Below are 72,089 nucleotides of genomic sequence, written 5' to 3' on the forward strand. Positions count from 1 at the left end.
AGCACCTAGTACCTGGCATCAGTAGGTGCTCACAAAACATTTGCTGAATGAATGAATGAAATGTCCAGTCTAGGCCTTGCCCTTCCACAGTCCTATTTTGCATGCTACTATCATGATTTTTGCTCTAAAACGGAAATCCCATGATGTTACTGAACAACAGAGAAATTCTCTGATGATTAGTTTCCATTGCCCCAAAGACCAACACCCTTAAAATCACCTTTATAGGTCTTCAGAAGTTGATCCCTACCTGCTTTCAAAGCTTATCTCCTAAAACCAGCTATTCAAAAGTGTAATCTCTTGGTGATCTCACAGTTCCCTTTGCTCCCCCTACAGGGTTGCCCCCCCTTCTCAGTCAGGCCAGATCTTTTTCATTCTTCTCTCCTTGGTTCAAATGTCACCTGCCTTTCATGTCCTTGATACTGCCCTTTCCTTCTATGGACAATACCATGCTCTCTGAGCTCAACATACTTTGTTCCTATGGCTGACATAGCCCCAGCCCATGGATTACCCATTAACTTGCCTATATCTCCAGAGAGATGGCAGCTCTGCTCACCCTACCAACCCCAAGAGCACAGGAGTGGCATATTTATTAATCTTTGTGACCCCAGTTGTTAACATGGGGCCACATGTGAGATTAACAATGAAAGCTAAAATCTACTGAGTGCTTACAATGTGCCGCCTTTTACACAATTAGCTCTTGAATCTTCAAAATAATCTTAGTAGACAGGTCACATTGTGATTTCTATTTTAGAGCAGAGGAAATTGAGGCTCAGAGAAGTTAAATGCATTGCCTGGCTTTGCACAGGTAGCTAGCAATGGCAGAGCCCAGATTTGAACTTAGACATCCCATGTGTGGACCACAACTCACGCTGCATCCCAAAATGACTCTTATGAGGATCACATGAGGAGCTCCATTACACAATAACTGAACCTCTGGACCACTAAGAGTGGAACTGAGCATAGACCCTCAGGGTTGAGAACCCTGATGAAAGGCATCACCTGGAGAATTTGTTAAATATGTAGATCACCACACCTCTCTTCCAAACATGTGGTTTCAGTAGGTTAGGGCTGAAGCCCAGAGATTTGTGGTTTAACTCCTGGTGACTTCCATCTTAACAGATATACAACTAGAGAGCAGGTTTCAAGACATTTAATCAGACCGTTAGACTCTAATCTACATCATCTGTCGGTGCAGATATCCAGACGTTGGGAAATATCTTTGGCTGTGTGTTTATGTGGCTGGACCTTCAGATGAAGGCACAGTGAATTGGCATTGCTTTGCAGGGGTCACTAGGCTGGAAAAGCTGATGGCACCATACAAGTAAACAGCTTCAAAAGTGTTACCCAGTAGTGCCTGCAATCAAAACCCAGTTATCTTGCCAGTACTCGTCTGTCTTGTCCTTTCTATATACGTTAGCCAAAAACTGAATGAAGGGCCATGTGGCTCTTTAAGAAGTATAAAAGTGGCTGGCTGCAGCAGAATGCTGGGGCAGGAAGACCACAGATTCAAAGCCAGCCTTATCAACTTTGTGAGACTCCAAACAACTTATAAGACTCTATCTCAAAATTAAAAATAAAAAAGGCCAGGGATGTAGTTCAGCGGTAAAGCAACCCTGGGTTCAATCTCCAGAACCAAAAAAACAAAAACAAAAACAAAAACAAAAACAAAAAAATCCCCAGAAGTGTAGAAGGGAAAGATGAGACCATATGGGCATCAGCGAAAAACCAGATGAGTCCTTCTCCACACCTTCTTCTGAGCTCTACCTGCCAACACACACACACACACACACACACACACACACACACACACTCTCACACTCACACTTACCCAGGGATGACAGACAATAAAGTGAAGCTACTGTCACTGCCTCAGTGTCCCTTTTTAAAAAAAAATTTTAGTTGTAGATGGACACAATAACTTCATTTTATTTATTTTTTTTTTATGTGGTGCTGAGGCTTGAACCCAATGCCTCACACATGCCAGGCAAGCCCTGTACCACTGACCCACAAACCCAGCCCCACCTTGGTGTCCTTAAATGCAGACTAATGGAAGGCCACCATTGTGCTTGTCCCTGCCTTCCAAAGGGCTGACTCTGTTCCCTTTGGACCATCTTCTGTCTTATCATTGACTCTCTGGAGTCTGGCCAGCTTTTTTCAGAGTGATTTCATCATCATCATCATTCATAATCAACTCCATTTTATGCTTTCTAACTTCATAAAGCTGTTTACTGACCTTTCCCAAGGAGATTCAGAAGGAAATGCCTGATCATTCACATGCAATCCATGCAGCTTGACTGCTGAATTCAAGAATTCAAGAAAAACCTCTCCATTGCTGCTCTCGTCTCCTTCCCCCTTCCTCATCCCAAGGGAAGTCCTGAATCTATTTATGGAGAATGTTCAGGTTCTAGAATTTGCCCTGCCAGAATAATCTTCCTAATGGGAAATCTAATAGGGCCTCCCACTGACAGAGAAGACCACCCCATCTGCAGCTAGGGACAAGAGACACTCCCAGCACAGATGTAAAGAAATGTAGCAGATCGTGGCTTGATGTATATTCATTGCTTATTTAATATTTGAGCATCTTTTTCTATTGAACTCTCTTGTGGTGTCAACATCTGGAAAATATTAGGCCTCACCCCACTGAGGTAAACCCCTATTGCGTATTTTTCCCTTTTATGTGAGCCCAGTGGGCATGGAGTGTGTATCTCTATGTTTAGCACAGTTCCTTGCCAAGGCAGCTCTCAAACATATGACACTCTCTACATAAATCAGTGTTGTGTAGCCCCATTAGCCACCCCTTCTAATTGAAAGTTTAAGTGGGGCTCTAAGGAACCTCCAAGACTTCTTGATGTGAGGTCTCTTTTACATTCTGAAGCAGTGGATTAGGGTTTTATGAGAGGAAGGTGTCTAAAAACCCTTGTTGAGCTCAGGGTGTAGCCCAGGGTGCGTGCTTAGCATGCACAAGGCCCCAGGTTCAATGCAGCCCCAACAAAATAGATAAAATAAACTCATTTATTTTTATTATAATCAGTTTCAAATTGGGCCAAATCTTATCCAAGGTCTAGAATCAGACCTTTGTCTAAACCCTCAGATAAAGGGTTTAGTCAGCTCTCAAGGACATGGGTGAACAGAGCAAGCCATGTACTCCAAATAATTCAATAAAAAAAAACCCTAGAAACCCATCCATGTTAGATGAGAGCGATTGATTGAGATGATAATTTATATTCTGGCAAGGAAAATGTTTATATTTTATCCATCCTTATTTTTTGAGAAATGTCAATATAATTAATTTTCATTCGCTGGGTGTCCATGAACTGCTGGTGCAGGGAAAAATCTGATGGAAAATGAATCTGTGTTGCAGATGAAGCAAAAGTGAGAAACCTCAATTCACCCAAGCATCCATTAAACTTGCTGCCTGGTAAAGTGATTGTCTGGCTAAGTGCTAGGTGATGTGGTTGCTAGAGAGAATAAGACACAGGAACACACACTGTCAGCCTCCAGTAGAGAGGGTACAGGGCAATGTACTATGTCTCACGATAATGTGTTTTAGGGTATTGCTTTAAAAAATTATCCATTCCTTTGGTGATAAATCCATTTCTTCCATGCTTAATAAGTATGGCATACAGGCATGGAAAAACGTGATTCTAGGTAAAGAAGACAAAAATGAGTTTAAGTTAAGAAGGAAAAGAGACAAACTTGTTCTACTTCTGTCCTGAATCACCTACAGAGAGAAAAACTGTTAGGAAGTGGTTTCCCCCTCACAAGAATGATCCCCTTGCGGACATTCTCTTTCCTCTCTACCCACACGGCCTTGAATTTCAAAGGTACAGCCTGGGGGAGGGTGATGGACAGCTTTGCCTACTCAGCCCCCTGCCAGGGCAGCACCTTGCACAACATTGCTGGCTGATGACTTACACTTTCTGTTCACAGTGTCCCACTTTTTCCCACAGACTTCACTGTGTCTCTTTCTATCTCCCTCAGAAATTTCCCTTCCATGTGGTCACAGGCTCATTATTTTTGTCATTTGCATCAGCACATTGCTCTTCTCCAGGCCATTTGGCAGTTCACCTCTTATGGAACTTGGCAACAATTTAACATACAGCCTGAGATTATGTAAAAATTTTTGTTTGTTTGTTTACAGGACTGAGACGATGTTAGAATCCAGATGTGATATTATATCATCTGTCATATATAAATTTGGTGGCTGAATTCTGCTGGTTTTCTTGCTGTCCCTAAGATAATTAGATATCTCATATGAAGAAGTATTATCCTATCACAGATTTTGGATATTGCTTAATATTGAAGTAAATTAATGTTTTTCAAAAGAGAAGAGACACAAGCGAGAATCTGATATATATTTCTCCTCTTCTCTAGCGAGTAGAGCTTTTGCTGGGAAACAGCAGGTGAAATGAGATTGTCAGTGGAAGGCTTTTGGAAGCAAGTTTTAGGAAGTGCAGAAGAGGGGTGTGTACAAGCACACAGGAGGGAGGGTCCAAGGAGGGAGGGGAGCCAAAGTTGACTGTCAGGAAGTTCCGTGTCTGCTGGGAAAAGGCCTGCCAGGCTCTTTTGGTAGGTAGGAGCATCCCTTGGGAAGCATGGCCTTAACACAAATGCATCAATGGAGGCCAGAGCATAGCAACTGGGACCTTGGGTCAGATATGTATCCTAAGAGGGAGGTCTAAGAGGTGCATTTTCATGGCTGCCATGCCAGGTCTTGAAAGGGGGAGAGCAGGAGGCAGAATCCCCAGAGGCATGAAAGGATTCAACATGTTTGAAACAAGTAAATCTGTTGGTGGAAGATTGGAGTAAGTGATAGGAGGGACATGGGATTAGTATGAGGTGGGCCTGAGAGAGTAGCTAGGGACAGAATCTGGGGAAGGTCCTATTTATAGATCATGGTGAAAATGTTGAAGTTTAGCCTGATGAGGCTCCTGAAGAGTTTTAAACAAGGGAGTGACAAAATCAGATTACATTCATTATATGGAAAGGGTTCTGGCAGCAATGTGGAAAGTTGAGTAGGGACAGAGAGTGGAGACAGGGAAGCCTGGGGCAGAGGGTAGAGTATGGCCTTGGCCTATGAGAGACAATCAGAGTCCACACCAGCAAACAGTGCAGTCCAGTCCCAGGGGCTGTGTGTGTGTGTGGTTTTGGGGGTTAGACCCCAGAGCACTCTACCACTGAGCTACACCTCTAGATCTTTAAAAAAAATTTTTTTTTTTTTAATTTAAAGGCAGGGTCTCTTTAAGTTGCCCAGTTTGGCCTTAAACTTATGTTCCTCCCCAGCCTCAGTCTCCTGAGTTGCCAAGATTAGGGGTATGTGCCACCACACCTGAAAGACCCCGGAATTCTTTAGGGCGTAGTCCTGACATGACTCAGGCTTGGGATAGGCCAATACTGAGCAAACAGAAAGGCATGGGACAGATTCTTCTATAGATTCTTCAGAAAGAGCATGACACTGCTGACATCTTAACTTGGAACTTATAACCTATTGAACTGTGAGAGAACAAATTTCAATTGTTTCAAGCCACCCATTTTGTGGTGCTTTGTTACAGCAGTCAAAGGAAACTAATGTAAAGTTGAACAACCATGATTTTGCTGCAAAGACAGACAGGCAAGTCCTCTTTTCTGGTTTGGATGTGAGGTATTCCCCAAAAGCTCATGTGTGAGACAATGTGAGCGGGTTCAGAGAGGAAATGCTTGGGTTGTGACAACCTTAACCCAATCAGTGGATTAATCACCTGATGAGATTAATTGAGTGGTAATTGAAGGCAGGGGGGTGAGGATGGAGGAGGTGGGGCATTGGGAACATGGCTTTGGGGTATATACTTGTATCTGGAGTGTAGAATCTCCTTCTCTGCTTCCTGATCAAGACGTGAGCTGCTTCCCTCTGTCATACTCCTCCACCATGATGTTCTGGCCACCTCAAGCCCCGAGGTATGGAGTCAGCTATCCAAGCACTGAGACCTCTGAAAGTGTTAGCCCTTAAATAAGCTTATCTTCCTCTACAATTGTCCCGGTTGAGTCCTTTTAGTCACAGCAGCCAAAAAGCTGACTAAAACATCCTTTTAGAAGAAGTCTTAGAAGACTGAGTCCTCTAAGACTTAGGGGAAGAGCTAATATGTTTTCATATAGATGGGGAGTGATGGAGCAGGTGATAGAATTGCTCTCCTTTTCTCAGTGGGGGCACAGGTCATTTGTTAAGAGTGAAGAGGGTAGAAGGAGGTCACACTTCAGTAAAAGCTCAGAATCTCTCCTTAGGTTCTGAGGAAGGTGTCAGCCAGTGTTCAAGTCACAGGAGGATTTGACAGGACTTGGAGCATCTGCTTCCACTATGGTTTATACACATGGAACTCTCCATAAGGTAGTTTTGAGTGTGTTCATTACATGAAAGCTGGTTTTCCCCATAGCAAGTAATCCAATAGGGAGACACTACAACATGTTTACTGACCTAACCTTGTCAGTCTCATACTTCACTTCTGCTGTGTTCTATTGATCATACAGACCAACTTCAACACAGTGAAGGAGGGACTACACAAGGGTATTAATCCTGGGAGGTGGGGAATATTATGGACCCTCTAGGAGGCTGGCTCCCACACCATCTATATGCGGAGGCCTCCCAGTGTTGATCATGATCCTGACCTCTCTTTCTCAGCCTCAGACACTTATAAAGTGTCTTCTGGTCATCCCTTCTTGGATGTCCCATGCATACCTTGAAAGCAATAGGTCTAAAACAGATCTATTCATTCTTTTCCCAAGCCAGATAATTTCTCTAATAATATTTTAGCAGCCCCACCAATGACTTAAACATCCAAACTAGAACTTTGGAACATCAATGACTAATCTCATTCACCAACTCTCCCATCTAAAACCATCCACAAGTTTTGTCAATTTTACTGTGTAAATATTTCTGGACTCTATTGCCACTTTTTAAATATTTATTTGCACAGCTTTGGTTATGGAATGTATTATCTCTCACTTGGATCACTGTAACAGTCTCCAAAATATGGAACCAACAAGTAGTTACCTTGGATCTGAGAACCATATGTTAGAACTTTACCTTAGTTTCCTATGACTGCTGTAACAAAGCACCACAAAATGGGTGGCTTAAAACAACTGAAATTTGTTCTCTCACAGTTCAATAGGCTACAAGTGTGAAGTTAAGATCTCAGCAGTGTCATGCTCTTTCTGAAGAATCTATAGAAGAATCTGTCCCATGTCATTCTCTTTGCTCTGGTGTTGGCCTGGTGTCCTGCAGCTTCAGAACTCCAACACGTGCCTCCAACTGCACAACATTCTTTCTTCTCTATCTGATTCTTCTTCTCTTCTAAGGACCCCAGTCACTTGGGATTAAGAGGCTACCCTACTCTGTGGATCCATGGATCTATGGATGATCTGAGATTTTACCCTAGTTGCGAATTAACAAGTTAGGCTGGATTCTATCAGAATATACAAGACTCCTGGGTCAGAGACAAAGAACTTAATAACACCCAGCATAGCAGACCACACAAATCTCACATTTTCTTCAGTTCCCCTTGATATCTGAGGCAATGTGGAGTGACCCAGGTGGAAGATGCTTCACATGTAGTGGAATTCTGCCTCAGTTGAGAAATCGCAAGGTTGGGATACCTGAAACTTTTATGGGCCTAGCAAAGTTACCTGCCCTTTGTGACAGAGAGTTTCTTTCTTTCTTCCAAGGATGGTTGCTATACAAACATCTTTGGGAAAAAAAATATAGAACAAAAAGCCTGTTAAAAAGTGAGAAACCCTGGAAGAATTGCCTCCCACCAACAGCCAAAATCCACATCAGGCTATTCAGCGGCTCTCCTTACCTACAGAATCAAGTCAAGCCCCTTGCACCAACAATGCCCTCTCTACCAGCCTCGTTGCTGGCTCTTACAACATGAATTTGAAATAACTTGAAGTCCCTTGAATGGTCTATGTTCATTCTGGCTCCCAGGGCTTTGCTTGGATCATCTTCTTTGAATTTCTCTCTTCCTTGCCAAGAAATCACTTTTCTAATGTCCTGAGGTACTGCCTTCAGAGGCTCACAAACATGCTATGGGTTGCTATTTGTTTATAGGGACATGAATCCAAAAAATCATTGCTCTTTGTTGGGCCAACATTTACCACTTGCAACTCTTTCCTTCTTTCCCTAAATGGAACTGCCCTCTGTGAGGTGAAGGCCTAGCACATTCCAGTGAAATGAGTCTCCCTAATTTTTTATTTAGCAACTTCGGTGGCAGGGTTGAATAAAGGCCCAATTTCTACTCTAACTCCTGGTTCTAGTTTGCTTCTTAACTCAGCTGTCTCCCCAGAGGGATTGGAACAGCTCCATTCAGGGCTGGCCTTGCTCTATGTCTCATTTTCATTATACCAAAGTCAAAGTCAAAGTCAAATTCAAATGTGGATTTTCACTAACAAAATAGCCACTCATACCATGGCTTTATTAATCTCCAACTGGAGACCTGGTGCATAAATGGAAGAAGTGAAAATAAGGTTTAGAACAGCGGCCTAGAGCCTATGTGAGCAATACCACCTGCAGTGGTTTATGTGTTCCCCCAAATTTCGTGTGTTTGAATCTTAATTCTTCAATGCAGCAATACTGGAAGATGGAACCTATTGGGAAGTGTCTGGGTCATGGGTTTGGAGCCCTCATGAATGGATTAATGTTTTTCTCACAGGAATGGATTAGCTATTGTTGGAATTCCATCTACTTTTCTCTCTTCTGAATATTTCTTCATACCATTCTGTTTTTGTACCATGAGTCAAAATAGCATGAGACCCTCACAAGACAGCTGTGACTGCCTGATCTTGAACTTTTCAACCTTCAGAACCAGAAGCCAAAGTAAACCTATTTTTTTTATAAAAAATTATCCAATCTCAGGTATTCTGTTACAGCAGCAGAAAATGGACTAAGGCATTATCAATTTCCACTTCCCTTCCCAAACAGACCTGAATAGAATGTGTTAAGACAACTTTCAGAAATGCTATGAGAAAATTACTAACTAATTGCAAAAATGAACTCTGGTAGTCATTTGATCATACTTTGAGAATCGTCAGATTTGAAAGAACTGCAAGGAATACTATCCATGCAATGCTGACTTTAGCTAACTCTTCTTGTTTTGCCCCTGTTTTCTGTTTTTGTTTTTGTGTGCAATGGGATGAAGTTAATAGCATGAGCCACTGACCTGGCTCAGAGTAAAAAGAACTAACAAGGAGTAATAGCATCAGGCTCATCATGCCTGGGTAGAACTCGAATGGAAAGTACTGTATGAGACCTCCCACCAAGAGAGTCAACTAAAAAGGCAGAATAGTCCCATCTGGCATTTTCTTTTTGGTTGTGTGAATGTCACCTTTTGACATATATGCCCAGCTGGCAATGACCCTTCTTAATGAGGCCTCTATAGAGTTAGGCTTCTGGTCTCCATGTTTATGAAACATAATTCTGGCCCCCATTTCTTCCTACCCCTGATGGCTCTTTTTCATTCCCTCATACGTCCCAAGCACATGCCACAGTCCCTGGAGCATTACTAGTGGCTGAATTGATAGTTTCCGGGATTCAGACTAATGAAGAGATTCTCTCCGTGCTTTAGTCTGGAACTGTAGCATGTGGACTCTGGAGCTGTGGGTAGCTACGTGCATCACGGGGACTGTGAAGCAGGTTGTTGCTTTCTGTCATGATAGCAAACAACGGAAGCAATCAACACATAGAGAGAAAAGTTTTATTTTGGCGGTTCCAGTTCATAATCAGATGGTCCCACTGTTTTGGACCTGTGGTGAAGCAGCCCATCATGGCAGAAGTGCATGGTGGAGAGAAATCACTCATAAGACCAAGGAGCAAAATAAAGAGGAAGAGGAAGGATCCCCTTCAAAGGCCCTGAATGACCAAAAAAAAAAAACCAAAACAAAACACCTCCCACTAACTAACCCCTGCCTCTTAAAGTTCCACCACCTTCCAATAGGGACTGGCTGGGACCAAACCTTTACCACATGGACTTTTGGGGAACATTCCAGATCCAAGCAATAGCATCAGTGAAAGGAGGGGATCTGGAAAGGGGAAACTGGGCTGGCTCCCCCTGATTCTCACTCCTGCTACCAGGTCTTTCCAAGACCAAGCTGCAAGCCTCTTTTTCTTTGAACAAATTCTTTTCTCTGTGCTTAAACTAGCTCCAGGGTGTTAATCCAAGGCCACATGGAAAACCTGGAATCTGACATGGTAAAATCTAGGTGTGATTAACAGCAAAACATGGGCCATTCACTACCAGAGGCCGTGGAGCTAAGATGGAACATAGCCAAGGGAAATTGTAGTGAGCTAGCCACCACCCACCCATTTTTCTTCCACTGGTCTGAACTCACAGTGTGTTCTGAAGTGATGTATGGTCACTAGCTCAGCACTGTGGGGGACATGACATGGTTAAACAATAAAAACCCCATTTTTCACAGAGATACGTGATAATGTTATACAGGAAATATCATGGAACCCATATTAGAGTCCTAAAAGTGTGGTTTCAAATGGACATTTTTGTTTTGTTTTCCCACCATTAAGAAGAGACCGATAAATACCCTTCACACTACCGTGGCTCCGTAGAGGCACTTAGGACAGATTACAGCATAGTTAGAGCAGAAACTTGGATGAGATGCTGCAATATCATGCATAGAGATGGTGGTCCTGTGAATCAGTCATTGGTGGCAGGCCTCTCTGTAAAGGATACCACAAGTGAGGCAATGTCCTGTGTTCTATGTTTTTAAGAATGAACTTATTGAGCTACTGCTGATGAAGTTTTGGTATTTCAACTCTGAACTTTGAGCATTTACAAGACAATTCATAGTTTTCTGAAGTTAATATTCAATATGCCATTAAAAGGAAGCACACAGTGGTGTGGAACACAAAGAATTCAGATGACAAAAGAAAATTCCAGACAGAACCAGGATGAAGGCATTTCCCTGAGCCATACCTGGCTTGGTATTTCACCAATACTAATGAGAAGCTGTAAGAGCTGGCTGTTTTTACTAAGCTATGCTGCAATATCAGCCAACCCTGCAGCCTCAGGGACTCACAGAGACTAATACTTCACTTATTTGTCTCCATTGGCTGCTGTAGATTCTTCCATAGTTCCCCTGACCCACTCCCACATAGCACTATTCATCCTTCCCACTCAGGTCCAGACTAAAGGAGCTGCTCCTGTCTGGGACATGCTGGTCTCGTGGCAGAGGGCAGAGAGAAGGCAGAACCAAAGAATGGCTCTTAAAGTTCTGCTCTAGCAGCATCCCCTCTTCCCACTCACATTTTATTGACGAAACAAGTCATATGACCAAGCCCACCTTCAATGGAGCAGGAAGTTCAATCTCCCACACAGGTCCCTAGGGTGGAGTCAGGTGAGGCAGGAATATTTTGATAGTAATACAGTATGGCAATGATATGGCTGTATTTCTAGACCCACACCTTCTATTAATAACAGTCTAATCCATATATAAAATGCTTAAGTTACTTTTAAGGGCTGGGGATGTGGCTCAAGTGGTAGCGCGCTCACCTGGCATGCGTGCGGCCTGGGTTCGATCCTCAGCACCACATACAAGCAAAGATGTTGTTCCGCTGAAAACTAAAAAATAAAAATTCTCTCTCTCTCTCTCTCTCAAAAAAAAAAAAAAGTTAGTTTTAAGAAAACAGTTTATAGTCACAGTACAAGATCATTTTTCTTTTTTTTTTGTTTTCTTTGTTTTTTTACACCAGGGATTGAACCCAGGGGTGCTTAACCACTGAGTCACATCCTCAGATCTTTTTTTTTTTTTAATTTTAATTTTGAGACAGTATCTCACTAAGTTGCTTAGGACCTTGATAAGTTGCTGAGGCTGGCTTTGAATTTGTGATCCTCCTGCCTTAGCCTCTTAAGCTGCTAGGTTTATAGGCATGGATTAGTGCACCCAGAAGGTTCAGTCATTTCTATTTGCTCCTTTTGTGGTTCTCAGACTTGGCTATGGGAGACTCTCTTAGGTGTTAACCAAAGCCAATGGATGGGCCTGATGAACCCCTGCTGGTAAATGTAGGCAGGATTCTCAAAGTGGGAAAATGATTTCAGTGGTATCCTTGAGAGAAGTGTTTCTCAAAGTGTGGTCCATGTTCTACACATAACAGAATGACCTGGAATGTGGGTTGAACATGCAGATTTTTGGCCTCAATCCTAAATATACTGACTTTTAATTTCAGGGGTGGGGACCGGGAATCTGCATTTAACTAGCATTCTAGGTGATCCTGATATGAACCAACTGTTGAGAATTGCCACTTTAGAAAGTCTGTCCTTACCAGGGCTCACTCCTGACAGAATGCATTGTGCTAGATGTTCATGTCAACAGCTACTATTATGGGTTCTCAGGACCCCTTTATGCCCTGGTTCTCAGGAGCTCTTTAAGCAGGAGCCACTGAGCTCTTACCTCTGGGCCATGCGTCCAACCAGGAACTTGGGATTTCCTTGCAGGTAAAGGAGAAGAAGTACTTTCTATGGGATGGTTTCTAATGAGGGCCTCTATCCCTCCTTCAAATGCATTTTAGTTTATATACTTTACCATTTTTCTTATAAATCAACATCTGTGAATCATTTTATTTGTCTATTTTTAGAAACAAAATGTGACTACGTTGAACAATGTTCTCATAAAAAATCCTCTTGTAATAGTAACAATTGTTTTAAAACTTATATTTTTAACTGCTTCTCCTCTACAGTGTATAGTTGGACACAGATCTGTGACAGAAACTTAATTTTAAGTTTCCATACCTGATTTTTGTGAGGTTTGCATGTGATTAAATATTTCACTAAAATGCAAAAATGAAATTTAAAAGTTTATATTCTGACTGGGCTCTGCCTATGGTTTTCCAGGGTTGCTTTAAAGAGAAAGCAGTGTTCCATCCAGGATGGTTTAGTTTTACTTATTTTTTTGGTACTGGGGATTGAACCCAGGGGCACCTAACCACTGAATCACATCCCTAGCCCTATTTATTTATTTATTTATTTATTTTAGAGACAGAGTCTTGCCGAGTTTTTAGTTTTAGGGTTCTGTTCAATGACCTCTGCTGCCTCCTAGGCCATTGACTTTGATAGAGTTCCACTTCCAAATAAAAGCTTTCTGATCTAGTGGTGCTGTAACTGGGCCTGGTCTAGCACCCAGGTGACATAAGCTGCCCAGAAGTTGCCAGCCCATTTCAGGACACCTCTAGCCTCTTTCAGAGTATGTCATAAGAAGGGCCTGAGCAACAAGAGAGGAAGAAGTATTGCCATGGGGTGACACTTACTTGCCTAGGAGCCTTTCAAACACCCTCAGAGTGCAAGCTCTTGATGGGCTGCTCAGCTCGGCTTTCCCAGGGGCTCTAGCTGAACAGCGTCTTCTGGGGTGGGGGGAGCATTTGGTAAAGACACCTTCAAGGTCTATTCTGTTGTTCACACTGAATATAGGAATTTTCTTTTCAACACTAAACTCTGAGATCACAAATGTAATTTTCAAGTTATTTCCTGTCTTTTTGAAGTCATGTCTAGTTAAAATGAGGAGACAATTTACTGTAAAATTCAGATGAGAGGAAGGAAGGAAGGAAGGAAGGAAGGAAGGAAGGAAGGAAGGAAGGAAGATGGGAGGGAAAGAAAGAGGAAGGAAAAGAGGTAGGGCATTTCCACTCTGTCTGTATGGCCTTTGTTGTTCTTGCTGTGCTAACCTGGCGTCATTATGCCTCTCAGCTGAACCCAGACATTCACATTTCTGTGTCTCTTCAATGCTGGGCTCTCTCTCTTGTGGCTCCTAAATTCTGAAAGTTGAGCACAGCCAGATCCATGTCACAGGATGAAAACCAGCATGCCCAAGGAACTTCTGGATCTCCAGGAAGTTGGCACTGAAAGGAGAGAGGGCGGCGTGAAGTCTAAACTCCACCATGGTTGTCATGAAATTGTCGTGAGGCTTGCTCCCTGGGAAGGACAGGCTGCCTTTTGTGCTGACCACAAAGCGGCAGCTCATTAGCGTGGCATCAGGCTGGCCGTGCGAGTGGCAAAGACACGGTGCCAGTGCAGTGCGCTGCTTTTCATACAGCTAATGGAGACTTAATTGAGTTTCTTGGGATTAAAATGTTGCAATATTGCTTTATAAAAATATTCCATTCTGGTTTCAGGCAGAGCATGAGTACAGAAAAGCTGTGAGGTTCAAGCTGCCAGTTCTCTTGCATTCCTGTTATTGTCTGTAATTTCTAAAGACTAGTAAGTAGACATGGCACTTTACAAATACACAAAGACAAGGGCCTGGCCTTCGGTCAGAAAAACACAACCCAAATGAAAATAATCCAAGCAGAAGCGGTAACAGACGGTTTGAGTAGGGAGGGCATCGACTTTGGAAAGCCAAGTTGAAAGTATTTCTGGTTTTGTTTTTGTTTTGAAATGGGAGTGATGGGGGAATGGACGGGAGAGGGTTGCGGAGGCTGCATCCTGAAGTTTGCTCTGTGTTTAATCTTTCCAGGCTCATGGTCTCAGGAGGTCACTGGATTCAAAAGCCAAGTTGTTCAAGCTGACCCCTCCTCCTGCAAAGGAGCTGCTTTCCATGGCAGTCAGCTCCTTTTCTCTGATGGCTCTGTGGCTGACCTCAGCTCCCCAGACAAGTGTAGGCTTAAATAAGATAATTGCTTTCTAAGGCACTATGCCTCCCTTGTAGAAAAGCTTCTGGAACAGAGAGCGCAACACCTCTGTGGGGAGGGGACCACACCTGAAGTCGCATTCCCAAATCCATTGTTTCACTTTCCTTCTTCCAGAAAGCTCTCCCCACAGTGACTGCGTGCAACCAATATCAGGCAGTTAACTTTAGAAGCAGGCCAGCAACTGTATTGTGGCACAGTCAGTTCATCCAAGACACATTTTTATGAAAACCTCAAGTTATAACCCACATATGGTGGCAGATCATTATCCTAAAACTCTAAATTGAACCAGTTATATAGTTGGAGGTGGATCTATCATAATCTGGAAAACTTTTCTTTTACTGGTCTATTTTAACAAGTGTAGGGAGGAAATAAAACTCAAAATGCATAAACTGTTTTACATTTTTGAATTGAACTTTGATAAAAATGGAAGCACTCCAAAATAAAGCAATACTGGCAAAGAAGGAAGGAAAGATGCAGAGAGAAATAAAGGAGAAAAAAAATGTGGAAATAAAAAGGTTCTGTTACTGCTTTCACATTTCCTGACTTAATTCAGTGAAAAAGGCAGGATACACAATTGTCCAGAGATACAATTCCTAAGAGGAGAGAGACAGTCACAGAGACAGGAACAGAGAGGGACAGAGGCAGGGAGGGAGGTCAACACATAAAATGAAATGAATTGAATAGATCCTAGTGATTATCTCTGGGAATTAGGTTTACAGGTCACTTTTATTTTGACTGGGGGCCATCCAAATTCTCTGTGATGACCGTTTTTCTTTAACCAAAATCAATTTTTTTTTTTTTTAAGAGAGAGTGGGAGAGAGAGAGAGTGGGGGAGGGAGAAAGAGAGAGAGAGAGTTTTTTTTAATATTTATTTTTCAGTTCTCGGCGGACACAACATCTTCGTTTGTACGTGGTGCTGAGGATCGAACCCTGGCCGCACGCATGCCAGGCGAGCACGCTACCGCTTGAGCCACATCCCTAGCCCCAAAATCAGTTTTTAAAAAATTTTAAATGTACTCTGATTCCCAATGCAGTGATTTTCACCTCTGAGTCTGAGCGCACACAAGAAGATGGAGTTCATGGCAGTTGAAGGGAGAGTCCTACATGAGTTAGGGCACCATTGGGTCCAAGCACCTTTGGAGCTTGCTTACATGTTTGTACAAATTTTGCATACAACTCACATATAGACATAAAGACTTTTCTAGCCTAAACATATTTTAAGAGTTCCTACACCCGAGGCTGCAGTAACAGATGACACTGTGTTCTTGAGTGTTGACCTATTGCAAATTTTATCATCACCATCAGCAGACACCATCTGCAAGGTCAATGCCAATCGTAAATGATGCGTTGCTTTACACCTTCTGTGCACTGCGTAATATGAAGTTGGCTTGCTACGGAGGATGCCAGGCTGACCCTGGCTGCGGGTTTTGACTATATTGTTTTCTTCGGGAGCCATGGTCTCTAGGTAATGAGCCGGGAAAGCAGCAAATGTCTGCATGCTTTCCAGGCTCCAGATGTTCCAGGCCCTGCAGACATTTGTTCTGGGCATCTTGTCCCATCCACGTCACACAGTTGGCTGCACAATGCCCTTCTGCACAGAAGGGTCTGTAGTATATCCCACTACCTTGGCACTTGTCCTTTGGATCACATGTGTAAAAGGTACTTTCAGAGGTGGATGCCAGATAGTTATCCTGGTTTGCTACCTAAAACTATCCTCTCTGTTCCTCTATTTGAAAACCCTTGAGTTGGAGGTATAGTAGGGTCAATGAGATCCTTGAGATCCTTTCCACAGGAGTGCAAAAGTCTCAAATAGGACTATACGCCATCTGTCAGAGCAACCTTACAAAAACCTGTTTCCGGATGGAATGGATACGTTGGGGAATCTGGAAAGGGAACTAAAGATAGAGCTTGAAGACAGAGGCAGCAGGGAGCACTTCGACCCCAGGGTGGCTTAGGAAATAGGCACACAAAGGTGTCTGAGGAGAGAGCAGTCCTCACTTCCCCTCAAGCCTATGCCCTCCCTCACCCTCGGAGGAGGATTCTGCCCCCTAAGCAAACACGAGTCTCCCACACTAGCCTCCCACTCCAGCCACAATTCTGGGAAAAGTTGCTTGCCATCTGCCCACCTTCTACTCTTAACTTGACCTCTTCCATCTTCTCCTTCCCAACTGTGAGACCAGCCTTGCCCAAATCGCCAGTGATTGTAACCAAATGCAACGGTTTCACCCTTGGCTTACCTGATTCCCTAAAATCCCTTGATCCAGATAAATTCTTCCTGGTTTTTGACTCTTTTCCTTGGCTGCTTACCTCTGCTCTCCTTGGGCAACTCCATGCACACCACTGTGTGCCTGCCAACACTTCCCATCTGTACTTTTTTGAGCTGCACACCCCAAGCCCAGGTGCCTGCAGGACAACCTATACCTCCCAGATGTGCCAATCAGTATCTCCAAGTGGAACCCATCCTGCCTCTTCCTAGCCTATAGCCTGATGCCTCATGGTCCCCTGGGAACAGTGGACACAGATCCCCTGCTTAGAAAGCACTCCTCTTCCCCAGAGCCCTTTTACCCTGTCACCTGCTCAACCAACCATCACTCATCTCTTAGATCTTAGGTTAGTTGTCCCTTCTTCTGGGAAGCCTTCTCTGATGCCCTGAATCTGGGTCAGGTGTTTGTAAAATCTCACAAGCTTCCATCTCATTAAAACGTTGATCTGTTCAACCCAACTGTTCACTCTGTAAGGGAAGGGAGTTGTCAGTGTTGTTCATGAAATCCCTTGACCCATCACATGTTTATTGGAAAAAAAGAAATAATAAAATAGAAGACCTGGATAGTTAGGAAAAGTAGTTAGGAAAGGCGTGTGTGTGTATGCGCGTGCATGTGTGTATGGTGTATGTGTGTGTATGTGTGTGTGTGTGTGTGTGTGTTGAGGGACTGGAATGTCCTTTTGTTCCTAGTCTTCCCTCTGCTACAGATCAGATTCCCTATTCATAATATCAAGGATCTGTTACTCTGATAAACACACTTTACTCCAATACTCTATTTAATCACAAGCTGTGGAGCCCTTGCATGTGTCCCTCCTGGCTCTTCTTCCACCAGGTATGACAGTTTGATTCTATGAGAAAATGCAGTCTTTGTTTTAACACCAACCCCAAAGGACCTTTTTTTTTTTTTTAAAAAATTTTAATTCAAGGACTCTCACTACCATATGTAAAGATGGATCCCTCAGCATAAATACAGTCTCGGTCAGTCCTTCCAAGTAAAATAAACAATCTTGCCACAGGATAATTCTTAAAATCAATTTGGTTTATATCTTAGTTTTTGTTTTCCTTTTTGGAGTTGAACTGGGCTAAAGAAAAATGTTCAGTTCCAACATGGTCATTGGAAAAATGCATTTTTAAAGTTCCAAATGCTGTATAGTTTCTCATTTTGCTTTGGCTCATTATGAAGATTTTATAGGTCTAAATACATATTCTTTGATGCTTTAATTAATGCTCGTGGCTAACTTATGAAAGAAAGAAAATATTTTCATCAGTTTATAGGAGTGAGTCATGATGATTTTCCCAAGGGAAGCCACAACACAGCACCCTGCACTGTGGCACATCTGTTTGTCTCTTTCCAAAGGTTTGCTGAGAGGATTTTAACAGCAAATTTGAAAATAACATGGCTGTGTTCATCACCATGTTGGCGAAGGATTTATCTTGGGATCTTTCTTCCCAGGCGACTTCATCAAAGGACGGTAGCTGTCTATGAGACTGTGAGGCTGAGGCATTGTTTTATAAACCCATGGTGGCACAGAGAGCATTCTGGTGTCTCTTTTGCCAAAGAAAGGTGTTTTTTATAAGAATGATAAAAGAACACAAAGAAAATGGAGTAAGTGGAGTGTGATTGGGTTAATTATTCTGGCTATCTTTGAAACCTTGGGTAAAGTGCATTCTTGGTAGTACATGGACGAGCTTCCCCACAACACAGCTTTCTAGCAAGTACATGTCACCCTGCTCAGCTAACCACAGCCTTGTCATCCTCAACCTTGAGAATGTGTGATGCGTGCTTTTTGATGGTCCTTCATTTTTAAAGCTCATTTTGAATCAGTTGGCTCTTTACCCATCCTTGGTTTTCCTCTTTATTTTGCTCTCTGGAGTGGACGTCTGCTTGGAAGCCATGTCAGAGACTGTGACACGGTCGTGTTTCTCTGTGTTCCTGGAACGCCCCTCCTGTGCCCTCTGTGGATCCAGATCTGAGGCTTCTCTTTAACCCGTACCTGATGATCCCCAGGGAAGACTCCCTGTGCCCTTTGTTCTACTACAGGCTTCCTCTTCCTATTTTCTGCAGGCCCCTGCACTGTGCTGGAGATGTGTTATGTGTCCTAGCAACAGCAAGGTCAGTGCCACACAGTGCTGTTTGGGGACTAGCAAAATGAATGCTCCTGGAGACCTTGCTGGGAGTGAGCATTCTCAGGCTCCATGTTCAACCCGATGAATCAGTATTGTTGCAAGAAAGGCCTGAATCTGTTTTAACAAAGTCTCCAGATGATTCCTATACAGCTGTGGCAGTGAGGGGAGAACACTGTGCTCCTCCCTGTTCCAGGGAACCAACATCCTGGCAGCGGGTTACAAAGTCCTCCTGGCCAACACGCAGTGACTCTGCCCGAGGTCCCAAACAGAATGTTTTCTCAAATCAGCAGAAAGGATTAAGGAACCAGTTTTGCCAGATGAGAGGTTTCTCTTGGACATCCCAAACTATCCATTTCTTTTTCCCACTGCACCCTGCTCCCTGACAGACACTTTGTGGCAACTGGTCTGCTCTGCTCATAGCTGGCCAGGCCACGCTTTCCTCTTTGCCCTTGCTCCTTCATGGATCCCTGGCTCCCCGCCAATCTAGAACAGACTCACCCCCTCCCAAGGGTTGGCACTGCCCAGGAACAAATATTTATTGAGCACTATGACACATGCAAGGTAGCTTTAACTGTCATCTCTCTATAAAACCTCTTCTGCCCACTGATGCCAGTCCCTTGTGGAATTCCCGTCTCTGTGACTTTTCCTGACCCACTGCACCTGCTTAGTCACTGACCCTCAGTCACAGCTAGGGACATTTTCAGGCTCTGCCAGAATGCCTTTCCAACACATTGGAACACACATAGATCGACAATAAAACAGAGCAGCACTTTATTAGTATGAGTGCATTTTGAAGATAAAATGAAGTTAAGTTGTATGTTAACCACTGAGTGGATGTAATAAGGCTACTTTGATAACCGCCAGAAGTGAGTTTAGATAGACAAGCACAGCTAGGTCTGCCTCTGTGTCCAGGGAATTTCTGGAACAGTTGGCTATGCACGATTGAGAAAAATCCCTCCACAGATAACTAGCTACACATGGTAATGGAGCGTTTTTATTGTTGTTGTTTTAAGATAGATTTCCTTGCAACCTCAGGATACTCTTTTATTAAGCAGACGGCAGGACAGCTTTATCGCAAGGTTTACCCACAAAGAGATATTTACATGGCATTATCACAAACACATTGGTGGTCTTCAGTGAGTTAAAATTTGGCATGTCTCGTATTTGATTGTCATTTTATTTTTTAATAAATTGTGGGGAAAAAAAACATTTCATGAAATTCAAATCAAATAATTGTGACAACTTTCAGAAAACCTCTGCAGCCCCCTGGGGGTTCTCCAAAGCCCAATAGTCACTTCACAGACAAGAGGCCAAAGTGAGAGCTGTGAAGTACTCTGGTCCTGTGGCTTTTGGGGTCAGAGCTGGCTGCGTCTTCTGTCTCCCGGTCGTGATGTTTATGGTTCTCATGGACATCTGAGCCCCCCAAGTAGATTCCAGTGCCTCTTGCTCAGGGCTGAATCTTCCAGAGCAGGAGCTGTTTATCCTGCTTAAATGAATTAAGGACTGGAATTTCCCCAGAGCCATCTCTCTTCCACAACCAGTGGGTGCCAGGCAGGGAGAGCTGGGCAGCAGAGAAGATTCTCTGAGGCGACTCCGCCTCATCCTGGTGTCCGACCCATGCTGGCACGCACAGCCCTCTGAAAAGAATCCGTTTTCCTCTCAGCAGCCAGGGCTTGGCACGCTCACGAGGCTCTGCTTGGCTTTTCTTTCATCAGGCCTATTCCCAGAAAGCACTTGCTCATTTAGATGAACTGCTGCTGGCATGTGCTCGCATTTAGCTAACAAAGATATTCTGGCAATGTGGGGGGCAGGGAGAGGGGGCCTCAGAGAGATGGCAGGGGCTTAGAGGAGCGCAGTCTGCCCTGGCATCTGCAGAGAGCCTTGGCTATCTCCGGCCTGGTCACCTAGACTCTTCCCCGAGAAGCACCAGGCCACCACCCTGGGGAGACACCTTAACAGGGAAAGGGCAGAGAAAACTTCCCTCAACCTCCACAGTTTGACTTGTCTTTCTTCCTCAGAGAACTGGCAGCAGCTCTTCCTGGCACAAGCTGCCAGGGACTGGTGACAGAGCATCTCCCTCGGTTGGCTCCAAGCTGAAGCTGCCCACCTCGGTGCAGGCTTGGCGATTAAACAGGTTCCAGGCGCGTCTGTCATCAGAGGGAGACGTTCAGTCACGCAGGCCCCACGTGGCTCACTCCACCAGGCCCCTTCAGGTCTCTCAGCAACTTGCTGACTGGGTTTGGATTTTTCCAACGATCTTTGCAAGGTGGAATTTAATAAAAACATGAGAGAGGCCTGTCAGAAAAAGCAAAGGAGCTGGAACTCAGAGGTCTAGCTGACACCCATCCCTAGAACTGGCCTACTTTGTGAGAAAAACCCAGCCCAGGACAGATTGTGATTTATTCTTTACTTCCTGTTAGAATCAAGTGGATTGCTTTAGCATTTCTGTCTCCCACACAGAAACATAATAAATCAAAGAGGCTTCCTTGCTGTTACTGTTCGGTCATAACCTTTCTCCCATGATCACCCTTTAGAAGATATTGGTGGTTGCTTCTTCCATACGTAGTCCCTTCTTTCTTGCTAGAAGAAATGATGTGGTTCAGTTGAAATCACGCTATCCCCCGACTCTCCTACACATAGGAGCAACCATGCCACCCTGTTCTCGCCAATCATATGTCAGCAGAGTCTAAGAAGTGTGTCTTCTGATGAAAATAGAATCACGTAATAGGAGGATTTTGCACGTTCCTTTATCTGTCTGTTGGTTGGAGTGTGGACATGATGGGAAGGCAGAACAGCTATCTAGTCACCATGAGGAGGATGTCCTCACACCAAGAATGGTGGAATAAGCAACTCAAACAGGCGTGAGTCCTTGCTCTACCGCAACCAGTTGTAAGGGCAACTTGACTGGCTGCCTCAAAATTTCTTCTCAGCTGAACAAAATAAAGTCCATTTGGTTATGACTTTGTATTTGGGTTTCTCTTAAGTACAACTAAAAGTGATCCTAAACAATACACATTCAAAACAGATTTCACATCATCCCTTCAAGCCAAGGAATGCTCTTGCCCTGAGTGAATAAAGGGGAATCTCTTTTCGTATTTTATAGTATGAGGGAGTTTAAGTGGTGGGAAAGGTAACTTCCCCTTTGATGAACCAAATTCTGTCTTCTCCCAGCCCTTGACTCTTTGAGCCTCTTGACAGTTCTGGGCCAGCGGCGACCTCCTTCTTGGACCTTTTTTTTTTTTTTTAGTGGTGCTGGGGATTGAACCCAGGGCTTTGTGCATGCAAGGCCAGCACTCTACCAACTGAGCTATGTTCCAGCCCTTCCTCCTTGGAACTTGTTCCTTCCTTCTTTCTTTCCATACTGTTCTGTGCCTTTCCCTCTCTTTTGGGCCCACTTCCTAGTCTCACGTGGGTCCCTTTTCTTCTGCCTGCCCCATAAGTGCAGATGCCCCCATGGTTTCCCATGCTCCTTTGGATGGTGAACTTCTATCTGCCCACGATTGTCGCTATCACCTAGGATGAGGCACAGAGTGGCATTTATTGGGGCTTTGGGAGAAGATGTCCAGAAAGAACTGCGAAGAGGAAAAAGTAACTCACAAGGCAGGAAGTACTATTTGATCCCATTAATGCAACATGGGAGGAAAAGGAGAATTGGATGCCCCAAAAGACGTCTAAATGGGTATACAAACAAGATGCTAACGCTGGACAGGCAGTATGGGCAAGGATCTGAAATCCCTGATTCAAACGTCAGCTGATTTACTAAGGATTGAGAGGTAGTAGAAGTTTCTTCAAATAGGTTTTCAGTCATTTCCACATTATTTTCCCATTTGTTTCCAAACATACTTCTTTGTCCTCAAGCCAGGCACTCACTTCCTCCTCAGTGAATTTTTGCTGGGTGACTGCCATGTGCCCGCTGTGGCGTGAGGGGCTGCAGACAGCATTGTAAAAACAAAGTCCCTACGTGTATCCCTAAGTACAGGGAACTCTCATTTGAAATAACTGGCCAGATAGGAATCCACTTTTCCATTGGCAGAGGAAGGACGTGCTGTGGTGCTGTGGGAGGGATTTCCGGGGAGAACACAGTGTTAGGCAGCAGCTCCCCCTGGCATCTGTCCTGACTAAGCACCGGGCATTAGGCCCAGGCCCAGACAGAATCGCTCCTCCATTGTCCCTAGAGACGCTCCTGGAAGAGGAATAACTTATATCCAAAATCCCCAAGAATCGCTAGATCTATCTTTTCTGGGCATTCTACCAGGTAATACCCCCAGGATGTTTTCCAGCTTTTTTGGTTAACTTTAAGCATTTAAAAGTTAAAAGTTTAGAAAAATGGAAAACAAAACAGAGAGAGAGAGAGAGAGAGAGAGAGAGAGAGAGAGAGAGAGAGAGAGAGAGAGAGAAAAGCCACCTACACGAATGTAAGGAATTGCTGTCACACAGTCTTGCCCCATTTGAAGTCCTGACCCTCTCCATCATTCTTTCCTTTGGTCCAGCTCCAATCCCATAGTAACACTTGGGTGATAGAGACAGGTCTTTCCTACACACAGAATTGGAATGGTGATGGGGGTGGCTCAGACTCCTTTGCTATCAACACCAGGCCCACACGGGCAGCAGCAGCCTTAGATGACCACTCTCCCTCCCGTGACTGCTGGAGTCTGTCCCCACCCCCAGTTACAACAAAACCTGCCACTTGGATGACAGCTTCCTGCCTCTTGGCGAATCTCTCTCCCTTCCTCTCCTGGATTCAGCCTTTTACTCTGTATACACTAGTACATTCTCTTCGGCATTTAAACACTCTAAAAGCCTTTTTCAATTGGGAAATCGCACTCAGTGGATTGATTGTATCATGCATTTTGCATGAGGATGGAGCTGCGTGCTATTTGGCTGGCCTCCTGCACATCTAACCAAGTGCTGGGCCTTCTGGGGGCTGCAGGCCCATTAGTGGATTGCACTTGCCCTGAGACCCTGTCGACATTCGGCAAGACTTTTTTGATTCTGAGATTTCCCTCCTTTGGTGGAGAAGTAATGTTTCCCTGGAAAGGCCTCTGATTCCTCCCATGTGGAATGTCACTCGGGTCCTGCTACCGACACATGTCCAGTTGCCGTGTGGGCAGGGTAGATGGTGCTGAACATTGCCAGTGCACAATAGGTGCAGCACACAGTCTTTTCTGCCCAGACATGGCCTTGAGCCTGAACTTCAACACACACTGGCTCCACATGCTACCAATCCTTCATCTGGGAGGCCCTGTGCATCCTTTAAATGAGGGCTAATTAACTCTGGGTTCTACTCCTGAAGAACAGGAACACATCCTTGCTGCATAAGTGAGAAGGATTTAGAACACACTAAAAATTTATGCAAATTGTTTCCATTTTCTGAAGAGAAACATCCATTAGCATCTTTTAACCTGTGCATTAGAAGTACAGGACTCATTCTTTCCCTGGAATCATAAAATAAATCTGTATTTTACCGATACAGTATTTTACTTATACAGTTCTGTAAAACCACCCTTATTTGCTTGGGAGGAGAGCCACAGCAGGGTTGGGATTCATCAGCTGTTGGACAGTGCACAGCCCTGCATCACTTGGGTGACCTTCTGGGCCATGTGTTGAGTGGACAGGTGGTTGGAGTTAGCCATGCCCCAGAATTTGGAAGAATCTGATGTGACCTCAACTTTCCAGGGATTGTTTTCAAGGCTTACCTGAGAGCTCAAAACTCTCATGCCTCTTGACCTCCTCATCTGTCATCAACACCAGATGTTTTGCAATGGCAGATGGGACCACTGCAGCACAAAAGCAGAGGCCTCCCAAGCACCAGGCCGCTGGCTCCGTGGAGTCTTCTGGTGGGTTTGACTCTGGAGGCTGGCCTTTAGCTCTCTGAGGCACAACTATTGCCAAAGTGTTAATGCTCCTGCCCCAAACCCCATCCTCAGGTGCCCAAGCCCTGCTTCACTGCCTGTCCTGGGCATCTTTTCCCTTCTTCCTCTTAAAGGGTGCCACCCCAGCAATCCCCCCAAATCCTGGCCAGGCTGGTCTGCTAATGTGTTTGATTATGATGAAAGTGGAAAACAGAGATCTGGAAAACAATTGGCTTTGAAAGACACCAGAACAGCACCAAGAGAAGTCCTCATTATGGTCTGTTATAGATAGGGGTGACGGCTTTGGACAGCATGCTTGTTTGCCATGTCTCAGGTGAGGATGTGCATGCAGGTGTGAGTGTGTGTACGTGTGAGTGGGTGTATGATGTTTTTCTTTTTTAATTTTGTCTTTGCCCAGATATAAGCACAGGTTTTGCTGGTAACAAGTGATTTGGCTCTGAGGGGGGTTCTGTGTGGGCGCGTGTTCTCTGGTGTATGTGTGTTCATGTCCAAATTACACACATCACGTTTGGTCGCACATTCTCTGGACTCTTCTTTGAGCAGCGCTGTTTGTTAGGAGAGGAGATAAATTCCTTGAATGTTCTTTATGGCCAACATTTACACCTTTTCCTGTTGTGCTCCTCAGTCTTTCCACTCTCTTTCCCCTGGACCCTCCACTCTCTTGGTAGTTCTTCCCTTGTGGGTCAAACTGCCAAAGTCCAGTTCTGTTTGCCTACAGCTGCGAGACTGACTTGTTTGGGTTTTAATAGAGAGAAGTCCTATTGGTCCTAGCACTCTCTGGTGCAGGTTTCCCAGATGAAACTTTCTTGGAGTAGAAGGAAAAAAAAAAAAAAAGAATCGGACTCCACATAAGTAGATGTGACATTCAAACCCAGAGTTAAATGGAATTTCTTGAACATTAGTAGGCTTGTGCAGTGACCTATGAAGTCAAAGTCACTAAAGTTTTCTGATTAATTAGTTGCGTGTAGTAACTTTAGGGCTCTAAGGAAAAAATGAAAGAAAGAAAGAAATGAAACACTTTGCAGCACTGGCTCCCTGCTGAGATTTCCAAAGGTTCTGGGGAGCTTCGCCTTCCTCTGATGATCTCAAGGCCCTTCCTTTGTCAGGATCTGCTGGCCACTGAGGATTTTGCCAAGAGAATTTAGGAGGGAGGCAGATCTTTTGTGATGGTGTGACTGGGAGGCAAGTATGGCATTCACTAAAAGGCTGCCCGGTCAGGTCAACATCAAGACAGTGATGAAATCTGAGGACGGAGGGTGAAGGGGGCTCCCCAAAGGAGTGGAGACAGACACCATCACTGGTCGTTAAAAGTGACAGTTACCCTGAGAATATTAGGTGGCAAGTGGAGCCGGAACATTAGGAGCCTAAGCAGTAAGGGAACAATACGGGTAGCAGCTGAGAGGGTGGAACATTCCAGAAGAGGGCTGGGGATGGAAGGGTTGTTGAGAACCCAGTCCTGCTGGTTTAGATGAGAAGTAGGTTTTTCTGGATAAGCTAGCCATCACTGGCTGGGAGAAAAGAGAGAGAACAGAAACCATCAAAGAAGGGATTCTGCCGAGAGGCCATTTGGCCCCGGAGGAGCTGCAGAGCTGGGGTGGGGGTGGGGCTCCCTAAAATGAGACACTGCCCAGCGGTCACAGCCTGGGTGGAACCAAGAAGCCAGTTGGTCCATGAAACGGCTCTTCCTGCCTGCCACACCAAGGGGATTCTCTTCCTATGTAACATAATAAATTCTCCTGCAATCTCAAGATGCAGGTAACAGCTTGGCCCTGGTGAGAAATAGCTGGCTTCATGTTTCCCCCCAGTATGATTTCCTGTACATACAGAGAGGGGCCCTGCCCACTCCCCTGTGAGCCTAGAAGGGAAAAACAAGGCTGATTCATGTCTGTGATTAACTTCTCACCTAATGCTGTAATTCCATACGTAGAACCAGCCCAGCGGCTAGTGCTCAGCTGGGAACTCACAAGCTGGGATCTCAGAAGAAGGGCAGGCCGTCACAGACTGTGTGCCAACCTGGGCGCCAGTCACCCTGCCAACGCCACCCTCTGTAGGCTGTCTCTCAAATGCCACTTCTCTCTCTGCCACCGGATCTTTCCCTCTGCCTAACCCCTCGGCGCTTTATTCGCACCTCCTTTATGATACTTGTCTTTTCCTCCCTTATCATAGAAGGTGGCAACCATGTTCTCTTGGGCCAAGCTCAAGGTCAGGCACAGGTTTAGAGCTCTGTCAATCACAGCGGAATGAACTGAACAGCAGAGGATGACCTCCTTGGCCAGACTGCGCTGGAGAGAAAAGAATCGCAAAGTGAATTCCAGCCCTGGCCGGCAGTGCAGATGCGACCTCCCTCTGTTTTTCTCAGCACTAATCCCAGCCCCTTGTTATGATAAACTACTTGCTCCTAGCTGGGCAGTACATTCAGGAACTGGACAGCCGCCAAGGAAAACACAGGGGCAGTGGTAGGACTATTGAAATAAATTAATGGTCTATGATAAATACAGAAAAAAAAACATTGCTCGTTCATACACTTATACGCCAAGAAAATCACATGTTATTTAAGAGAAGGAGGAGTTGTCATGTAGATGTTTATCGTTTTATGTAACAAGGCTTATGTTAAAGAAAAAATTAAAAAAAAAAAAACCCAAGTAATTCACAACCATTTTATCCAAGTAAATACTGGCCCTCCAAAGTCAATATGTTGGAAAGCATCAATTGGCCTAAAACAGCTCTGATGTTCTTTTCAGAGGTCTTCAGAGCTGGTACAGGAGGAAAATTAGATACACTATTTAATAATTATGATTTTTGGTTTCAAGTCCCAAGTGGTATCAACCAATATAATTACTGGCCCAGTTCATTTGGCTCTGAATTATTTTTGACAGTTATCTAAAACTAAATCTACTACTACTACTGGGGATGGTGGTGCACGCCTATAATCCCAGAGGATGGGGAGGCTGAGGCTTGAGATTATGAGTTCAAAGCCAGCCTCAGCAACTTAGCAAGGCCCTAAGCAACTTAGTGAGACCTTGTCTCTAAATAAAATATAAAAAGAGGTCTGGGGATGTGGCTCAATGGTTAAGTGCCCCTGAGTTCAATTTCCAGTACCCCCCAAAATTAAATCCACCTTAAAAAAAAAAAAAAAAAAAAAAAAAAAAAAAACCAACAATCTCTGCTATTCCTCAGTCACGCCAAGGAAGGTCTTGTAAAGTTCTGGAGTTCCAAAGGGAGATTCCAAAACTGTTCTGAGCAAGAAAAATGTCCATGTTGACCTCACAGGTGACCACTGCAAATAGGCAAGTTCTGATTTCTTTGTTTGAAGATCTGTCATGTCATTTTAGACTCAGAGTTCCTACTTACTCATTCTGTGCAGACTGTCATCAGGTTTGGTTTGCACGAAATAGTTGACCCGAATCAAGGAATTTAAACTTTGAATACCAGACCAACTATGACATTTGCATCAGTGGGAGCCTTCGCAAATCAGTATGAAAACCTGAGCAGCCCACACGGGTGTCTCACCAGCTGGCTCCCCGACAGGAGGCACATGCAGTGAAATAACTAAAAGCAGCCTGCTTTACCTCGAGCCTGGCATAAATCACTCTGACTCAATTTCAAGGGGGTGGGGCGTGACTAGGCCAAGACCTACAGCCAGTGGCTAGTTGAGAAGTTTGGAGTTTGCCATGTGATGCTCAGGTTTGGTTTGCTTTCCTGAAGGCAGGATGCCATGATCCACTTCCAGATGAGAGCAAACACCCCCCACCCCAGCACCAACCCATTGCTAATGCAAACCAACCCCAAAGGCCTGGCCTGGAGGGGGAAGGCTCTGCTGTGCTGCTCCTTGGGGAAATGAGCTGGTCAGAAATTCCTGCTACTCAGGACTTAATTCATGTGCCCCGGGAGGTCTAGCTCTTTCTCTCTTGCTCTTTCTTCCTCTCCCTCCCAAGAACTGTATGCGATTGAAAGGGCAGTAATTTACTGAGTAAACCCCCATTTTTTTCACTCGGCCAAAGATCTTCTTTCCCTACCCCATCTAAGGCAGTGGGAATAATAAATCTCAGTGTCTCCGAGACACTTCCAACCCATGAAACCCACCGGCTCTGTCACCCTGATTATCTGGTGTCTACTTTGTAAAACTTCAGCTGCTGCAGTTTCTGCCTGTCATTACTAATGTACACTCACGCGTGCACACACAGAGACACACACACACAGACACACACACTAACATCCTTGGGGTAAAGAACCTATTGATTTACTTCCCTAATCACAGCGATAAATCAGCATAGATCTGCAGGAGGGGGCAGATCTCTAAGCATGTCCATACCCCAAGGTGGCCTTGGCATGAAAGCCATAAGGGGATGATAATAAGAGCTAAGACTTTTTAGAAGTCCAGGTGTCCTTTAACCTCAACTGCCACCACAGGTATGTGGTAGGCCCGAGTCAGCCACTTCATCAAGGTGTTACTGAGATTTTTGGTGCCATGCTGGGGTCCACAGGTGAGTGGAGAGGGTAAGAACATGACCATTGAGGAACTTTTCTTTGAGTTGGTTAAGGGCATAAATTCTGAAGCCAGACTACGTGGATTTGAAACTGGGTTCTGCCACTTACTGTGTGATTTTAGACAACATACTTAACCTTTCTGTACCTCCATTTTCTCTTCTGTAGAAAAGCTATCATAATAGTAACTTCCATATAGAGCCACTGGGAGGGTTGATGACTGAATATATATCCACGCTTAGAACAGTGTTGGCCACAGGGACTGTACTATATGAGGATTAGCTGTTATTACTTGGAGAGAAAAAAAAACACATGTCGAAGATGGTAATGACTAAAGACAAGGATGTGTGGGGAGAGGACTTTGGAATTGGGGGAAAGAGAGGAACTGTGGAACTGCAGTAGGCAGAATGGGCTCCCAGGAGAGACGGGGTCTGAGACGGGGTCCATGTGGGCAGGCCATGATTTTTCTCTGACTTTTTTCCTCTAACCTAGTCTGTAAACTCACTACCCACAAATAGGGGGTCCACCTCCCCTAAGACGGGCCTCAGCCACTATTTCCCAAGCTTGCAGCACAAGTCCTGGATCTCCGTTCCCCGCTGCTCACCTCCCTACCCAGGCTTTTGGCTCTGTCTTTGACTCCTGGCTCTTGCCCACATACCGTTGGATCAGGTGAGAGCTTTCAGTTCAGCCGACAAGCTTTAGGACAAGCCTATTCTGAGTGAGAAGCTGAGATACAAAGGCAGGTGTCAAACAATATCAGATATCACCCTTGAGTCCCTAGTCGGGGTGACAGACAAGGAAACAGTTTTGTAATTCAGTGTGTTGAGTGTGGCTGCTCTTGGAGCAGAGGAAGAAGGCTTGGCTCAGGGGCAGGCAGAGTCATGGCGTCTTCAAGGGTGACAGGGTGGTGAGTAGGGGAGAGAGAGAGTGAGGGAGGAGAGAGAGACATGGGGGAATGGCAGTTCAGAAAGAAAGGTAGATGTGCTTGAAATGCTGTAGTGTGGAGCCCCAGCTTCCTCTGGGGGCACTGGATGGTACTTTCTTTTTGCCTTTCTCTTTCTTGAGCCACTTTGGAAACTCCTCAGGATACACTGAAGCTAAAAGCAGAGAGCTTGGAGTTGGTCTGGATCAACCTTCTCTCTGCTGGGCCAGTCACAGGCTTCCAAATGGGCCTGCTCCCGACTGGGCAGCGGTGGTTTGGAGGTCAGGGTAGGGGTGGTTGGAGGTTGGGGCCAGAGGCACAATATCCACAAAGACTGCAGCTGGAAATCCAAGTTGTGAGCACAGGGACAACTTTCTTTTTATTTGTTCTTTTTAGATATGCATGACATTAGAGTGTATTTTGACAAATTATACAATACATGGAGTCTAACTTATTCTAATTAGGACCCCTGACTTGTGGTCATACAACAGTGCCAACTTTAAAATTGGACTTCTACCATCTGATGGCTCTGTCATGTGGCACAAGGTGCTTTGCTGCTCTTGGATCTCAATTATGTAGTGGGAAGAATAGTACTTGGCAGAGTGGTTAAGAGCCTTGGGTGAGATACTGGAGGAACATCTAATAAATTCCTAGGATAGCTGGAAGAGATGGTCAAGGTTCCAGCCCCGTTCTCTGTTTCCTGTCTCATACACGGAACGTGACAAGTACACAATGTTAGTTTTCAATAGCAGAATTGTTTGCAAAAGATTGTAAACAACTTAAGGGTCCATCAGCAGAGGACTTGACAAATATGAAATAGAACACTGTGCATACGTGTAGACGTGTGTGTACGTAAGCGTGTGATGGTTAATTTTATGTCAACTTGACTGCTCTACTGGATGCCTGGCTAACTGGTGAAACATTACTGCTGGGCGTGTGTGTCTGTGAGGGTGTTCTGAGAGAGTCTATCATCTGAATCTGTGAACAGCAAAGAAGATCTTTCTCAGGTGTGTAGAATCTGCTGTGGGCCTGAATAAAACAAAAAGGAAGGGGGTGGGGATTTGCACTCTCTACCTGAGCTGGGACATCACCTTCTCCTGCCCTTTCATGTCAGGGCTCTTGGTTCTCAGTCATTCAGGATGGGACTGGGACTTTTGAACTTGGAGTGAAACTACACCATCCAATTTCCTGGACCTCTGACTTAAAGACAGTAGGTGATGGGACTTCCCAGCCTTCATAACTATGTAAGCCACTTCCTCATAAAAAGTCTCTATGTCATATATGTATGTGTGTGTATGTATGTGTGTGTGTGTATATATATATATACACATATATATTCATCCTATCAGCTCTGTTTTACTGTAGAACCCTAAACAATAAGTGGACACATTTGTGTACATTCTATTATGTACATATCTCTGAGAAATAGCAATAAGTAAAAAAAGCAAGGTGTGGGGCAGCATGTATAGTATGCTCTCTTTTGTCTGTGTTCAAATGGCTCTGCAATCTTCAAGAAATAAATTTTCTTTGTGGCTTGTGGGGAAAGGAAGTAGGTAGCTGGCAGACAAACACAGAAGACTTGTTTTTTCAATACTCTATGAACTTGGAACCATGTGAATGTGTAACCCATAGAAACATTAAATTAAAAGTATCTCCCTTAAAAATAATGTACACTTGTTGTTATTAGCAGGTGAATGGATAAACAAAAATGTGGTATATTTACACAATGGAATATTATTCAGCCTTAAAAAGGAAGGGATATCCTGACTTGTGCCATGACATGAATGAACCTTGAGGACATTGTGCTAAGTGAATGAAGTCATGGGAAGGACAAGTAGTGCACAATGAGGTACCTAAAGAAGCCACATTCAGAGACAGAATGAAAGAGAGGAGAATGGTGGTTGCCAAGGACTTGGGAAACTGGGGAGTTATTCGTGGGTTCAGAGTTTCAGTTTTGCAAGGTCAGAATTTTGAGATTTTATGCACAAAAACATAAATGTACTCACACTACTGAACTGAGTACTGAAAATGGTTAAGAGGGTATATGTACGTTTACTACATTAAAATAAAAAATGCTCATAAAATTATTATTTAAAAAAAAAGAGTTCTTGAATAAATTGATTTTGTCATCCCACCCATGACAGCCACCTAGTGTGATGTCAGATGTTCCATTCTGCCTGGCCTTTCCCTTGGCTATAGCAAGCTCAAATTATCAGATTGCTCTCTGCTTTTGTTTTTTAATTTGAAAAATAGGAACATGATTTCCCAACCCTGATACCTTAATTGGATTATTGCATACTTGATGTTTCTCTACTCAGGTTTCCAGTCATATGATAACATCAGCCCTCAGGAATTGTCTAACTCATTTTATGACATTCTTCCTACCCAAGCTTTGAAGAAGGCTACTGAGTTAGCATTCATGAAATAATTTGAGCCCCCTAGATTCAAATGAGTTAAGCAGAAAAGATTCTTTTGACTACTGAACATTCTTCACTGCAGATCTCTGGACAGGACAGTTGCTTCTACAAAAAGCAGAGAAGCAGGGGCTGGGGATGTGGCTCAAGCAGTAACGCATTTGCCTGGCATGCACAGGGCGCTGGGTTCGATCCTCAGCACCACATAAAATAAAATAAAAATGTTGTGTCGACCAAAAACTGAAAAATAAATATTAAAAAATTCTCTCTCAAAAAAAAAAAAAAAAAAAAAAAAGCAGAGAAGCAGAAAGCAGAGATCAAATTGGGAAGCCCCTGATCAAATTGGAAAGCTTGACCTGCAACCAAGCAGCAGCTTCATTGTCCTGACCCCCAGCCTTCCCAGCAATGTGAGAAAGGTGGCACAGAGGTGGAAAAATCACACACAAGAATGGTGGTTGTCAGAGACTGGTATGTCCTCTTCATACCCCTGACAAAGTATCTTAGAATTCTGCCCAAAGCAGTAAACCAGATAGTATGTGCCATTCTCCTGGGTTAAACCTATAGGATATATTATACCCCAAAAAGTAGCATGAAAAAAACCAGACTGCTTAGTTTATCAGTGCTTGTCACAGCCAGCTATCTGGCTCCCTGGCCAGGGCTGTGGGGAGCTGTCAAAAGGGTTGCCTCAGCACCGGCCTGATTAACAACCTCCCTTGACCCATCCTTGTAGCTTTCCCTCTTCAGGGCAAAGATGGAGAACAAATAAAGGGGTGTTCTCCTCTTTTCTCTTGGCTTAGATTAACCTGGTGGGATTTGGAGACTGATCCATACTAAAGTCCACTGTGGGTTTCCAAGTCCACCACAATTCTGCTCTACCTTTCCATCCAGCCCCCTTCCCACCACCCAAGGCGAGCCAGGCTCACTCCTGCAGCGGTGCTCAGCCTGGGGGTCCTCTGAGTCCTCCCTCGTGCCTCTCCTGCAAAGCCAGGCGCAAGTCCAACCCTCCCCTGGCCCAAATCCATCTTTTCCTTCTCTGAATTCTGATGGTGTTTATAGTTTGCCCCCTACAATTTCCCCAACCACTTAATTATATGCTCTTGGGCATTGCACACTGATTAGTTTTTGCATTTGAGTCTGACCTTCTGAGTAGATACTGAACCCAGTGGGGCAAAAACCAGATTTTAGGCTTTCTCATCATACCTACAGAGCCATAGCAATATTAATGGGGGCCGTTTATTAAGCACTTACAGTACCTGACAGCACTGTATAAATGCTACCTATTTAGTATCTGCAGTACTAATGAGAGGGCATCATATCTACTTTTCAGATGAGAAGACCAAAGTTCAGAAAGAGTAACAGATTCAAAGCTTTTAAGGGCTGAGATAATTCTGGCTATTGGTCCCCAAAGACTTTAATCAAACTTTTTGGCCAATAAAAGAAAATGGAAGTAAGGAAAATAATTTCCTGGGATCATCGCTTTATGAATCAGCCCAATGCTACCACAAAACCCCCATCAGCAGCTTCACTACACAGTTGACTCCCCAGGGACAGAAACTTGAGTTGTGTCCCCAGCTCTTAGTACTGAGCCTGACTCACAGTAGGTACTCAATAAAATATCTTCTGAACGAACAAATGAAGTGTCATCAACAAACCCACTCCAGGTATCTCCTAAGTGTAAAAAAAAAAAAAATGCTCAGATGATAAGAAATATAACTCTAGTTTCCTTGAATAAACCTCTCATGCTGAAGAATCCAGTCTTCTCCCTGTGTCTGTAGGTTTGGCATCCATGGAGTCTACCAATCATGGCTCGTAAATCTCCCCCCCAAATGTTATGTTGTTGCTGATGTGTGCTATGTAATTAGGCCCATGATGACTGCCTCTGTACCCAACAGGTATAGACTTTTTTCTTGTCATGATTACCTAAATAATGCAGTTCAACAACTATTTACATAGCATGTACATCGTACTAGGCATTATAGGTAATCTAGCGATGGTTTAAATTATATGGGAGGCTGTCTGGAGTCCATATTATATATGAGACATGAGCATTTGTTGATTTCTGCATGGGGTGGGGGCAGGGGTTCTGGAACCAGTCTCCAGTGGACACGGAGGACCAGCTCTGCTCACAACGGATTGTTCGGAAAGAGAAATGGGAGGGAAGATTGAGTCCCCAGCTTAAAGCCAAGTTTGTCCTTTTAGATTTGGGAAGCCTGGGTACCTCCCATTCCCGGCCTGTTCCTCTCCTGCAGTGCCCCTTCCTTGGAGCAATCAGTCTGCCATTATACTTTGGTTTCCCTTCATATTGTATAAATGGTTCACCTTTTAAAGTAGTGCCAAAGAAAGGGAGGCCAGTGCCAAGCCCCAGGAGCAGGCTGGCCTGAGGTATCACAGATTCTGCTGGAGCTCCAGAGAGGAAGTAGTGCCCCAGGCCCCCCAGCTTACATGCTGGACATTCAGGTGACAAGAGCCCATATCCAGGGGTCAGGGTTGGGGGAGAGGTGAGCTAATACTCTGCATGGTCTTTAGTGTGTCCTTAGAACTCTCTATGCTAAGTAATTTATAACAAAAAAAAAATTTTTTTTTTGCTTAAATTATGTGGATAGGTTCTTCAGTTACCTTCTCGCTACATGTGTGTACACACTATATTAGACCCAGAGACTAAAGAAAAGCATTTACTTTCTGTCTCATACTCCTTACACGTTTATTACCTGTATTAATAACAAATGTCATCAATTTCCTGACAAATAGTTGTTCTAGCTAGGTGAGAGAAATAAGGGAAGTGCTCAGTTAAATATGAATTAAGATAAATTAATTCATAAAATAATCAGTCATCAAAGCTTAAAGTCTCAACATGGTTATTTGAAATTGTCTTGATTTTCTTTGGAGGGAGGTTAGGGTAGGGCCAGGTCACAACCATGCAAAAGCAATGAAACTAAACTGAGTCTTTGCTGCCAAATTACTGTCAAATTGTCATTCTTTCTAACCACTTTGCAGGTTTCTCTCTCTCTCTCTCTCTCTCTCTCTCTCTCTCTCTCTCTCTTTCTCTCTCTTTCTCTCAGTACTAGGGATTAAACTCAGGGGTGCTCTATCCCTGAGCTACATCCCCAATCCTTTTTATTTTATTTATTGTATATTGTAAGTCAAGGTCTGACTAAGTTGCCAAAGCTGTCCTTGAACATGTGATCCTCCTGCCTCAGCCTCCAGAGTAGCTGAGACTACAGGCGTACACCACTGCGGCCAGCTGTTTGAAGGTTTACTTCTTTTTAAAATTCAGTGTAACCTTACAGGAGTGTGAGGCTATAAGGGCAGGTGTGAGGTGGTGACAGTGGAAACAGGAGGTAGGAATTTTAAAATTCACTGGATGTGGGGCTAGAAGGAGGGGAGAAGGCAGAGGGTCTACAAAGATCCTGGTGGGGCTGCTGGGCAGCCCATGTCCCTGCAGAGGGGATCAGAGTTGAGGGGCCAGTTCATTGGCGGCACGGTGATAAGTTACACTTTTATATGGAGCACATTATGCTCTGGCCACATGGACCACCTTTTAGTTTGTTTCTGAGCACATTACCCTTATTTCTAACTTCTTTCTACAATCTTCTCTCAGATCTTCCTATAGTTCAGCTTCAATGCCACCTCTTCAGAAAGGCCTCTGACCCCCTGACCTACAATCCTACCACTTATTCTATTCCCAGGTTTGTTTCCTCCTGCCACTTGGATCCCCAAAGTTTTCCTGTTTGTTTGTGGCAGAGTGGTCTGTGACTCCTCTGTTACTGTGTCAGCTCCAGGAGAGCAGATACTTCCTCCAACCCTCCACCAGGCTTAATCCTCAGAGCTGTGGTCAACCCCAGGAGGATCACAGGGAGGGTACGCTGGTGCCAACCTCAGGTGGAGAAACGGGGAAGGTCAGTGCAAGGGGCCACTGGAAGATGTGAGTCAGGAGTGTAAATGATGAAGCCAAAAGCAGGCACAAACTATCTCTTTATGACCAATTTTGGATAGTGAGCTCAAACTAGTGTATAGTGTTGCCCAAAATATTTTTCCAGATGAAAGTGAGACAAAATAGTCAAGTGGTCCATTTTTCCTTTCTCTGAGGAAAGTTGGCTCAGCCTCTGTGGCTTCTAGGAAGATGGTGCACACCAGTAAAACCAGAAAAACAAGAATGAAGGGGAAAACTAAAAGGTAATGAAGGTGTGCTCAAATATCTTTAATATGTCCTCCACAAGGTACCTGCCTCATACCATCACTAATAGGACCACCACTAGAAAGGAAGCTATGGGATGTAGATTAAATAAAAATGGAAGACAAAGAAGTACCACTCTTATGCTACCTTTTGCATTAAAAAGATGGGCTGAGAATAAACATATTTGCATGACCTGGAGGTATATAGAAAAAGCAATAATAGTGGTTATATATCAGGTGAAGTGGGGATCAGATACTGGGATGTAAACAAGAGTTCTCAATTCATACCTTTCCTTATGGTTTTCCTGAATCATGTGAAAGTATGAACAATTTTTTAAATTGAACTGAAATGTTTCTTGCATAGAATCAATAGTAATTGGAGTCTAGTAGCTCAATGATCACCTCAGGGTTTGATGTAGGTAAGATTAAAGATTCAAACTGAGTCAGGCACAGTGGCACACGTCTGTAATCCCAGTGACTTGGAGGCTGAGGCAGGAGGATCACAGGTTCAAAGCCAGCCTTAGTAACTTAGGGAGGCCCTCAGCAATTTAGTAAGACCCTGTCTCAAAATAAAAAAGAAAAAGGACTGGAGATGTGGCTCAGTGGTTAAGCACCCCAGGATTTAATACTTGATACAAAAAAAAAAAAAAAAGATTCAGACGGTGAAAGCCATTGTTAGCATCTTAGAATAAATCACACGAGTGAGAGAAAGCTCATTGTCTTCACAGACTATCAGAACTGGAGTCTAAGATGATGTTTGTAATTATGGAGGTGGGCTCCTTATTTGGTTTTCTTCTTGGTAATGATAAAAAATACTGCACTGAAAATGATACAGGCTACTCATTCTTGCTTACATTAATAATGAAATGACAATTGAAAAACTACCTAAGCTACATAACCCTGGGTAGGCCTGAGACTTCATTTAAGCAGGGAGGGAGAAAATTAACTCTCATCCTCCTAATTTCCTTTGGGGAAAAGGAGTATAAAACATACTGTGTTTGTTTATTTGTTTGTTTAATAGACTAACAGGAAATGTCCATCAATAGGATCTAGTTTAAGAAGTATTATGGCTTATATGTGAGGTGTCCCCCAAAAGCTCTTGTATGAACAATGCAAGAACATTCAGCAGTGAAATGATTGGGTTGTGAGAGCCTTAACCCAATCAGTGAATTAATCTCCTGGTAGGATTAACTGAGTGGTAACTGAAGATGGGTAGGGGATGGCTAGAAGAAGTGGGTCACTGGGGACATGCCATTGGGGTATTTCTTTGGTGAGCTGAGCTTAGTTTCTTTCTCTGCTTCCTGATCACCATGTGAGATGCTTCCATCTTCCACATTCTTCCTCCATGATGTTCCGCCTCACCTTGGGCCCCAAGAAATGGACCTGGCTGTCTGTGGACAGAGACCTCTGAAATCATGAGCCTCAAATAAACTTTTCCACCTCTAAAATTGTTCTTCTCAGGTCTTTTAGTCACAGCAGCAAAAAAAAAAAAAAAAAAAAAAAAAAAAAAAAAAAAAAATTGACTAAAACAGTAAGTAAGTATGGTACACATTGATACCCATGGGGTCATTAAATAGTATGCTGCATCCGGCAATAGCTACAAAAACTGAACACACACCAATGATCTTCCAGTCTTCTCTCTATATACATCACCACACACACACACACACACACACACACACACACAGTCCCTCCACAGTGTGCAACAAAGTTCACAGCAGCCTATTCACAATAGCTACAAATTGGGAAGGGCAAATATCCATTAATAGCAAACTGGACAAATAAAATGCAGTTACAGCCATATGACCGATAGCTATGAAGTGGACAAACATTGTATAGGACTCTGTGGAAGACTCTCACAAGCAGAATGTTGAGTGAAATAAGGAACAAAAGAGTATTTTCTGTAAGATTCCATAAATATCAAGTTCAAAAGCAGGCACAGCTAGTTTCAGGATGCTGGAAGTCAGGAGAGTGGTTATCTGGGAAGGAGCTGGTGGCTGAGAAGGGGAGAGGTCAGCTTCAAGATGCTGGAAAGATTTTGGCTGCTGATTACCTGGGTGCTTTTGCTTTGTGAAAACTCACTGTGCTTCCCAGGTGTGTGATCTTGCACTTTTCTGTGTGTCTGTTTTATACTCCTTTCCCCCAAAGAAAAAAAGCTGATGCAGCCCATGGATGTTAAGTATATTTCATGTCTGTTAAGCTGTAGATATCAAGCTATAAGCATGTATGTGTATAGAAGATTATCATAGGAAATGGTTCTCATAAATTTAGCAATGTTTACCTCTGGGTAGGATTTTGTTTGCCTTTCTTTGCTATTGTTGTAGTTTTCTGTATTTGTTTGCATTTGTACACAGTGCACATATCATTTCATATTCGAACATTATTTTTATATTTCAACACTTCTCTTTGATTAAAAATAAAATCCTGCTTTAGCACAGCATGTGCCTGTGGTTCCAGCTGATCAGGGGGCTGAGGAGAGAGAATGGCTTGAGCCTAGGAATTAGAGACCACCCTGGGCAACAGATTTTTCCTAGAAGCCAATCAGTAAGTACCCAAAACTTATCCACCAGGGACATAATGCACATTGTGCCTATTGAATACACCTTGCAATTGTCCTAGTTCTGAAGAGAGTAGCCACCATCATCCGTGTCCATAAAAAGCACTCATCTGGGGTAAAATATAAAAGTGGATTTGGGGAGAGGTCAGAAGAGAGTGCCCTGGTGCCAGCAGACATTTTAAGCAGTCTACACTTCCTCACTTGGAATCAGAAGGCAAATGGGTTCCTGGGCTGGGGATGTAGCTCAGTTGGTAGTTGGTAGAGTGCTTGCCTCACATGCACAAGGTCTTTGGTTCCATCCCCAGTACAGAAGAAGAAGAAGAAGAAGAAGAAGAAGAAGAAGAAGAAGAAGAAGAAGAAGAAGAAGAAGAAAAGACGACGATGACGAAGGGTTCCTTTCTTAAACAAAAGTATTCTCTCTACCATTTCTCTTTATTCCTCCTCTACTCCATGTTCTCCCTGTAGGCTACCTCTCTCCATTTATTCCCAACCCTGCATTATCTAGTTTAGCAGAGAATTTCCCATTTCCCCTTCAACTCCCTTTTCCACCATGAGCCTCCTCCACATGGCCACATACTCCAAATTCTTTTAATGGGGATAAGTTATTTTCATCTGAATCAAATCTCAAACTTCTGATGTAAATAACCCTGGGTGAGTTAACACAGGGCCTTAACATTTACATAAAGCTGTGAATGTCTAATATAATTTTTAAAGAGGGATGGGGATGGAAAGAGGCAGGAATCTTTCCTGGAGCCGGATGTCTGCTGGTGCACCCTCTTTCCCTTCACCCCAACCCTGCAGCCCTGCTCCCTCCGAGGCCAGCTCAGAAGGTACCAAACACCCAGAGGCAGAAGGTGACACAGTCTATATCCATTCCAGACTCAGGATTACAATAATTTGGGAGAGGGTCAACCAAGTCAGAGTCCCAGATGGCAGAAGAGCTGCTTTAGCTTAAGACTCTTAACTCTTTCCTCAGGGCAGGGAAGGTTTGAGACAATGAAGGATGACGCTTTCCAGGCCCAGGACACAGCCTTGGTCCAAAGCCTAGTCGTGGCTTTAATTTTTGTAAATCAAAGCCTCCAGCTTTTCTTTTCACTCTCTTAGCTGAAGACATGTTTCACAGAATGTGTAAAGAAAAGAAAAAAGTGAAGGTACCAAATTGGAGATTGTGTGACATCAGGTGTCATCGAAGCCCTCTATAGGTAGGAATCCCTGTTTTACTAAACTCCCTTTCCTAGACTTTCCCCGCTGACCAGTGTCTTCATACAATCATCCCATATTGGAAAATATTTGTCTAATTATCATCACACACAAGGACGGGCCTATTGCCAGCTGCTTTTTATTTTAACTTCGGATTCTTTCCAGGGTGTTTGTTTTTTTCCCCCTGGGGGGCGGGGAACAGGAGAGAGGAGTGTGTGTCTGTTTTTGCTATTACACAGACCTGATCAGATTTCCTTTTATAATCACAATTAAACTTTCAGACCCCATCATATGGATATTTTGTGTTTAGAGGATCTGCATGCACATTGACTTGGTTTATCTCAAAAAAAATTTCCAAGTTTGAAGGTGAGAAGCTGATCCATGAAGTTGAGCAAATCATCCTAGGAACGCAAGGAGAACAGAGGGACTCACAGAGCCCAAAATTTGGTGTTTTCCATCAGCTAAGACTGGGTACTGTGGGGGTAAGCCCAAAGAACATTTGCTGTGGTCCCTGTAATATGATGATAAGCCCCATGAAATCAGGGCCTTGGTCCATCTTGTCCCCCACTATAGTCCCAGCAAAATGCTTGGTGCTTGACATTATAGTTGGTAGGTAGCAAATCCTTATTGAATAATGGATTACTTTTTGCCACCTACCCCCTACAATGATGGGGTGGAGCCAGGGGAAAGGCATACTTGACAGACTATATAAAGCAGGACTGTCAAGCATTAACTAGTTAGATCAGTCACAGCTCTAAAAGGATCTAAGCACTCTGGCTGAAGGGAATAGTGTTGAGGCTTAGGAACGAACAGAACAGCCAACACAGCTTCATGTCTGCAGCATTTTATTTCAGGGTTTCTGTGGGTGGGGCTCAAACTTCTCCTTCACTCCCTGGCACCCCAGTAGCTCAGACACACAGCTAGAGGTGAGAAGCAATGGTAATGGGAAGGCAGGGGAGGATCACCAAAGAGGTGCAGGGGCTTTGGGAAAGGTTTGCCCTGCCCCAGAAGGCTCTTTTCCTATCCCTAAAGAGTGTATATGGACAGGAGTGTCTATGAAACTAAATCTGGGGAGTCACCTTGACCCAGAACTTCAGTGATGATAATAAGTATATGTTCCAAAGTGAGAGCATCTTCATCAGGCATCTAAAATCTTTCAGAAGTGGAGCCCCCAATTCCCATTTATTGTTCTGTTGCTGTAAGCAACAGCCAGTGTGGGCCACCCCATTCTTCCCCTGATTAATGGGTGTGTGTGGGGGTCCTGGAATAACCTGTTCTCTTTAAATGCACAGGGAGTCTAAAGGGGTTAATCCTGTGAATTATACACCAGTGAGATTCACTTTAATGAGAATCTAATGGCTAATGCTATTTAAGAAAAGAGAACGGTATTTAAAAAGAGAGAGAAAGGTAATTTAATATTTTATTAGAGTTTCCTTTTCAAAAAAATAGTGCTTGCTTTGCATGTGCTAGGAATTAACATTTTATAATGCAGAAGAGGAAACAGGACAAACAGAAAGGATTCTTAAGCACATCTATGTAAGTAATATCAAAACAAAGTACTGTGAGAGTCAGGGGAGGGAGTGATTTCAAATGTCTGAGGGGTGAATAGGTACTGACCAAGGTAATGGAGGATTTTGATCAGTGGAGATGAAACAAGGGAATGCCATGCGTTAGAACCTTCGGGAAAGGTTTGGGTCATGAGAGTAAGAGGGATCAGACTGCTGGAGAAAAACGAGGAGACAGATGAGTGCTGGGAAGGGGAGCAAGTGGTTGGGAGCCCACACCATCCTAAGGAGGTATGCATCAGACTGGCCCAGGGCCATAATTAACCCACCCACCAATCAACTAACTCATCATGTGTCTACAGTGGATTTGGGGTGCGCTTGTTCAATCAATAGTCTGTAAGCTGGTGACTCAGTCGCAGTGAAAAGCCAAGGAAAAGAGGACAAGGCAAGCTGCAACCTCCAAGGTGGGGGAGGTCCTCTTTGAGGCTTTGAAGAGTCAATAAGCTAACAGGGAGTGCCAGAGGATGGAAGCAGAGCACAGAAAGAAGTGGTCAGGTCTTTTGTAAAAGCTTTCCATTTTCTCCGGAACAATTCACAAGAACCTGCTAACTGTGGTTGCCCCTGGGGAGGATAATCAGGAGGCTGAGGGACAAAGATGAGAAACTTTCCTGTTCTCAGCTTTTGAATTTTTACCTCCTTGCATACATTGCCTATTATAATAAAGTTTTAAAGTGTTGAACCAGGGTTCTGGTAGGTTGGTTTAGTAGTAAAGACCCCTTGTTTTTCCTCATGTGAAATGTGCCCAGCCTGGGGGAGGTGTTAATAAATAATGTTTCACTCTCTTCCACCCAATATCCCCCACCCCCAAACTGAAGGTTTTCCCTGTGTTTGCACTTCCACTTCATTACTATCAACCAAGTTCTCATTTTTTCTCAGATGCTTAGGAGTCGAGTACTTAAAGGCAGGCCAATTCTTAATCTGCGCCAAAATGTGGTGAAAGGGGAGAAACAGGGGTGGGGGGAGACTACAGCGGGCCAGCTGATTAGGAAAGGAAGCTGTGGACAAAGGTTCTGGTCATTGCCCCAGTTCTGATGACTCGGGAAGCAGAGGCATCATTCCTGCTCAGCTAGGCCAGCGTTGGTTCTGGTAGGCTGCACTTCCTATTGTGTTAGGTCTTCCTTGGGCTTGAAAGAGGACCCCTCAATCTCTAGGTGGCCATTCTGGCCCAGGATGGCCAGGACCAGCCCAATTTTTATCATAGATTCTACCACAAACCCTTTACCCTGGACCGTCCCGTCCAGGAGACTATGGAACCCTTCAGTCCTTGGCACCAAAAGACAGGACTGCGGGGCGGGCGAGGCACGGGTCGCTAGTCTCAGGACCCCACCCTCTCTAGAGTGACTCCGTAGGAGCAGGCGGATGATTGGGGTGGGGCCAGGAGCTGGGCAGAACTGGTCGCAGCGCTGCCAGCTCCCGCGCGCGCTTTCAGGGAGCTGGGTGGCGCGGGAGAAGGCCCAGAGGCCTGGGGCGCTCTCTGCTGACTCGGGGAGCGTGGGGTGGAGCCCCATCCCTAGGGTTCGCCAGCAGTTTCCGCTCATTGGGTACGAACGCGGACTGTTCAAAATGCATTTTTCCCTCCCTTATAGTCTGTTAAATTGACTAATAAACTCAACACAGCGTTCTCTGTGCGGCTTCAAAAAACTCGGTAATTTCGTTAGAAAACGTTGAAATCCAACCCCAAAGTATTCAGCCCAAATGTTTAGTTAAAGTAACCCCGTGGGTTAATAAACTAAACAAAGACAACCCATGCAAAACTGGAGCAATGAAAACCAGGCTAAATAAACGAAGGGAAGTTTATAAGAACCCTTTCGGAGGAAAAAAAGAGAAAAGGCACCGGGCACGGAGGTTTAATGTGAAGCATGTGAGCCAGGCTCAGTTTACAGGTACGCGGGCCGACGGCGAAGAGCGCTGTCAAGCGGCCTGGCCGACTGCGGGTGGGTTTGTGCCGCCCGGGAAACCTTACCCGGCGCGGCCTGGAGCTCCCCACCCCGCGGCTGAGCGCCCCCGCCCGGGCCGTGGCGCTCCACGGGAACCCAGGGCGGCACAGCGTGCGTCCCCCGCGCGCCGCGCGCGGAGAGAAGGGCGCGGCGAACCACCCTGTGGTGGCGCTCTTCCTACCCGCGAAGGACAGTATTCACTAGTTGGCAAATATCCCGCGCTAAGGGACACTATGCTGTTGGACCGGCTGACGTGAGTCCCGCGCCCACGGAAGTTCCCACTCCCGCCTCTCTCGCCCGGGGGCGCTGGCAGCGGAGTAACAAAGACCAAGCTGCGCCATTGACCCCGAAGAAGCGCTGATGAAAAGGAAGGCGGGCTTCGGGGACAGAGGTTTCTACAATTAATTTCTTTTGCCTCTATGGTTCCAAGGACAAGGAGAAACCGAGGTAGAAAGGAGGTAGAAAGCAGAAAATTGGTAAAGGCTAGGTCCTGAAATCAGGAACCATGGTGTTTCTCGTTTTGGATGTAAGCTGTGGAACAACTCATCCTCTTGTCTGCCTCGCCCACAAAGCAGATTCAGCCAGGAAAAGAAAAAAAAGGGGGGGGGGTAGAGGTTTATTTTTCAGATCACTCTTTAACTTCCCTCGTCCCCTGTCCCGGGGACTCCTTAGAGGGGCGGCCCCAGCCGTCGGAGCTGATTTTGGGCGCTCCGCTAGGAGATCAGAGGCGACACAGGTTCGGTGGTAAAGGACCTTCAGGCTGCTGGACAATGGCAAGGACCTCACACGGGGGCACCACATCTTCCCCCAGCCGCTTTAGGCTCCCGCCGCTTCTTTATTCCACGTGGTGAATCCTTGGAGTCTTCTACCGCCGGGGAACCAATGGGTCGACCGGGGAGAGCGAGAAGCGCAGGAGATGGTTTGATAGGAAGTGTGGGTTTTAAGGTTTTAAAGGGCACAATTGAAAGAGGGTTATTTCCCCCCCCCCCCTGGCCAAGGTGGAAATCGAGGAAGATGTAGAAGAAGAAGAAGGAAAAAAAAAAAAAAAAATAAGACGACGACGGAAAAAAAAGAAGTCAGGCGAAACACAACACATTTATCTATCAACCGCTAGACAAGACAAAGAGGTTTTAACAACAGTTTGAAAAGAGCGGCCTGTGAATGGTTACTATTCAATTTGTATTTTATTCCCCGCTGGTCATGGAATTGAGATCAGAAGAAAAAGTGAAAACACATGGCTGAGGTCAGGGGATCAGAGAACCACCACATACAGCAAAGGGAAGGGAAAGCAATGGGAACTCGTGTGAAGAAATGGATTATATAAACAGAGCTTACCATCGCCTGCGCCCCATTATCCTATAATTTACCCTGCATGGGAGCATAGAAATATATTAAACTAGTGATAGGTTTTACCATTTCTTTACAACCCAGCCTCGTGCCAATCAAGCCTACTATATACTTTGAGACATGTTTAGAATTCTTGAACTAATGTGTTTATTTTAAATATCACAGGGAAATTATTACATCACCAGAAAATAATGCCAGAGCGGGGGTCTGCCGCCCTTTTGAAGTCCTGCTGCAACGAAACATGATTTTAATTACATAATCACTTTGAAACTATAATTATACAATAAACGATGAGGATTAAGCGGGAAGTATAGAGTACATTAAAAATTGCTTAGGTCTTGAGAAAACAAACTGAACATGCAGGGGTAAAAGAAAGAGATGAAATCCGAGGTCCCGGGTAGGGGGTTGATAAATCCCTACAATCGCCGCCTTCTGAGCTGCGGTGGGGATGGGAGCCTGGGGCTCTCTTTGCCTGGCCCAAGGGAGGGTGGGCTGTGGCCTGAGTCGTGCAGCTTAGTAAAAGCCAGTAAATTTGAGACAGAATCAAAGAGAAGCGCTAAGGATGGCCATGAGTGAGTTTGCTAACCTTTCTGCACCAAGACAAAGTTGTTACTTTAGCGTTTAAGAGATGCATTTACATTGAAACCCATCATACATTAGAATGCCACTGGGATGTTGAGTGTTGCCAAAGATTGTTTTGTTGGCTCTTCCCTTTCAGGAGGAAAAGCATCCAACACGAATGGTGTTGTGGATGCCCTGATGCCTGCAACGAGTTTATAAACAACTGCGGGTGCGAGTGCCAATTCCCCAGGCACGCCTGGTTCCTGGGATGCACACGCATCAACTATTCACTCAGCCTCATTTTAGCTTTCTGACTCTGACTCCTTTCCTGAAAGCTGTCCTGCCTCCTAAATTTGCTTCTGTTTGTGTTTTTGCTGAGGCCAAAGGCAAGCACAAGGGTTTTCCTTTTAAAGGTAGAAAACTGCCTGAGCCCAGAGGTCACCTAGCATCTCTCTCCTTCCAGTTTCTACATGCCCCAGAATTCCTACAGAGCTCCCAACTCTGTAGAACTCTGGTCTTTCTTGCCTTAAAGTTCTGGTGGGAGCCAATGCCTGGAGACCCAAGGACAAGGGTTCTAGGTTTGGTTACAGAGTCCCATACACTTTGGGAGGCATCCTGGATGGGAGGCATCCTGGAGACAGAAATCCTGGAATAGATTCCGAAGTAGTCGTTGTGGATTTTTTTTTTTTTTTCAGTAGAACCTATTTTTTCCTGCTGGGTTATCCAAAGCTTGGTCCAGGCCTCTTCTTGAAAAGACAGGTTTTTAGGAGAATGTTATCACCAATACTTGGATCACCTTTAATATTCCACAGAAGGTGCCCTGGATAAGTGCAGTTTGGAATGTGGGAACCTGGGGCAGCTACATTTTACATATAAAGAATTAAATGCTACCATCCCCAATGGTGTGGAAAGGCATACTCCAGCCTAGAAGGGCACTCTGGCTTTTTGTTCAAGCAGAAAATTGTGATTGAAGAAGCAGCAGCGATGTTAAAATTCCTGCGCAATCCGGAAGGTGTTTTCCCTGAGACTCAGATGTGAGGGCTGAGGGTGGGGGCAGCAGGGATAGATAGAAAGTGACAATACTTATCTTTCCTTGCCTTCACTTAGGCCCCAGCTCGCTCCTGACCTTGCCTAAGCCAGCCCTGCATCAGAAGCGAAATAGCATCGTCAGAGCCCTGAACCATTAATATTAGGACACACATCAGCATCACATTAGTCTTCAGCGGACCATCAACGACCAAGCAAAATACAAAAGAGAAATAAAGCAGTTCATCCAAAAAGTCCTACTGTGAACGTGTTTATTTTTTGCTTTCTTTAAGCCCAGGATATAATTTACTCGCTGCCTTCTTGCAAATAAAAATGCTGCACTCGACTGGTAAGGTTGACAAGCCTCAAGGAAATTACAACTAGGCACCAATTCAGGGCCCATTTTATATGGAGCCTGAGTCCAAAAGCCGCCCATATTTTTTTTCCCTCCTGATGCATACATGAGAGATCCAAGATTAAAGGAGGAAAATGAGGAGATTAGACTCTTTGGGAGTAATAGTAACACTAATAAGTATTATTTATCCATCTCTTTACATAATACAGGCAATTACCTTTGTTACTCTTTTGATGCTACAGCCATGAGGATAAATAATGCAATACTTACTTCAGCAATAATATCAAATAGTTATGCCCTACTACTATCCTACTACTATGGTGTTTTGCTTTAATTTATTCTTCAAAACGTCACTCTGTGGGGTAGGAAGATTCTTCCATTTTACAGATGAGCAATTGAGAATGGATGAGCAACTGAACAACAGCAGAGATTAATCTAATCTGTCTTAGGTCACATGGCCACAAATCCGCAAATGGCTTGAATGACTTTTTTTTTTTTTTTTTTTTTTTTTGTACTTGGAATTGAATCTAGGGGCATATTCCCACTAGACTACCTTCCCTTTTCTTTTTTTTCTTTCTTTCTTTCTTTTTTTTTTTTTTTGAAACAGGGTCTCGCTAAATTGCTGAGGCTGGCCTCGAACTTGTAACTCTTCTGCCTTAGTTTTCTCTGTCGCTGGGATTACAGGTGTGTACCACTGCGCAGGGAAATGGCTAGGATCTGAATCCAAACTGAGATCTCGGCCAGGACCCTCCCACCTAAAGGAAGTGAGGGTTGGGAGAAGTTGAGGCTTATCTGAGGTTCCAATGAGGGTATCCAGGAGGAGTGATTGGGACCCAAGTCTTAGTAAGTAGGGACTGTGACGAATTTCCACCCACCCACGGAGCCATTTCCACCCACCCACGGAGCCATCTGCAAAGCTCAGAGAACTACAAGTTGCCTTCGAGGCCCACAGCACCCTTGGGCCAAAGCATCACGTTCGTGGACCGTGTGCTGCACCTGAGAGCCGGCGGCATCTTCGTGGAATGGCCGGCAGCGCGTTGAATTATTTCCTGCGCTGTACATCCTTGGCAGCCTGGCCAGCAACACTTCAGAGGGGTCGTCGAGGCAGACCGCGTCTCCCTGGGATCCCCGCGCGAGGAGGGGGCCTGGGGATCTGGCCTAGTAGATTGAGAAGGAGGAAGAAGGGGTAGAAGGGGCGCGCCTTGCCCGCGGTTAGACGCCCTGCTGCTTTCAAAAGGTTGAGGGACTCCACGCGCACTTGCTCCAGGACCCAGACCACACTGCGGGCAGAGCTGGTGTGTGCGGCTTTTGGGAAACGCCTCTCTAGCGCAAGAAATTAACTACCAAGTAGGCGCTCCGCCATCCCACACTAATCCTCGCCTGATAGCACTCTCCAGCGTAGACTTCTCCTTCTCCAGGAGTTCGAACTCCCTTCGGAGTACAGCTGAGACTTGGCCCGGATTGAAAAGAAGTCCCAGAAGTTGTTCAAAAGGACAGTTTGGAGGTTGTTTCTGAGATGTTTCCGTCCCTTCTCAGCCTTTGCCATCTCTGGAAGGTGGCGGCATCAGTAGTGATTTGCAGATCTGCACGAGGTCGCCAAGGATCTGAGGCCATAGCTCCCATTTATTGGCGCCGCCTGCGGGCCGGGCCAGGCTTTTGGCATGCAAGCTTTGTCTCATTTCCTAGTGATTGGCTGGGCAGACGCGATCATACTATTTGGAGAAGAAATTGTCCAAGTGGCTTATCACAGCAGCAGCACTTCTAGGGGAGGAATGCTGCCAGCTCCCTCTCATTTTACAGGAGGAAGGCACTCACCCAGTCTTGGAGACACCAGCCAATATGCGCCTGAGTCTATTGGAATGCATCTGCCAGGACTGTCACCTGACAGCAGGATGCCTTTCTTTTCCCTATTGACCTCTCAGCCCAGTGTTTCAGAAAATCTCAGCACTGCTCTTGGAAGTGCTGGGGAAAAGAGGTGGAAGGACTTCCTGAGGGTCTTTCAGGAAATCTCAAAGGCAGAAGGTCTTTTGGAGGACTGTGGGGTTCTAGTAGGAAAGGGAGCTTTATCATTAGGGCAAATCTAGAGAAGTTAATTACTTGAATGCCGACCATAGGTCTGGTAATATGCAAAACCTTTACAGATATGCTATGCATCTTGACTGCACATGGGAATAGTTTGTGGGGATTCAAAAAATCGAATGCCCACTATAATAAAATCATCATTTCTAGTGATCAGACCAAGTTATTCATTTTTTTAAAGCTCCCTAGGTAATTCCAATGCACAGCTGTGCTTGAGAACCACTGTTTTGGGAACATCGTCTTAATCCTCACAACAACTCCATCTGACTGATACCATGATGATGCCCATTTCCTAGGTAAGGAAACTGAGGCTTAAAGAAAATCCATGTTTCATCCAAGGTCAACTCAGAGACAAGAACAGGTGAGTCTGGTGCCAGAGAGCAGGCATCCAGCTTCTGGGCTCAGCCCCGTTTAGTTTTCACTATCTAAAATTCATTCACTGGAGAAAGGTTATAGCAGGAAGAACTAGGAAGGTCACTAAAGGCACAGCTTTGGGCAGGGGATTGTGTATATTCAGGGTCTTGGATGGAGGTTGGATGCAGGGGGTAGAAAAATAACATCTTTGACTTTCTTTGGGAAAGATAGGTCCTCAGGTGATCCCATACCCGAGACCTTGCCCAGGATCTGTTGTTTGAAAGGTGACATGCAGAGAGTCAACCCAGTCACACGGGCAGCCTGAAATGATGGAATGAGCACTGGAGTAGGAGTCAGGAAATGGTGGGTCTATCCAGCTGAGCCATTGGCTGGCATGTCACCTTGGGCAGATCACTGAAACCTGTTTCCTCTTCTGTGAAATAGTGGTTGAACGGAATTATCTCTTACTTCTTCTCACACAACTTATGGCTATTTCAGGTCATGGTGTGAATAAATTCTCCTCTGGACTCAAATTGGAAATGATAATATTGATAAAACTGAGGCTCCAGATTGTCCAGACTCTTCTAGTAGTTTCCACTACTACTCTGGTTATTTATCTTCTCTCAGCCCCTCAGTTCATGACTCCAAGGTCATTGTATAGATAGAGAACTTCAGGGCATTTGGAGAAGGAGCACAGGAGAGAATAAGGGAAGCAGTTCAAGGCCTCCAAAACACCTTAACCCAGCAAAATTAAGCAGGTTCAGAGTAGTCTTGTGTTTGGGAAGGTGGGAGGAGAAAACCAGTCTTTTTTTTTTTGTACCAGGGGTTGTACCCAGGGGTGCTTAACTACTGAACTACACCCCCAGCCCTTTTTATTTATTTTTTTATTTAGAGACAGGGTCTCACTGAGTTGCTTAGGGTCTCTATAAGTTGCTGAGGCTGGTTTTGAACTTGTAATCCTGTCTCAGCCTCCGGAGCCACTGGGATTACACGTACCCAGTAAAAACCAGTCTTCTGAATGAGGCCTTTCTCATAGCCTCAGATTTTATCACTAGTTCTGTTCCTGGCTGGGCCACAGGTTCACTAGTAATGCCTGTAAAGAGCTTCAAAAGTGTAAGGCCTGAGTGGTGATTTATTATGCTGAGGAGGGCCCAGCTTGTGCATGTAAGAGCATTGCCATCCAGAGCACTTCTGTGCTCTCTGCAAGTGTGTCTTGTGCCTCATTGTCCTAATTTCTGACTATTCATTAAAAGACCTGGGGAAATTTAAAAACACAGGTGTTTCTCAACTTACAATAATGTTCTGTTTCTGTAAACTCATCATGAAAATATCGTAGATCAAAAATGAATTTAAAGCCTGGGGCTGGGATTGTGGCTCAGTGGTAAAGGCTCGCCTAGTACGGGTGGGACCTGGGTTCGATTCTCAGCACTACATAAAAATAAAGGCATTGTATTGTGTCCATCTACACCTAAAAAAAAAAAAAGAAAGAAAGAAAAAAAAAAAAGAAAGAAAGGCCTGGAGCAGTGGTGTATGCCTGTACTCCCAGTGGCTAGAGAGACTGAGGCAGGAGGATCATGAGTTCAAAGCCAGTCTTAACAAAAGTGAGGCACTAAGCAACTCAATGAGAGTTTTGTCTAAATAAAATACAAAATAGGGCTGGGGATGTGGCTCTCTGGAGCTGGGCAAAGACTCTGGTGGAACTCCAATATACTGCCTGAGTAGCCTGGTGGCCTATAGTGTTAAGACAAAGGCAAAGCACAATAGCAATTACCCCTGAGTGGAGGTAACTGTCTCTAAATAAAATACAAAATAGGGCTGGGGATGTGGCTCAGTGGTCAAGTGTCCCTGAGTTCAATCCATGGTATCCCCCCCCCCCCATAAAAAAGAATTTAAGGGGCTAGGGTTGTAGCTCAGTAGTAGAGTTCTTGCCTCACATGTGTGAAGCACTGAGTTCAATTCTTAGCACCACATAAAAGTAAATAAAGGTATGGTGTCCATCTATAACTAAAAAAATTTTTAAAAAATGAATTTAACCCATTTAACCTATGGAACATAGTACTTGGCAGCACTGTACACTGCAGTGGTGATTGTTTCTCCTTGTAATTGTGTGAGTGGCTGGAATCTGTGGCTGGCTACCATGACCCAGCATCTCAAAAGAGAGTATTGTACTGTATGTTGCCAGCCTGGAGAAGATGAAGAAGAAGAGATCAAAACTCAAAATTTAAACTGGAGTTTCTATTGAATGTGTATCACCTTCAAACCATTATAAAGTTGAAAATGCCTAAGTTGAACCACAGTAAGGTTGGAGACTGTCAGCATGGCTGGGGCCTATCTGGATGGAGGAAATCCATGGATCAGGTGACACAAATATATGGATATGTTTTTAGAAGCTGAAGTTGATAGCAATACCTATAGATGTTTATAGAGAGGCCATGGAGAGACCAATGATCAGTCTGGAGCTTTGAGAAGGAAAGTCAGACTGGAGATCCAGTCCTGAAGAGGGCTGTGGAGAGCCAGAGAGGACTGGGGACAGAATCTTATGGAAGCCCAATGCCAGCAAGAGAAGGAAGAGTGATGACAAAAGAGGCTGAATTGGAGGAACTTTAGACCCAGGGTGGAAAAACTGGAGGGATGGTTCTCAAATGAACGTCCCATGGTCATAGAGGTCAACAGTGGCACCACCTCCAAACAGCCGATTTAAGATTAGGACTGAGAAAAAGGTCTTCCTTGGTCTTGACATCTAAGCAGTCTTGGGTGGCCCTAGCCAGAAGAATATGGTGGGGCCAGTGAAGCCGAACCGCAGTGGGTTGAGAAGGAAATGGAGGTGAGCCAAGAGAGACACTGAAACTTCTTTCAGCAAGCAAAGGACACAGCTATGATTGGGACACATCTCCTCCCCTGGGACTGTGAGCATCCCCTTACCATCCCACAGGAAACATAAAAGGAATCTGGCTGTTATTTTGTTTCATTTTTAAACTATGGAATGCCTCACCAATTTATGTCTCATCCTTGTACAGGGGCCATACTAATCTTCTCTGCATTGTTCTAATTTTACTATATGGGCTGCCCAAGAGAGCACTGGCTGTTACTTTTGATGCCCAAGCTGAAATGGGGTTCTCCCCACAGGCACAGACACATACTCCAGCTCTCAGTAGGGCTTTACACCAGAGGGAAGCCAAGCCAAACTCGGAGCCAGAATATGAAACCTATTTAAATCATGCTTGATTCTTCTCCGAAGCAGTGTTAAACTCGGGGTAAAATAGCCCACTGCGACCAGGTGGCAAACCAAGCAAAACCAGCCATGACTCCAGGCCACAAAGATCAGTGCTAAGGCTGCCAAGCCTTCAAGGCCTGACTTTGTCCCCTAACAGGAAACCCCTGGAGCAAAACAACCTATACTCCTCCTCCAGGATGGTTGACCACTATAAGGGAACTCAGGGAAGCTACAATGAGAGAAAACCCACAAAAACACCAAAAAAGAAGCAGAAGCAGCCCTCTGTGAAGCCTAATGCAACCAGACGCCTCGATGCTGAGAAGAGAATTTGCCCTCTTCCTTTCTCCAGCTTCTTCAGTTGCAGAGATCAGCTCTGCAAGGAGACAGGAGGGGGCAAGGGCCAGTCTGTCCCAATGCTGTCCCCCTCCTCCTGTTTCTCCTCTAGAGGTTGCCCATTCTTATCCCAACCTGATCCTATCAAGAGCCGCTTTCACCACAGGGGCTGTTTGGGAGGACAATGCAGGCTGTCAGCCTTCAGCCACAGAGCTGTGCAAAGACTCTGGTGGAACTCCAATACACTGTCTGGTGGCCAATAGTGCAAAGACAAGGGCAAAGCACAATAGCAATTACCCCTGAGTGAGGTAACTGGAATTGTACACAAGGGGGCGCTCTCTGTCTTAACCTTGGCCTGGGGCATGTTAGGGTTATAAAAGTTCCTTGAGCCTTTAGGATTGGTGGACTTTTTTTGTTTGCATATTTTACTGCAATAAAAAAGATGTTGCTTTTTTTTTTTTAAGGCAATGACGAATATGCCCAGTTGCTCTCTGTTGCCAGGCCCCAAAATACCACATTGCTATTTCTCTCTCTTCAGGCAATGGTCTACAATTTTCCCTTTGCCCTGTAGCCACTACCATGCAATTTGCACCTCACTAATTTCCTGGCTGGATCTTAATGTTGTCTGGTCATTGCTCCACCCTCCCTGAAAGCAGTGACCTGATGCTGGTCCTGCCCACCAGTTTGCCGTGTAGGGCTTAGGAGGTACATCTGATTGGCTATCTGTGACCTGGAAGGATCCTTCTCAGAAATTCAGCTTTAAAGAATCACAGAGAGGGGCAGATACTCTGATGACACAGAATCACGATATTGCAGCTTCTGAAAGCCTGTGTTATGAATGGAGCTGAGGTGGTTTTGGAGCTGTTCTGAGCACGCCAAATATTACATTTCACTTAGGTTGGAGGGGGTGTTTCTTGGCAGGATTGCGTGATTGATGCTCTTGCTCTCCAATTTTCTGCTCACTGAAGCGTTAAAGCGGCAATCCTGAAGTCACTATAAAGCCAACAGCCTGGGCACAGAGCACTTAATTCCAATCTACAAATAAAAAGCTTTTATTACTTTCTTTCCTTCTTGTTTTGCCTTAGACCCCAAATTGTCTTTCACAGGGGTTTGCCAAAAATGTAACTGTGGAGGATAGCAAAGTACTTTCGCAGGTGGCAATTAAAACAGCTGAGTTCTTCTCCCTCCATAATGAAGGGTTAGGAAGACTATATATAAGTGCTGAGTAAACACCTCAGATTCTTTATTTATGCTTCCTCATTCTTCAGGCAGGGTGGTTTAGTGGAAAAATTCACTTGGGTTAGATGTCAGGAGAGCTAGGCTCTGGTACAGATTAGCTATGCGAACTCAGATAACTTATTTATACGCTTCAAGCCTTGGTGTTCTCATCTTTATAACGAGAAGATCGCACTAGATGATGTCAAAGGTCTCTGTTGTCTTAAGTTCTAGGAATTCATGATATTGTTGCACAGCTAAACATATGTTCATCCATCTTAATTAAATGCGTTATGGTTTGTAAGAAACAATCCTCTCTACTTGGAGGTGGGTGTTCATTCATAAGCAAATATTGATTTAACAAATTCTGTGGCAGGCACACTGGCAGTCCTGTGAAAGACACAAAAATGAATACAACCAAGTCCTTATTCTCAAGTATCTGTGAATATTCAAATACATATTGGATGTGGCATTATCCCCTTTGAAACACAATAATAGTAATGAGCATGTCAACTCACTCTAATTGAGCACCGACAAGACATAAACTCCTGTCCAAGTGATGGTCCTGTTTATGCCCTAACTACTACAGATTGCTGAAAAGTGTCTCTGGAAAGTTCTCAAAGTCCAAATATCTTTCCAGATTCTTCAAATGAATTCATTTAGAAAATTTGCTCAGTTTAAAGTGCATGCAAGTTAACATTTGATTTACTATTGATCTTAAATTGCTCAAGGTCTCTCTGGCCATTTTAAGCTTGTCTCTCTGTGTGTGCATGCACACATACTTGTGTATCTACTCACATTAGACATATGCATTTGTTTGTGATTTTTCATTTTAAAATTTAATAGTTACCAGTATATTTCCACTGTCAGATGCTTGTATGTCCCATGTCCCATGGACCTCCTGCCCTGACATCTGTGGAGCTGGTTATCTGTGGCAATCTTAGTCTTGTCAGATCTATCCCCACAAAATGTTCTAAAGTTCCGAAAACAGCTTATATTTCTCTCTGGTTTAGGAGGTTAGGAAGGATGTTATGGTTTGGATATGAGGTGTGCCCCAAAGCTCACACGTGAGACAATGCAAGAATTTTCAGAGGTAAAATGATTAGATTATTGACTTAACCTAATCAGTGTGTTAATCCACTGATAACTGGGCAGTCATTGTAGGCAGGTAGGGTGTGGCTGGGAAAAATAGGTCACTGGGGATGTGCCTTTGGAGTATATATTTTTTGTCTGTAGTAATTGGAACTCTCTGCCCTCTGCTTCCTGTTGCCATGTTTGGAGTTGCTTTCCTCCACCACACCTTTGTACCATGATGTTCTGCCTCATTTTGGGCCCAGAATGATGAAGTCAGCCATCTATGGACTGAGAACTCTGAATCCGTGAGTCCCCGAAATGTTGTTCTTGTCAAGTCTTTTGATCATAGCAACGCAAAAGCTAACTAAAACAAAGGAGGACCTGGAGTGAAACTGCCAGAACCCCTTTCCCTGGTCCCTTGTCACCATGGTGGCTGCATCCTCCATCCACAGCATTCAAAACCCTCAAGCTCTCCAAACACCACCCCCCTCTATCTTCCTCGAGTTTGAAAGGTTGAGACTGTGAGTGTGAATGGGTTTCAGTCCAGCTGGCAGGAACTTTAGAGATCTCTAGAAAGCATTTGTGAGACATTAAGGGCACATAATAAAAACCCCTTCTTTGGACCCAGGAAGCCCATACTTAGAGGATCTGAGAACACCGAATCCGGAAGGGATGACAATGCAGGGCCTAAGCCCTTCACTCTAACTGGTGTCAGAACCAAAGCAGACAGGCGACACTCAGAATTACTAACTAAACCCTGTGACTCCTGATTTCTAGCCTCTTTCTGCTTTGCCACTCTGTCAGTGGTCTATACTTTAAAACCTTTATCTTGGGGCTTTTCTTCCCAGGGGAACTTTAGAAAGCAAACAAGTGCTCCAGGTATCAGAACCGGGCTCAGTCCTGGAGGGAGTTCTCTGTCCTGGCTCTAAGCTGAGCCGAGAGCCTTCCCTTCCTTATCTCCCCTGTCCCTAACTCACCCCTGACTCCTCCCATGGAACCAGCTGTCCCAGATGCATCATACTCTTTTTTTTTTTTTTTTTTTTGGAAAATTGGATGTCAGCCCCATTAGTGTGGACGATTTTCCATGCCACAACCCGCCCTGCCGGCGTCTACCATCCCCGTTCCTCCAGTGTGCGTTAGCGCACTCTCTAGGGCAGGAGAGGTGTCCGCATGTAGCACAAGCCACAGGGCAGGCAGAGTGTGTGGCGGGAGGCGTCCTCCACAAGGACAATGGGACTTTTATTTCTGGTCTGCCTCAGCTGGCAGTCTCTCTCCTGCTCCCTTTCTCGGTTGGGCTTTGGTTTAAAGTTACTCTTTCAGGATTAGCTTGGTGTTTTCTTTCCCTTGCCACCAGGGAAGTTTCTGTTTCCGAAGTGGACCGTACAGACAGGTCAGTCACAGGCCCTCGCCTGGCCACAAGCATCAGCCTGACAAACAGAGGCCCGTCAAATGCTTCTCGCCATGTAGAAAGGCACATGGTAAGATAAGCTAATCTTATAATCATGGTTCTCTGTTGGGTTGTGTAATTGTAAGCAAGTGCCCCTCTCCCCACCTACCCCACAAGGTTTTCACAGAAGATCCTGGAAGAAGCAGCAGTGTGTGGGTTTGTCTGTTTAAGCAGGTCTTGCTCCTTGCGCCTCAGTTTTATGGCTTCAGTCACCACGAAGTCTGGCCACAAAGACATCCATCCCATTTCCTTTGCTCTGAAACGCAACGAATGAAACCCCCTAACATTTTTGGGTTCTCCTAAATCCAATTGAGAAGGTTCAGCTATCTATCTATCATCTATCTATCTATCTGGGCTGGGAATGGAACCCAGGGCCTTGTGCATGCCAGGACAGAGTTCTTCCACTGAGCTACATCTCCAGCCTCCTCTTGCTTTTTTTTTTTCCCCCCAAAACACTAAAAGCTGTTGGAGGGAGAGTCTCTGAAATCAGGGATGCTCTCTAGGAACCCCAAGGCTCTGATCCCATGATCTTTACGCTCTGGGAGGTTATCCAGAGCTGTTATAACATTGCCCCTGGCCATTCCCATGGCCAAGAACCTGTTCCCTAGTGTTTTCTGCTTGGGGAATCTGGGCCCCAGAGACACCCCCCAACCCAGAATCTGAGTTAGCATCAAGGAGACAAAAAAGTTAGCCCCTCGCAAGCCCATGAGATGATGTTAATTTCACAACACAATATCTGCACATGCCGCACGTTCATATGGTAAGAGAGAACACTTTAAGGACAAGAGGTGGCTTACTTTGGACCTTATGTTTTTTTAAAAAATTTCTTTTTAGCAGTACAAAAGCAATACCTATATAAAGCAAAGAAAATAAAACAAAATCCATTCCTTTTACCCATCTTCCCTACAGCCTCTTCCTTGGAGTAACAGTGACTAAGGTGTACATCTTTTCAGATCGGTCACTTTCAGTGATCCAGATAAATACTCCAAGGACAAGTTCTGTGTTGGTTTTTTCCCCCCTTGTTTTAAAATTAATTTTATTGAGATAAATTTATCTATAATAAAATACACACATTTTAAGTGTACAGTGGGATAATTTTTTTTTGTTTTGGTACTGGGGATTGGACCAAAGTATACTTTACCAATGAGCTACATCCCCAGTCCTTTTTATTTTATTTTTATTGTGCAGGATCTTGCTCAGTTGCTGAGGCTGGCCTCAAATTTGCTCTCCTCCTGCCTCAGCCTCCTGAGTTGCTGGGATTATAGGTGTGTACCAGTGCATCCAGCTGGGATGAGTTTTGATGCATGTGTGCATGCAACTTCAAGAATGCCACCTCAATCATGACACATAACATTTCTGTCACCCACAAATTCCCTGGAGTCCCTTTGCTGACAATTCCCAATCTTAGCCTGGAACTACCACTGGTCTGTCCTCTACTATTACAGAGTAGTTTTGCCTTTTCTAGAATTTCATCTAAATGAAAGTATGCAGTATGTACTATTTGGTGTCTTTTTTTTTGTATCAGCATGATGCTTTTGCGATTCATTTGTGTTGTGGTGTATAGCCTTAGTTATTTTCTATTGCTGGCTGATATTCCATTGTGTAAATATACCATAATTTGCGCATTCACTCTTTTGTTTGTGGACATTTGGTTGTTTCCAGTTTAAAGCTTTTATGAATTGCCTGGAAAGCTGGTATATTGTTATTCATAATCATGACAAAATCAGCATATCCAAGTTTGGATCCGAGTTATAATTCAGAGCTTAGTCATCAGAGGGTGTATCTCTAAGGCAAACATCTTTATGTAAACAAAAAATAGAGATAATCCATCTAAATCTTGATTATAATAATTATAATGACTAACATTAAATACTTGCATGACACTTCCAATTTGCAGACTCTATTTTCAGATGCAATCTCTGGTAGTTTAATAAATTGATAAGTTCCAGACTCTTACTATGCTCTTTCTCAACCCCACCTCCTCATTCATGGTCCACAAGGAGGGACAGAACTGACTCCACTGGTACTTAGAAAACATGAAGAATTCTGTTAATAGTTTTACCCATGAAACATTGACCCATGAGCCTGCTGACACAGACCATTTAAGCCCTGATTTAGATTGAGTTCTAGGGAGGCAAGAGGCCAAAACTATTCCAAGAGGTCTGCTATATACATATCCATTAATTGAAAAGAATCCATTAGAAAGAATCTTGGAAAAAAATATAAAGTAAGTAGCAGCAAAACATGATTTGACTTATTTGGCTGACTTATTGCAGCAATTTTGATGATAGAGGACATGCCACCCAAAAGCAAACTTATGGAGCAAACTGGTAGAATAAACTTACATATTTAAGCCTTGGAGTTCATGCTTCTAGCCAGGAATGCAATTTTCCTCTCACTTGAATTATTCATTTCCTTGTTAATAGGTCACGTCTCATTTACCTTGATTTAGCATTGGGCCAAATATGGTTATGTATTTGGTGTGGGGGAGGGAGGAGAAGGAGAGTGAACAAGAAAGAATTAGATAGGAAATATGGCGGCCCTGGTCTTAATATCCAAGTGCATGCAGGTCAGGAATCGTACCACATCTTTGATGTTTTTCCTATTGTGGAAAGAGGAAAGGGCTTTCCTGAGTTTATATGCTGGAAAGAATAACGAGGAGTATGCCTGAAAATGCTGTTTGATGAATAGTGCTTTCTTGCATGTCATCGTGAGGAAGTATCATAATGTACATTTCACCACGAGACCAAGGAGAATATTTAAAAAGGAAACTCCACTCCAATGTGAAAAATAGACTGATCCCTACATCTGTCTACAGGATGAATAAATCACTAAACAAATATTTTAATGGCCTTAAAATACAATTTTAAAAAAGCTGTTCCCTAAGGTGGTTGGAGTCGTCATTAGAAGGTTTATTTTTTTTGAGTGTCTAGATTGTCACATATCCACAATTACAGTTATGACGAATTCAAGGGGGAAAAATCACATGCCCCGTTAAATGAGATAGATAGAAATAAAGTTCTGTCTTGAAGAATTTCTTCACATTAGGTAAGGAAATATCACAGCTTGATATTTCAATTCTGACAGCAATTGATTTTTTAAAAATCTACCTAGACCCCTGATTTCTTTCTATATATCACCTTTATGCTACAGTTCATGTTTTACTAAAAATCCCAAAGATAAGTATAGCACTGAAATATTTGTTGAATAAACAAATATTGACCTTAATATAGTTCTTAACATTCTACTAGCTTTTTTTTTCGGGGGGGGGGGGGTGTATCAGGAATTAAACTCAGGGACACTTGACCATTAAGCATCCCCAGGCCTATTTTTTTAATTTTTATTTTGTGACAAGGTCTCATTGAGTCGCTTAGAACTTCACTTTTGCTGAGGCTGGCTTTGAACTTGAGATCCTCCTGCCTCAGCCTCCAGAGCTGCTGAGATTACAGGGGCATACTCAGCTCTACTAACTTCCTAAACAGCATTAAAAAAAAAAGATTTCTGTTTTTTATCACTGGCCTGGTGGATAGAGATCATTTGTAGCAGAAGTTAGGAAATCATCATTCGATGGACTAAGCTCTGCCTGGGTTTTTCTTTTGATAAATAGTTAATATTCTTTCTCATCAAATCACATATTATAGGGCTTTGTATCTTTGAGGGAGATCTAAAATATCCTTATTTTTTCACTAAAAAGAGTAATACAAACTTGCTTTACTGTGCTGAACAATGTAGAAAGTGCATCTTATGCAGATGTGATGATTCTCTTACTGAAGTGAGTGCTTGTCCGTTGTAAACCATCCTTTACAGGACAAAGTGTAACCTTCCAGTAGATTTTCTCCCCTCTAAGTGCATAAACATTTTTTAAAAATTCAAGCAGAAAAATATATCATACTATACACATTATTTTTCAATCCGCTTTTTTTCGCAAGGAGATTTTTTTCTTTTTGGTAGCACAACTTACGTTTTATTGGTTCTTTTTAGTTACATGTGGCAGTGGAGTCCATTATGATAAAATTATCTGTGAATGGAATATATCTTAGTCTGATTAGTGTGGGGATGGAGAATTTTTAAGGTAATGTGATAGAACAGAGTTTCAGTCCAGCCCTTAAGGGAAAGGACCTCTTTCATTCAAGAATCCATTCAGTTAACATATGCTGAGTCTCTACTGGGTTAGAGACGCTGTTCTGAGTGCCAGGAGGCAAGAGAGCAGGAATTCCTGCCTTTGTAGTTAACTTCCCTGCATCAGTTTATCATCTGGGGCCACACATTTTAGTTACTGGCTGAACATCTGATTGCAAACCTTGCTTTACACTAAAATCCAAAATATAGTAAAATAAATATAGCATCTGGTAAGACTTTATTAAATATGTTTTTGTATAATCACATGGAAGCTTAAACATGTTTTTATCTTTGAATTTAAGCTAGAATGCGTTTTGTTTCCTGTTGTTTATCACTGATATGCAACTCAGTAGAGGTGTAGTTCTTCTTGTCAACTGAGAGGATTTGCAGTCCCTCTTGTGCCCCAAGTTATAACCAAATCATACCACCAACCACAAGCAAAAACATTCTTCAGGCAGAAGAGAGCCTGCACCCATTCACCACAGAGAAACTGCTATCCTGGCCTTAGACACTGTTGGAAGGAAAGGTCAGAATGTCTTAGAGAAAAAAAGATAAAGCCATCTACATTTTGTTGTTGTGTGTTCTTCCTCCCCAAGCCTCCCTCTAAACTCCACCTACATCCTTCATTGCCTGGAGTCTTCCTCTTAGGAGGAAATGCAAATTCTGAGCTAAGGAAAATATCTAGGAAGCCCTTTCTTAATGCTGTCTTTCTTCCTCATCCCTGATTAGTTATGACAAAGAGACTGAGCTCGGTCCCTCCCCCAAGGTTGCTGGCGGGGTTAATCTGTCCTCCAGGTCTTCCATGGGCAGGCAGAGTCCACCAACCAGCTGCACCACACAGAGACCCGATTGAGGCTGAGCCCTGGTAACTTGCTGGCTGAGTCAGGGTGGCATTTATGATTGCCTGCTGACCTTGCTTGGCCCACAGTAGACTGTGTGGGCATTTGTACTGTTCCAAGTGGGAACACCGCTGCCCAATTCTCAACCTTGCGCAAGAACTTTTTCAGCCCTGGCAGCTGAGATGAAGTATGTGGAGGACAAAGAGGCATTTGCTGGGACCTGAAAATGAACCTCTCGTAGGTGAATCAAGGCAATTTCTCAGGTCTAGTAGGGATGGGCTGAGGTGGGGAGAGCAGCCTGTGGGAGGAGACAATCCAGCCTGGTCCCGAGCGTCCCTGCACGTCCTTGCTGAGTTTGCCAAACTGTGAAGCTGACGGTCTTTTGATCACAAGCTGTTTCTGTAGTTAAGTCACGTGGATGATTAAGCAGCTCCAGTCCTGAGTACTTACCCCTTGCTCTGTAACAAATCATCACAAATTTAGTGGCTTGAAACAACACAAAGGTATTATCTTAAATTTCTGGAGGTCAGATGTCTGAAGTGAGCCTTATGGGGCTAAAATCAAGGTGTGGGTAGGCCTATCTTCTGAAGGCTCCAGTGGAGAATCTGTTTCTCTGAGTTTTCCAGCTTCTAGAAGCTGTCTGCTCTTCTTGGCTCGTAATCCCTCCTTTCGATATTCAACAGCATCACTCCAACCTCTGTGTCCATCATCCTGTCTCCTTTTCCTGCTTTTGATTTTGCTTTCCTCTTACAAGGACCCTTGTGATTACATTGGGCCCATCTTGCCATCTCAAAATCCTTAATCACGTCTGCAAAGCTCCCTTTGCTGTGTAAGGCTATATTCAAAGGAGGACCTGGAGAGATGCGTCACTGGAGCATTCAACGTGTGACAAGTGCCCAGGGCCCTGTGAGCTCAAGATTCAGTGTCTTCAGTTTGGAGGCGGAAGTGGGAAGACAGACGCCATTACTAACAGTTGGTCACTGGCTCTGAAAAGGACTCAAATTACTGACAGCTTAAAGTAATCAACGCAATGAAAGCCATAATTATCCCAATACTGTAAAGGTTTGGGGTTAAAAAAAAAAAAAAAACAACAAAAACCAGCTCTCCCCGATCTGTGTCTTTCTGTCTGGGTCTCTCTGGTTACATAACAAGAAAAGGACCGGCTCAGGAATGAGTCACAGATGGCTCTGCTCAGTGTTTGCTTTGAAGTCAGTTCAACTTGATTTATCTGGTCCCTGGTTTGAGGATGGGGTGGAACAATCTGACACATAGAAGTGCCCCAGGCCCAAATGGGGGACAGAGTATCTGCTTCCTGGGTGCAAGTGCATGAAGAAGGGTTTGCCCTTGCAGAGGGCTGGCTCTGATCCCGGCTGCTTGGAGGAGAGGTGTGGAGGTTGCTGCTCCCTGACCTGCTTGGCCTGGGGTCTGCAGGGCCGGTCTGAGGCTGCTTTTCACATGGCTGTGTGAAGACTGCAGCTCTAAACATGAGCCAAACTTGGCCCCACTTGTCCTTACCAACCAGGGAGGGGCCCGACCATCTCAGCCCGGGAAGGTCAAGTGGGGCCCTGAGTTTCAGCCTTCCTTTGTGAACCTCTGTATTTATAGCTGTTACTCTGCTCATTTTTCTCTCAGGTAATTAATTACATCATCTCTCTCCAGTTTTCTGAAAGGAATACTTGACTCAAGAGGCAAGAGCGTCAAATATTTGTGGAGGGCAGTGTGTGGTGCCTGAGAAGCAGCAAATGTGAGAAGGTGCTGCTGGGAATCAGAGAATCACAAAGGCTGGTTCCAGGAAGTCTCTAAAGTTACCTAGCTCAGAGTCTGCTGATCCAGATGGCTACAGAGACAGAGCAAGTCCCTCGGGGTAACAGACCTACGGGTGTCAGCCTGCAGGATGGCCATGGGATTGGAGAATGCACACCCTTTCTGAAGGGAGGCAAATCTCATCTTAAGGATAATTTATAGACCAAAGAAAACACAATCGCAGGTTGTGTTTGACCCAAGAGTCAGCAATTTGACATGTTTGGGAGGTCCCACCCCTTCAACCTACAGATCCAGGGAGATGACTTACCCAGTTATTGAGTAGACTGGTCTAGAACCCAGGGGATTATGGCTCCTGGCCAGGGGATTTCTAGTCTGAATTTTTGCTGAGAATCTACACCAGGGAAGCCCCTCTGCCCTGTCCATTTATATGGAAGATGATGACAATTTGACCAAAAAAAAAGTACCCATCAATTTCTACCTATTCCAGGAAAAAGTCAGTGGCAGAAACATGTCCACCCCTAACATGAAGCAACCCTCTTCTGAAGTGTCACCAAGTGGCTCATTTGCCAATTTTCAGCTAATCAAGGACTGACAAATGTGCCTAGACACCAGAAAAGTCCAACATCCTACTTCAATAGATCACTTGCCCACAGGGACCATCTTGGGAGTTTCCATATTCACTTCAGGAAACACACTCTCCTTTCAAAGGCATCAGCCCTGCCAAAACAAAGGTGATCTGCACAAAGGCTTATCAAGAAACAGCTGGGGTTCCTTTTGTCCCAGACCTAGTTTCGGACACTGCCCTACAGGAGAGGATGATAGTGCTCAGGGGTTTTGCCCTGTGTCTATCTGTTCCTAGCAGAGAGATGCAATCTGTCCTGTCATCTGAAAACTGTAACTATCTTCCCCCCCTCGACCCGCCCCCAGCTGTTGCATCCCTAGGATGGCTGCTGGAAAATTTCTGCTCCACCTGCATTGGAGCTGCAAGAGAGGTTCAGGTGCCCACAGGGACCTGGGAATTATCTGTCTTTGGGCAGAGTACTCATCTGTTTATCTAGGCTCCCCACCCTGCCAGGCCAGGGACTCACTTCCTGACAGCACAGACGCAGCTTGGGACCTGTGATATTCCCAGCAAGCCCTGCTGTCATTCTCAGCTGTGAGAAGGAGAGCACATCCAGGCAACACCCACTTTCTCAATATTTTCTATATAAGTCTGATTCCAGCAAAAGCCTTAGTGGGCAAGACAAATGTTCTCTCTTTACAATGATGATAGGCAGAACGCCATGTTACAAAAGCTAATATTTATGGAGAATTTATTATTTTCCAAGCACAGAGATGATCATCTGTATTCTTCCTCTCTAATCCCTATGAAAATCCTATAAGGTAGGCATTTGCCGCAGTCTGGCTGGGCACAATTCAGGAGCCACTTGTCAAAAGAAACGAACTTTATTTTTAGAACCACACACGCCAAACAAAACAGCTCCTCAGGAAAAACCTTCAGAGCCCAACTGCCACCACTGCCTTCCCACAAGCCTCTCCACCTCCCCCACTCCTCCTGCTCTTGAGACTGATTGGCTGGGTTGCATGGGCAGAGCCAAAAAAAGTCCCCCAATGAGCAGCTCCATGGTCTGAAAGGGCGGGGAAACAGCCCAATGAGCATCACCACAGAGGAGCCAATCAGTTGGCAGCTAGAATTTTGCCGGGGCCTCTGTGAGCCAATCATCAACTGGCAGCTGGAAGTTTGCTGGCAGCTGGAAGTTTGCTGGGGCCCCTTCAGCTGTGGCTCTCAACAGGCATTCTTATTCTTTTCTGTGCTAGTAATGAAATCAAGGTTCATGGAGAATAAGCAAATTGCCCAGGGTCACACAGGAAAAGAATTCAGATTTGCACCTAGGCTTAAGCTGGACTCAATCTGTTTCTTGCATGGATATCTGCCTTTTGCTTTGCTCCATCTTATAGCACAGACTGTGCCCCCAAATCACTAGCCTAAGCTATACCCAGATGGGACTAGTATGAGTTTCAGGAGAGAGCAGTTGCAACTCCAGTTCTTCCCAGGTCCTAAGGCATCTAACTTTTGCAGGCACCACCCACAGAATATCAACTGTATTAACAAGCTCTATCATTCTAGTTTAAATATAAATGTTGTTGACAACCTTGTGTGTGTGTGTGTGTGTGTGCGTGTGTGTGTGTATGCATACACACTAGGGATTAAATCCAGGGTCTCTTGTATGTTAAGTATGCACTCTACCACTGATCTTGCACCTCCAGCCCTGACTGATAACATTTGGAAACCACAGTAGTTAAGAATTTTGCCCAAGTTTGGTCAGTTAATAAATGTTAGAGCTGGGGCATAAATTGAGACAGCTCTTAGCCACCATAATGCACTGGTTTGTAAAAGCCTTTTAGACATGGAGAAGGGATAGCCATTCATTTTCCAAGTACTTTGTTTACTTGCTGATTGTGTGTGTGTGTGTGTGTGTGTGTGTGTGTGTGTGTGTGTGTGTTGGTGGGGAATGGTAAAGAACTTCTTGCTTTACATTTTGTCTTGTGCAAGGTGGTTCAGAGAATGACTGGGAGATGATCCAAGACCTTTGATTTCAAAGATGAAGGCTAGGAAGGAATGCTAGCTGATGGCCTGGTAGGAAAGAAAGCTTGAGATTAAGACAAGAGGTTTGCTGGGACTTGGAGGGATGGTCTCCCATGTCTTGGAAGGGATCTGTATAAATAGCACCCCAAAAGTAGTAAAGATCTGCGTCATGCACACAGGGACCCTGAGATGGCAGAACCAGATAACCTGGATGTAGACACTGATTCCTGTAACTTTGAGACCCTCAATGACAGCTCTCAGGACAAAGCTAAGCATAGAGAAAAGGAGATTCTAAGGGAGTCACCCTCTGTCAGATGGACAGTGGTGATTGACAGATAAGAACAAAGGCCTGGTGCCCAGAAAGTTCAAAAATTCTTACAAAAAGATGATGCAGAATCCCCCAAATCTCTGATTCCAGAAATTCCCAATACTTAGGAGAGTAGGTGCATATACCAGATTTATTTTTATCTAGGAAAATAAATGTGACATTTCTTTCAATTTGAATGTCATGGAACAATTCATATCATATGTTTATTCTGTCTCCTTTCCAGTTCTTCCTATTTTTTTCAAGCTCCCAATTTTTTCCAAATTGAGTTTGATAGATTAGTCAAGAGAGTACAGAAAGGGGCTCAGAATTCACACCAGCCAACCCAATCATTTTTCTGGTCCCCTCGCATGATGTAGCTTATATACAAATGTCATGTGTGCATTTAGCTGCCTCATCTGTGTGTGGTCCATTTTTCTAAACCATGGATTAAGCTCCTCCTAAATAGGAACCAGATCTTTTCTTTGTATTTAAAACCCTATCTTGTAATGGTCAGCACAGAACCCAACACCTAGAGAATATTTGTAAATGAGGAGAGAAATGTGTTTAGGTTTGGAATGACCTTTGTGCCATTAAAATAGATGTATTTTCTGGGTCTGCCCCTATAATGACAGATCTGCCCTGATAGTGGGTATTAATTCCCAACCAATTGTGATTTGACCACAAAGCTGGGATGTTGTGCTAGAAGCATGATAATCAGAAATTGCCTGACACCTCTGTAGACAAGGCGTGCTCTGGATGGTGTTAGCACCTTTCGATCTTCTCCTTGCCTTGCCAGACCCTCACCTGGCTCAGTGGAGAGAGAACTACTGTAGAATCCAAGATACTTGAGCTTGGATGAATTCTGTGGGTGAATTCCTTAGCCTCTCTTAACTTTTGTTTCTTGGTCTTTAAAATGGGAAAAAGGAGCATTTATATGAAGGAAATTTTTAAGAGGATTAAAAGATACTGAAGCAAAATCCCTGGCATAGAGACAATGCTTGTCATTGATGACATCCTTCCTCACCCACCACTGGCTTTTCTGTAGTCATTCCTTGAAAGTCAGACCACAATCCAGAAATGTGCCAAAGCAAGGGGAAAGGAGGCCTTGCAAGCATCACAGAGGAAAGGAAAGACCTGGAGACTGACCCAGGCTGACTCACAGACTGACCCAGGCTGACCCAGGACCCTCACACTGGAAAAAGAAAACAAAGACTTAGGACAAGGATTACTGCTCATCTGGGGACTACAAGTTTTGTCCCCTTAGGCCTTCCACTGAGAGCCCTGGATCCCGCTTACCGACACTACAGACAGCCACCTAGGTGTGATAGAATGTAAGATCTTGAATCTGATTTTTTTTTTTTAATGGACCTTCCTCTTCAGTTTTACTTCAACATTCACTCCCACAGCCATACTCTGAAATTTCCATCTACTGAGACTGCTGTACGTGTGTACATTGCAATGTACTAATAGCCGCTTTCTGATTTTAATTGAACCTGATTTTAAATTTGTGTTCTGCCACTTAATGCCTTTTGAAAAGTCATATGACCTATCTGGGATTATTTTATTATCTGTAAAATACATTGTATGCAGCCCCCCGACACAATGCCAACACAGAATCAGTATTCAGAAGCATTTTGTATTATAATGTGGTGGTGAAGAGGAGCCCAGCTCTGAACCTCACTCTAACTGTGCTCAAGTAACCAGCCTACAAATGTTGTACTTCCTTCATCTGCAAATTGTGACAGAAATATATGCACTCCTCCAGAAAATCTGAGAGAGGAATTCAGGAGCAAAGAGTTTACTTGGAAGGTTATCCTAGGAAATACTGGTAGGGAAATAGGGAAGTGAGACAGGGAAGGGGAGGGCCATAAAGGGCAGCTGGAGGGAGGTCCTTTACACTGGGGAACTTAGGGACAATATGTAGGATATACCTTAGAGTTACCCCAGCTAAGTGGCAAAAATGGTGGGGTGTTTGTCAACCAAGTTCCCATATGTTATTTGGTTCTGAGCTGTTCCCAAGCAGTGTAGCATTCATCCTCCCAGTGTCCTGTGTGCAGTCTGAGTGTGCTCCTGCATCCAGGTTATTCAGGCAGAGAATTTCAAGTGTCTGCCATAACAGGCTGCATTATAAAAGAGAGTGAGAGGGGAGATGGATAGGTCACCAATGGCTCGACTTCACTACCTCATGAATTGTTAGAATAAATTAACACAATAAATATGTAAATTTCTTAGAGCAGTGCCTAGTGGGGGTTAATTGCTGTCTCAAAGCACATTCAACTAAACAGGATCAAATAATCTAAATCACATTTAAAAGCATTATGTGGATGCTCTTACTATCTCTTATCTAATGGAAGGGAAGAAGAAGGAAATAGCAATTCAATAAATATTTACAAAGATCCCACCATGTTTGTGAGGTGCTGTGTTCTCCTAGTAATCAACAGAAATGAACAGCTTATATATCTGAGATAGGCTCTACTCACACCACTTCCTCCTAAGCATATTTGGTTATTATATTTTTAAAAAATATATTTTATCTGTCTCATCCTTATAATTTATAGTTGTGATTATTTGTGATCTTTGAAAAACCATAGATAAGATATAAGTTACCCAAACTATGGAGATAGGCAAAACTCACTTTCTAATTCTATCAATTATGAACCAGTAAAACTCTATGTTATTAGCCTAGTTCTTACTCTTAAATGTGAATGGAGCATTAAGAGTCAACCGACATTTGGGAAAAGTCAAGATCACAAAAGAGAACTAAAAGATATAGATAGAATAACCTACAGGAGAAGGAACGGATATTACACAGAAGATAAAAAAGAATCTTTAAAATTGTGTACCTCTACATGTTGAGAAATGCAACAAGTTATCCTAACCACAAAACAATAATAAGTTGCTATAGAAAAGGAAGCAAATGGAATCGTAACAAGATTTCTTGAATATTAAAAACAATTAACAATAAAAAAGTAGCTAATAGAAGACAAGATAAAATTTGGAAAATTTCCCAAAATTTAGGGCAAAAGATTTAAAAAATAGAAAATATGAGGAAAATAAGAGATCCAAATGAAGTATCAGATGAGAAGGTCAAATATCCACCTGAGGATGAATCATCCACATGAGTTCTAGGAAAAAATCTTATAGTAGAAGAAAGGATAATTTTCCTTTAAATATATTTGTAAATTCTTTGTACCCTTCTTTTCAAATGATGGAGCTTAATTTCCCTCTTCTTGGATGTGGAAAGGACTTAGTGATTCACTCTAATGAATACAATGTAATATTTTGACATGTCCAGTGCTTGGTCAAGATACTGCCTTTTATGCCTTCCTCTCTCTGATAGTTCACCTGTTGGAAGCTGGTTCCATATTCTAAGGATATTCAAATAGCTTGCAGAGGAGTCCCATGTGGAGAAGAATAGAAATCTCTACCAACAGTGAAAAAGCCACCTTGAAACAGGATGATTCAGCTCTAATCAAATCTTTAGAAGACTGCAGCCTTGGTTAACATCTTAATTGTAACCTTATAGGAAATCCCAAACCAGCAAACTTCTGAATTTCTAAACCACAGAAGCTGTAAAAGATAGCAAATGTTATGGTTGTTTTAAAGTCCCTGAGTTTTGGGGCAATTTGTCAAGAAACATAGATAATCAATTCACTGCTGTAGAGCACAAATTGAAGTCCCAACAGTGGAAGTTACAGAAAAGAAGTCCAGCTCCACAAATGAAAGATATTTTCAACAATGATTTGAGATACCTTCAAGTAGTGGGGTTTCTGCAAGTATTTGAGCATAGGCCAGATGCCCATTTGTTGTTAGGGATGCTGAAGAATCTCTCATAAAATCTTTGCACTAAATATACTCCAGGTCAAACTCAAAGATTCCACTGTTTTTTCTTATCAAGGCTATGTTCTTATTCATCCAACATTTCATAAAGACCTACTATATGTTAGGCACTTTATGTGGTGTTTTGGGTAGAAAAATGAAAAACATAATCAGGTCCTTTTCTTAACAAGGCTACTGTCTAAACAATAATAAAACAAAACAAAACAAAACTCCAACATAATGTTTTCATGGAAAATTTAGCTGAATCAATGTCTGGAGTAATACTATCCATAACTGACCAAAGGATAGAGCTTTCTTCCTCCATGAATTAAGAATACACCATTTACTTCACATCCACCATTATTTTTGTTATCACAACCCCATGCAGTAGGTATTTGAGATTAATTTGCCAAAATCTCATAGCTAATGACACACCAAATTCTAAGCTTGAGTCTGGACTCTTCCTATAAAAACACAGTGATGCAATGGAATATTACTCAGCATTAAAAAAGAATAAAATCATGGCATTTGCATGTAAGTGGATGAAGTTGGAGAACATTTTGCTAAGCAAGTAAGCCAATCCCAAGAAAACCAAGGCTGAATGTTCTCGCTCATAAGTGGATGCTGACCCATGATGGGGTTGGGGCATGGGGAAAATGGAAGAACTTTGATTGGGCAAAGGAGAGGACGGGTGGGGTGGAGGCATGGGGACAGGAAAGATGTTGGAAGGAGATGGACATCATTACCCTAGGTACATGTATGACTGCACATACGGTGTGACGCTACATGGTGTACAGCCAGAGAAATAAAAGGTTGTGCTGCAATTGTATGCAATGAATCAAAATGCATTCTACTGTCATATATGCCTAATTTAAATTAATTAATTAACAAAAATATCCACAGTGATGCTTAATTCTTCTTAAATTCTTGGTTCACAGATCACTCAGCATTTTAGCATGCAAATACATTCTGCGAGATTCACAACTATTTTTAGTTGTATTTTGTCTTTAATTTCGATGTCCATTTGTCCACTTGTTCATTGTTAGTATACAGAAATACAATTTAGTTTTGCACATCTATATTGCATCCTACAACCATACTACTTCTAATATATATTTTTCCAAATTCCTTGAGATTTTCTATGCAGATAATCCTATAATCTTCAAATAGGATAATTGTATTTATTTCTTTTTGTTTGATGCCTTTTATTTCTTTTCTTGCCTAATTGCATTTGCAAGTTCTAAACCTCCAGTGCTATGTTGAAAAACAGCATTGAGAGTGAATATTGTCTTGTTCCTAATATTCTAGGCAAAACATTTAAGTCTTTCAACATTAAATATATTGTTATCTGAAGGATTTTTTTTGTAGATGCTGTTTATCCAATTGAGAAAGTTCCTTTTAGTTTTTTTTCTGTGTTTTAGCATGAAAGCATGATAAATCTTGTCAGATTCTTTTATTAAATCTTTTGAAATGA

General features: G+C 43.8%; 1 non-coding gene across 1 annotated transcript; it reads right to left on the bottom strand.

Annotated features, from left to right (window-relative positions):
• Window positions 1–52,869: 52,869 nt before the first annotated feature.
• On the bottom strand, window positions 52,870–52,976 carry LOC143400633 (U6 spliceosomal RNA). The gene has a single exon (XR_013091531.1). It is a non-coding gene; the product is annotated as a U6 spliceosomal RNA (small nuclear RNA).
• Window positions 52,977–72,089: the final 19,113 nt, after the last annotated feature.

Source organism: Callospermophilus lateralis, chromosome 5 (genome assembly GCF_048772815.1).
Source record: "Callospermophilus lateralis isolate mCalLat2 chromosome 5, mCalLat2.hap1, whole genome shotgun sequence".
Classification (NCBI taxonomy): domain Eukaryota; kingdom Metazoa; phylum Chordata; class Mammalia; order Rodentia; family Sciuridae; genus Callospermophilus; species Callospermophilus lateralis.